The sequence below is a fragment of the Lycium ferocissimum genome, chromosome 4 (genome assembly GCF_029784015.1).
Source record: "Lycium ferocissimum isolate CSIRO_LF1 chromosome 4, AGI_CSIRO_Lferr_CH_V1, whole genome shotgun sequence".
Classification (NCBI taxonomy): Eukaryota; Viridiplantae; Streptophyta; class Magnoliopsida; order Solanales; family Solanaceae; genus Lycium; species Lycium ferocissimum.
Genome location: NC_081345.1, coordinates 18,710,779 through 18,780,734, shown reverse-complemented (window position 1 = coordinate 18,780,734; position 69,956 = coordinate 18,710,779). Strand labels below are relative to the sequence as shown.

At 36.1% G+C, this 69,956-nt stretch overlaps 2 protein-coding genes across 2 annotated transcripts; one reads left to right on the top strand and one right to left on the bottom strand.

Annotated features, from left to right (window-relative positions):
- The first annotated feature begins 10,447 nt into the window (after window positions 1-10,447).
- Window positions 10,448-12,276, top strand: LOC132054425 (low affinity inorganic phosphate transporter 4). Its single transcript, XM_059446435.1, has one exon. It carries the CDS (start codon window positions 10,510-10,512, stop codon window positions 12,097-12,099), a length of 1,590 nt encoding a protein of 529 aa, XP_059302418.1. The 5' UTR covers window positions 10,448-10,509; the 3' UTR covers window positions 12,100-12,276.
- A 17,447-nt stretch (window positions 12,277-29,723) lies between these two features.
- On the bottom strand, window positions 29,724-31,732 carry LOC132051700 (ethylene-responsive transcription factor CRF4-like). Its single transcript, XM_059442875.1, has one exon. It carries the CDS (start codon window positions 31,136-31,138, stop codon window positions 30,023-30,025), a length of 1,116 nt encoding a protein of 371 aa, XP_059298858.1. The 5' UTR covers window positions 31,139-31,732; the 3' UTR covers window positions 29,724-30,022.
- Window positions 31,733-69,956: the final 38,224 nt, after the last annotated feature.

The window sequence follows — 69,956 nt, the reverse complement described above, 5'->3', positions numbered from 1 at the left end:
GACATTTTCATTTTTATTTTTTTTTTGCTTTATTTCTTTAATTAAAAATATAACGAAATATACAAAGATAATTTATTTTAGACTTAACAAAAGTGTAAGAAAAATTAAATAGCTAGTTCAAAATAAAATGAAACTAACAAAGCTACTAAAAATAACTATCTTATTTATCAAAACTTAAATTGGAAGAAAATATATATTTTTTGTAAATTATCTATTCTTTTGAAAAAATCGTGGCAAAACTTACCCTAAAATGTGACTCTATTTTTTGCATCTTTCGATCTTTAAATGTAAGACTTACTAAAAAATGAGATAAAAATTAAAATATATAACTAAACCTAAAAGAAATATTTAAACACTGAAAATGGTGTCAACACTTATGTTCGGTCAAAAATTAGGTGTTCACAGTACCCATGACCGAATATATACAATGCAACAGACGAATATATACCAAAAATATAAGCTCCGGAATGAGAGGAGCACTCCAAATAGCAGAAGAAGGTGTCCTAAATCGGTGGATCACCAAAGCGTGCGTACGTACTGCACACGGGCATGAAAACGCAAAACCCCCGACGAAAGGGGTCGACGGAATATGTACTGAGTATGCAAAGTAGAAATATACAATATATCAAATCTGAGTCATAATCGGAGCGGAAATACAGAAAGTGAGTACATATCCAAAATACCAAAACGTTTACTTATTAATAATATTTTCTCAAGAAAACGAACTATGCATAGAACTCGGTGTCACCACATACCGCGGTCAAAATCCGGCGGAAGACTATCATATCACATAACATACCGCGGCCAAATACCCGGCGGCAATATCGTAACATACCGCGGCCAAATACCCGGCCGAATATCACAGGACATACCGCGGCCAAATACCCAGCGGCTATATCACGTAACATAACATACATAACATAACATAACATACCGCGGCCAAATACCCAGCGGCAATATCATATAACGGCATACAAATCATTATTACACACCCAATAGAATAACTAAAGCGTACTATTATTTCCAACCCAAGGAAATAGTCAATTCAGATTTTCTCTAGAATGTCCCTCGAAAGCATATCAAGCCCAACTTCGTAAATCATAATCTCGTGTCAAAATCACATGCATATGAGCAAATAAATAATTAAGTTTGCCTTTTCAAAATCCGATGACCAAACATATTTACTAACATCGGAAAGTGCGAAAACAAGTTTCGATTTATCGGGATTAGTACATCAAAGCTACAATCTTCGAAATCGTCCTTATGTGTCAAGCGTATTATCAAACTCAATAAAGTAGTTAAAATAACTATTTTATAGTAATCGGAGCGATGGTCAAAAGTTCTCTTTCGAAATCTCACAAACATACCAAAAGATAAGTACAATAGTCATATTTGAAATCAGAATAATCATTACAACATTTGGAAAACGATTCTTTTCTTTTCGAAGACATAATGGTTCATATTTTTATCAAGTCATGCATAAGAGTGCCAAGAATTATATAAGGTTCATATCCTGCTCGGATTTCGAATTTGGAATTCCCTTAAGGCTCTAATCTAGCCTATGTAAAACTAAGGCATGCCAAAAGAAGGAAGGTTGCTTTACATACCTCGTACGCACCCCAAGATAGCCAATCTAAAGTCAATCCCAACCTACGCCTCGGCTCTCCAAGGTCTACAAATATGCCAACGAATATCCAATATTAGACATAGGCACTTAAGCGATTTATTCCAAACTAACTCTAAATTCTACGAAAAATTGAAAGACTTCCCCTGCAATTAGGCCAACCCGAGAATTTAACTCGCTCAAAATCAACAACAACAACCACAATAACCAACCTAGCAACATCAACATCCAATCTGGAAAACAATACAACAACAATAGCTTCCTTTTCCATTATTTAAAACCTTGCAAAATATTCGTTTCGACGGCTTACATTCAAGCCGCAATATAAATCATACATTCAATTACCAACCCAACTCTTTACCAACAATATTTAAAGACATTCTAAACAATTCACATAACATTCCCAACGATCCAATAATTTTTTTTTCCCACTTTGGCCGAAAACAGTCCCCCAACCGAGAACAGCCCCTTTTTAACACATTCCTCATTTTCAAATCATAATTTGTATCGACAATTCACAATATAACGATATCATTTTTCATGGATATACAAATTACGTCAAACGCACAATAAGCCTCCAATCAGCCCGTAACAATTCACCATATCATTTTGGGACATTAAACCTCATTTCCAACATAGAGGTCATCACAACAACCATAAAAACGCTAAGCGACATTAGTGTGTTCTTTGGCATATAGCACGACCCATATTCATCTATCACTACACATAGACATATATTGATGATTCTTAGCCATCCTACACACTACAACAATTTAACATGCTATAAGAAGTTTATTCAATAACCCAATCACAATACCCATTTACACGGCTAGCACACCCATCACACAACCCACTTCCAATCATACTATATTTTATGATTTTTATCCACATTAGCATACTACAATACGCATAAAACATTTATAACCCATAAAACAATACCAAAACTCACCTTTCTTCTTTATTCCACAAGAAGGCTAGGGTTTGCGATTCACCAAACGGACAACTTGATCGCTCCAAAGACACTTCCACGCTACTTAGGGACCTCCAATTAGTGGGTTAACACCAAGAAATTATTTTTGGGAAGGCTAGAAATGGGGTTGGATTTTTCTCCCCTTGGCTGTGAGCTTGAGGGAGTTGAGGCTCTCCAAGTCTTGATATTTCTAAGAGGTGAGATGAAGAAGGATGAATACTTGGTCATCTTTTAAGTCTATATGTATTGTACAAGTGATCATGGCCCACACATGTGGTGGTCTAAATAAATTTGACCACAAAAATTGTGTGGGCCATTTAAGACCTACACGGCCAAGGGCCTTATTTTGTGCAAGATTTTTGATTCCAATTATAACACTTTTGGTCCCAAATTTTCCTAATTACTCCATACCAACAAATTCATGAACAACTTATGTCTCAAAATAAAATTCAACGGTCAAAAATCCCGACTTTATCTCCTGGAATAGTTTTGTCCTTAACTTGTCATAATTAATCCGGATTGTTCCAATGTACAAAAATACGGGTTCTAACATCCTCCCCCCCTTAAGAACATTCGTCCTCGAATGTTAAATTAACCTTACGGGTCATACAAACAATTTTGGGGGAGTTTCTTTTACAACAATCACAAACAGTTCATATATCAATCAACATAACCAATTTAAGAGTCCAAATTACATGCCCCGTATCCGGTGGCGCCTCCCGATCCTCGTCCACGGTCAACGCATATAGGCGGTTCGATGGACCGCCGCTAACCGGGGGCTCCGCCACGGCCCCACGCCGGGAGTCGACGTGCCCCGCCCCGTCGGGCGCATAGATACGAAGGGGAAGACGAACCGGAATCGACCCGGTAGGCCGAGCCGCTCCCCCCGCACCGCCCCCGAGGACGCCTCTCATATAGTGGCCCCCGCCGCGCCACAAAGCAAGCACCCGTGGCACGATAACACTCCCCCGAATGGCGTCCCCTACAATGAGGACATCGGGGTAGGGGTGGCCTCCACTGGCTGGAATCTCCGTCCATTTGTGAGCCTGGAGCCCTGGAACTCTGCCCTGCCTCTAAGTACCCCGCACCATCTGGGCTCCAACCGGTAAACTGCGGGTGTAGTCCGCGCCGGGCCGGGGAGGGTATTCGCTCTCGCCGCTCGAGGCCGCCTCTCGCTTCGAGACTCCCCGAATCACCCGTACGATCTAGCCCTCGGGCCGACCCCCGTCATCATCCCTATCGGCCGGCGCCCCGCGCGTCGTCCTCCATGCCTCGGGCGCGGGCTCGTATACGGCGATATCCATACTGCATCGGGGTCGCCAATACCAAGCAACTCGTCAACGAAATACCGATCCAAATCTACCATATACCGGCAGCATCCGGTCGGGCTACGGTAGCTACATACGTGGCGCACATCGAGCCGGTGCGGAATCAAACTCTAAGCTATACTCCCGAATTGGCTCGCCCGCCGCTCTCACAACCAGAAAACGGTCTACCCCGGCTCGCCCTCACCTCCGAGGCGTAAAATGGGCCGAAAAGCCTCTGAACTCGCCCCATATGGCGGGAGGGCACCTCGCCTCGGGACAAGATCCACGACCATACCGCTAGCCACATCGTGCAACCGGTAGGATGCCATCTCAACCGACTCGTCTCGAAGCACCGATCAATCGCAGGTCCGCCGCATCCGTCTGATAAACTCACGAGGATCCTCTCGCGGCTTGGACCCGAAGAACTCGGTGGCCCACAAAGTAGAAAATCACGGCCCCGTGACCGCCGCGCCCGTCTACACGATCATCCCCTCGCTCCCCCGTCCGGGGATCTATCCCGCTACTAACCGAGTCAATAACCGCATCGCTCTCGTAGGGTACCATCGTCCGCCCCCGGCTGGGGAACTGGAGGCATGTGCACCGGTGCTCCGTACTCCTCCGATGAAGAAGACGAGTGTAGTCCGTTGGCCGGACGCAATATCACGCATCATCCGAGCAAGGGTCCGAGTACCCTTCGAGCCCGACTCGTCTCTCCGCCGCTACCGACTTGCCCTTCCGGCGCCTATCGCCTTTTTCGAGGCATCACCGAAAGAAAACACAACAACCGATCGAAATGCAGTCATCCTAATAGCACGGCCTATCGCACGATCTAAGATCAGAAGAAAAGACAACATCCTAAATGTCCTGTAGCCTCCTATTTATAGATGTGGTGCACAACACATCGATAAACAAGACTCTACTAGACACGATCTGTGGACACTCCGAGGACAAACTGCTCTGATACCACTTCTGTCACGACCCAACCCCGTAGTTATGACCGGTGCCCTAATTGGGCACCCATACACACCTATCGTACGCTACCTCGAATTATATCAAACGCATCAAGAATATCACAAAAGCCGACAAGGCGGTGTTTCAAAGTTAGATAATTTCCAGAAAAATTTCGGCAGAGTTTCCTTTGTTTTACTGACTATCCAAAACAACCCTGCGCACAGAAAACACCAACAAGGCCACGCCGGGCCACCAACACAACATATATACATATGCGGACCGGCCGCCGCGGCGAATGGGATCGCCCAAACACAACATATCCAAACGCAACCATACAAAAGTAGGCTCAACCCACAACCATGTCCACAGACCTCTAAACGTACAGACGAGTAATCATATGACGGGACGAGGCCCCGCCGTACCCATGACCGAATATATACAATGCAATGACGAATATATACCAAAAATATAAGCTCCGAATGAGAGGAACACTCCAAATAGCGAAGAAGGTGTCCTAAATCGGTGGATCACCAAACCGCGCGTCCGTACTGCGGGCGAAACGCACCCCCGACGAAAGCGGGTCAAGATTTTAATATGTAATTTATATGCAAAGTAGAAATATACAATATATCAAATCTGAGTCATAATCGGAGCGAAAATACAGAAAGTGAGTACATATCCAAAATACCAAAACGTTTACTTATTAATAATATTTTTTCTCAAGAAAACGAACTATGCATAGAACTCAGTGTCACCACATACCGCGGTCAAAATCCAAAGAAAGACTATCATATCACATAACATACCGCGACCAAATACCCAACGGCAATATCGCAGAACATACCGCGGCCAAATACCGGCAATATCACCAGACATACCGCGGCCAAATACCCACGGCTATATCACGTAACATAACATACATAACATAACATAACATACCGCGGCCAAATACCCAGCGGCAATATCATATAACGGCATACAAATCATTATTACACACCCAATAGAATAACTAAAGCGTACTATTATTTCCAACCCAAGGAAATAGTCAATTCAGATTTTCTCCGAATGTCCCTCGAAAGCATATCAAGCCCAACTTCAGAAATCATAATCTCGTGTCAAAATCACATGCATATGAGCAAATAAATAATTAAGCTGCCTTTCAAAAATCCGATGACCAAACATATTTACTAACATCGGAAAGTGCGTAAACAAGTTTCGATTTATCGGGATTAGTACATCAAAGCTACAATCTTCGAAATCGTCCTTATGTGTCAAACTCGTATTATCAAACTCAATAAAGTAGTTAAAATAACTATTTTATAGTAATCGGAGCGATGGTCAAAAGTTCTCTTTCGAAATCTCACAAACATACCAAAAGATAAGTACAATAGTCATATTTGAAATCAGAATAATCATTACAACATTTGGAAAACGATTCTTTTCTTTTCGAAGACATAATGGTTCATATTTTTATCAAGTCATGCATAAGAGTGCCAAGAATTATATAAGGTTCATATCCTGCTCGGATTTCGAATTTGGAATTCCCTTAAGGCTCTAATCTAGCCTATGTAAAACTAAGGCATGCCAAAAGAAGGAAGGTTGCTTTACATACCTCGTACGCACCCCAAGATAGCCAATCTAAAGTCAATCCCAACCTACGCCTCGGGCTCTCCAAGGTCTACAAATATGCCAACGAATATCCAATATTAGACATAGGCACTTAAGCGATTTATTCCAAACTAACTCTAAATTCTACAGAAAAATTCGACAAAGACTTCCCCTGCAATTAGGCCAACCCGAGAATTTAACTCGCTCAAAATCAACAACAACAACCACAATAACCAACCTAGCAACATCAACATCCAATCTGGAAAACAATACAACAACAATAGCTTCCTTTTCCATTATTTAAAACCTTGCAAAATATTCGTTTCGACGGCTTACATTCAAGCCGCAATATAAATCATACATTCAATTACCAACCCAACTCTTTACCAACAATATTTAAAGACATTCTAAACAATTCACATAACATTCCCAACGATCCAATAATTTTTTTTTTCCCACTTTGGCCAAAAACAGTCCCCCAACCGAGAACAGCCCCTTTTTAACACATTCCTCATTTTCAAATCATAATTTGTATCGACAATTCACAATATAACGATATCATTTTTCATGGATATACAAATTACGTCAAACGCACAATAAGCCTCCAATCAGCCCGTAACAATTCACCATATCATTTTGGGACATTAAACCCTCATTTCCAACATAGAGGTCATCACAACAACCATAAAAACGCTAAGCGACATTAGTGTGTTCTTTGGCATATAGCACGACCCATATTCATCTATCACTACACATAGACATATATTGATGATTCTTAGCCATCCTACACACTACAACAATTTAACATGCTATAAGAAGTTTATTCAATAACCCAATCACAATACCCATTTACACGGCTAGCACACCCATCACACAACCCACTTCCAATCATACTATATTTTATGATTTTTATCCACATTAGCATACTACAATACGCATAAAACATTTATAACCCATAAAACAATACCAAAACTCACCTTTCTTCTTTATTCCACAAGAAGGCTAGGGTTTGCGATTCACCAAACGGACAACTTGATCGCTCCAAAGACACTTCCACGCTACTTAGGGACCTCCAATTAGTGGGTTAACACCAAGAAATTATTTTTGGGAAGGCTAGAAATGGGGTTGGATTTTTCTCCCTTTGCGTGAGCTTGAGGGAGTTGAGGCTCTCCAAGTCTTGATATTTCTAAGAGGTGAGATGAAGAAGGATGAATACTTGGTCATCTTTTAAGTCTATATGTATTGTACAAGTGATCATGGCCCACACATGTGGTGGTCTAAATAAATTTGACCACAAAAATTGTGTGGGCCATTTAAGGACCTACACGGCCAAGGGCCTTATTTTGTGCAAGATTTTTGATTCCAATTATAACACTTTTGGTCCCAAATTTTCCTAATTGCTCCATACCAACAAATTCATGAACAACTTATGTCTCAAAATAAAATTCAACGGTCAAAAATCCCGACTTTATCTCCTGGAATAGTTTTGTCCTTAACTTGTCATAATTAATCCGGATTGTTCCAATGTACAAAAATACGGGTTCTAACATAAATAGCCCATAAACTTAGAAGCAAAGCAAGCTTTAGACTCAACTCTTTATTGCTATTGGAGCTTCATGAACACCCAATCACCAACTTGAAACTCCATCTCTGTCCTGCTCTTATCTGCATAATACTCTATCATGTCCTGAGTTTTTTCTTCCAAATTTTCTTTTTAAATTTTGGCTATCAATTGCCTTTTCTTAAGCATCTTGTCCACTGCAGCCACTTTAGATTGATTCAAAAGACAGTTAAGGTAGTTGGAATTATACCAAAATTCAACGAGGGCAATCCATTTATACCAGACAGCAGGTTAATGATCGATCTTGCATCTCAAGTAGTTCTCAAGGAACCTATTACCCTTTTAGTTTTATCCATCAGTTTGTGGATAATAGACAAAACTAATAAACTAAGACTTACAACTTACCCAGAACTGGAAGAAGCTTTGCTCAATGCCCATAATCATGCTACCAAACTAAAACCAACGTTTTTGTTTAACTGCATGTACTGATTTTTTTCGACGTACAAAAGGTCATATAGTTATTATATTGAAGCATGACATATTCAGTTCAAATTGCTTATCAGAGAATTTTATCCGAAGAATAAGAAGAAATATCTAAGAAGCTTAAGCCAAAGATAGTAGCTTGAAATATACATCATTTATAATGACCTACAAGAACAAAGTTGCAATTTCTATGCTGAAAATTGGGATTACCATTCTTCCCACTTCTGTTTGGGATCAAAACCATGTAGGCAATATCTCTCCTCCTTTATATTGACAATTTATTTGATTGATACCGACAGCGATCAATGAATGGTTTAATGCTGGTGTTCTGGATTTCTTTCACAGTAATAGAAAGGAATTTGAAGTGTTTTGGAACGCTAGCAACAATTTGCAGCATAGGAGAAAATGAATAAACCGAATGACTTAACACTCCGCCACCCTCCCGCAAGCCACAAGCAGCAAACCTTCTCTTGGACTTACTCATCAGCATATCATTTCTACTAGGATAATCGTAAAAGGTGTAAGAAGATCTACCTTGAACAATCAAATAAAAACTAAAAGGTAAAAACTAAAGAGTAGGTAATAAATCTTTGTAAAGATACCGTCAAGTTACATTTTTTTACGCGGATTGCCCTTCTTTTGGGGTGGTCTTTAAATTTTACCCCTCATATTTGTGGTCTTTAAGTTTTGCCCTTCGCTTGGAAAGGTGGGCGAATACCTGAGATCTGGGTTCAAACCCCCGCTTAAGCATAAAATAAAAAAATAATTTCACAAGGCAGGACTGCGGATCCGGCATACACGCCTTAAGGAAAAACTAAAGTTATGCCGGATCCAGCATAACTAAAGTCTGTCCCATAAGACAGAACTTTTCCTTAAGGCATATTTTAGTTATGCCTTTATGGGCAGACTTTTAGTTAAGGCATAACCAAAAGTATGCCCCATAAAATGCGTGGCTTTTCCTTAAAACATAAACTTTGCCTTATAAGACAAACTTTTAGTTATGCGCTTAAGAAAAGTTAAAATTATAGAAGATCTTTTAGTTATGTTTTATGGGACATCTTTTAGCTTATGTCTTAGACACGCTTTAATTAGCGTAACTAAAAGTATCTGCATAAGGCGGAACTTTTCCTTGAGGCATAACTAAAAGTTTGCCTTGAAAAGTAAAATAAAATAAAATATATTCCTCAAGGCAAAGTCTGCCGGAGGAGGCAGAGCGAAATTCAAACTCTATTTTGCGATTTTTTTTTAAATTTTTGACTGAGCGGGGGTTTGAATCCGAAATCCATGGGTTTTAGGCGAAGGGCAAAAATTAAAGACCACCAATTTGAGGGGCAAAAGTTAAAGACCACCCCAAAAGAAGCGCAATTCGCAAATTGCCCTCAAGTTATATAAGTTCACACCCATGACAGCACGTAACTTTTCATATCAAATTTAATAGCAAAACCTAAAAAATAGAGTAATAACCTGCTCTACCCAATTAAATTTCACAATAGTAAAAAAAATTCTTTTACATTGTCAAGAATCTATAACTTAAACCCAAAGTTAAATACGGACATATTATGTGTACAACTTGGCCTAAAAGAGATATATATATAAGTTGAAGCTTTGAGAATATAGTGGTGGTAAATCAAGATCAATTAGCAAGTTTTGGCTCATCCTGTCTGTCTCAAAGTGATTGCCGAATAAGCTTAATCAACTGTAAGCATAAGCATCGCAGTCACCTCGTTGTTTAAATTTCTTGTGGCGGCGTTGAGTTGGAGGCATATTATTGATTTAAGCAAAGAAAGAAGAAGGATATTCCCCAGTAGTTATCAACCAATTTCTTATTGATTTAAGCAAAGAAAGTAGAAGGATATTCTCCAATAGTTCTACCATTTTCTTGTTCTAGCTACAGAACCTAGGCTTAAACATCAATTAATTAATCACAATAACTGTCTATATATACATATAGGTTATAGCGATTTAGAGACATCAACCAATCTCATCATACAAAAGAACGAAAAGCATGACCTCAGACAATCTTGTAGTGCTCAATGCTCTTGACACAGCACGTACCCAATGGTACCATGTCACCGCCGTTATCATTGCTGGAATGGGTTTTTTCACAGATGCATATGATCTCTTCTGTATCACCACTGTCTCCAAACTTTTAGGTCGTTTATATTACTACGACCCAACTACCCATGCCCCTGGCAAATTGCCTCACTTAGCTAACAATTGCGTTAGTGGAGTTGCTCTAGTTGGGACTCTATCTGGCCAGCTTGTTTTTGGCTGGCTAGGAGATAAACTCGGTCGAAAGAAAGTCTATGGACTCACTTTAATCCTCATGGTCATTTGTGCACTTTCCTCTGGCTTGTCCTTTGGGTATGACGGAAAAGTTGTGATAGGGACACTCTGTTTCTTCAGATTCTGGTTGGGATTTGGCATTGGAGGAGATTATCCTCTTTCTGCTACGATCATGTCTGAATATGCTAATAAAGCAACTCGTGGGGCGTTCATTGCTGCAGTGTTCGCTATGCAAGGAGTTGGGATCATTTTTGCTGGTCTTGTTTCCATGATTATTTCCAAACTTTTTCTGATGAAATATGGAGGCAAACGGTTTGATGAGGATGAAATTTTTTCCACGGAGCCCGAGGCAGATTACGTTTGGCGGATCGTGTTGATGCTCGGGGCTCTTCCGGCTCTTCTTACCTATTATTGGCGAATGAAGATGCCTGAAACAGGGCGTTACACTGCAATTATTGAGGGCAATGCTAAACAAGCAGCGATTAACATGGGGAAAGTTCTTGACATTGAAATTCAAGCAGAAGGTGATAAATTGGCCCAATTCAAGGCAGCTAATGAATACCCTTTACTCTCCAATGAGTTCTTCCAACGCCATGGGCTTCACTTAATAGGTACAATGAGTACTTGGTTCTTGCTAGACATAGCCTTCTACAGCCAAAACCTCACACAAAAGGACATATTTCCAGCCATGGGACTTACTAGCAAAGCCAATACGGTTTCCGCTTTAAGGGAAATGTTTGAGACATCGCGTGCCATGTTCGTGATTGCCTTGTTCGGTACTTTCCCTGGTTACTGGTTCACGGTATTCTTCATTGAAAAAATCGGGAGATTTAGAATACAATTGATGGGGTTCTTCATGATGTCTGTTTTCATGGCAATCATCGGAATCAAATACGATTACCTAAAGACTAAAGATCACAAATGGACATTTGCAACTCTTTATGGTTTAACTTTCTTCTTTGCCAATTTTGGGCCCAACTCAACCACATTCGTTCTCCCCGCGGAGCTGTTCCCTACAAGGGTGAGATCCACTTGCCACGCATTAAGCGCGGCTTCTGGAAAGGCAGGGGCAATGATTAGTGCATTTGGGATACAACAGTATACGCAAGATGGGAACGTTAAAAAAATCAAGAAAGCCATGATACTGTTGGCCGTCACAAATATGGTTGGATTTTGCTGCACATTCTTGGTGACTGAGACGAGAGGGCGGTCATTGGAAGAAATTTCGGGGGAGGATAGCAGGCAGAATGAGACACAAATGAAGACTAGCAAACCTGTTTCTGGCCACCAGGATGATGGATGGGAATGATAAAAGGATAGTACATTTTCAAGTTTATATATCACTTTGAGCAATACGTAATCACATATGTAGGAAATGGGTCAATAAACGGGCGAAGAACCGATTAACTGGTTTGTCGTTCACGGGGTGTCACCCCGTGTTGTGCTTTTTATCTTCAATCATCTTTATGAATAAAAGCTTTAACGTGAAACATGACCTGTTACAAACAAGTAAAAATTACACGGGTAGTAGCGTATAGGTTAAATTGGCGTTTTATTGAGCTAGATCATCAGTATACTAGTACCTGGCCAGGATACTTTGCATTTTCTTTCTCCTTTCTGCACCCCTCCGTGGTTTAGTTTCCTTATTGCTATGATAAGTCATAAATATGTTAAGTAATAGATATTCATTTTTTGTGAAGAAATGGATGCCTTTTATTTTATTTTGTTAGTGTTTATGCATGAGAATGAAATTGGGGTTGAGAGGGGAAGAGGAACATCTTCTTTCTATACGATTTTACCTTTGTTTTAACTATAGGAATTTTCTTGCATTATTTATGTGCTCGAGCTTCACTAAGCTAGGCCATTAGCATGCTGGTACTTGGCCGAGATACTTTAGCATTTTCTTTCTCCTTTCCGAGCCTTCCTAGCTCCCATGAGGTCTAGTTTCCTTATTGCTATGACTAGTGATAAATGTGTTACTCCTAGTTATGTATTCATGTTTTACTGATGCTTTTAGTGTATCCCGTCAGTCTTTGCAATGAGAATGAAACTGGAGAGGAAAAAAAAGATACTATATTCTTTCAAACTCCATGAACAATTTATGGGTTCAAACTTTTCACAATTTAAGTATGAAAATTTGCTAGAGTTTCAAACCCATTCATGGAGTTCAAACCTTCACAAGTTCAAACTCTAAAAACGATTCTTGGAGTTCAAATAATGAGGTAATTTTTTTTAGCTTAGCCAAAAGCAACGAATAAATGTATATATATGGTGGGTGGCTGGAACTTTGGAAAGGATTGAAGAAGAAGAGTGTAGATTTTCCGTGTTTAGTTTTGGGGTATTTTGTCCAACCGATCATAAAGTGGTTAGATATAATTTACCTTTAAAATGGTAGCTAATTCCTCGTCACCGCTTTACAAAGTGGTGTTTTTACCCATTTTATCCCTCGACACCACACCTTTACAATATGGGCTCAACAATGGGTTGTTGGTGGTATTTGGTGAAGTAAATGGGCCTTTTCACAGGCCCGTTTCTTAACTTTGCAAGACTGACCCAAACGTCAGATTGTATCGACTCTCATCACGGTGCATAAAGCCCAAAAACATTTTTTATCCGTTCATTATGTTTACAAATTTTTATTCAAGTAATTGCACGGTTTGGCCTTCAAATGGACTGGTCTTTAATTTTTGCCTTCAAAATTGAATTTATGTAATAAGGGCATAAGTTACGCATCATAATGTCCACAAGTTATGCCAAAGCCTTCTCCTTTCTAAAGCAAAAAAAGAATGTCATCATTCTGATCGTGACTTGAAAAAATAAAGAAGAGAAGGAACTTGGAGTTGGCGCCCACATAACGGATTGCTTGCTTACCAACTTATGCCCCTGTAGGCATAAGTTCAATTTTGAGGAAGACCAGCACATTTGAAGAGCAAAAATTAAAGACCAGCACAAAATAGGGACAAAAATGCAAATGACCCTTTTTATTCAAGCAAGGACGACTCATTTGGTCGTAACAAAAGTTCAATCCCAACTAATAAGTAGTATGATTCTATTTGTCGAAATATTGTTTTTGTTTCTGGAATTGCAAGCAATAATAGATGCTATGAATATTCAAAGTGAGGTCTGCATGGAATTTCTTATGAATTCAAAGAAAGTGATTTTTGTGGTATATCGCGGTTGGCCGGCAGTTGTTTTCATGCCACCTAGCCAATCATGTCAATGCTTAGTCTTCATTGTCAACCTTAAGAGACACAATTGGACCTTATGTCTTGATTGGTACTCACTAAATTTGGTGGGATTTGACTTTCTGCTGCTTGAAAAGCATTTTTACCTAATTTAATTTGGTAGTACATTATAACATCTGGTTCTCACTTTCTAATACTTCAGTTAAGAGATTTCCACAGAACTTGAGTTCAAGAAATTTTGACTTGCAATTTTACTTGTGTTTTTGTCTTAAAAATGTTCTCTACCATATACCATTAAGCTACTTGGCCGATAAAAATTTCATCTCAAATATAAGGGGTACAAGAACACAAGTTGTTATGCAATACCGTTAAATTAACCAACCATAGCGAATATTGTTACTACTTCTCTTTGAAAGAGCAACCACCAGCCGTCTTACGCAAGAAAGCCTGGCTTGGACCAGAGAGACCAATTGGCTTAAAAGACGTGAGTGGGGGACCAAGAGGTATGCCAACCCCTTAAAAAAAACAAACAAAAAAAATAGTACGTAGACATAGCGTTTATGGTCAATTTTCGTTCATGTCTTTAAAATGATGCTCCCTCTGTCCCTTAACTTATGTTTCTATTTTACCTTTTAGTCTATCACAAAAAAAATATCATACTTTCTAATATTTGTAATTAATTTCACTTTACACTTTCTATTTCACTTCTAATAAAACTATTTATAACTACACAAATATTATGGTTTGTTTTAGATAATAAATTTTAAAAATCTTTTTTCTTCCTTAAATTTCGTACCCAGTAAAACACAGGCACATATTTCATAGTTATAGAGTTTTCTTCTTTCCTTCTTTCCTCTGCCTCAGTTCCATATTTTTTGCCTTCTATACAGGGCGGACCCAACGTGTTGGATGGGGGTACACGTGCCCCCCCTAACTTTGAAAAAAAACCCTATATATATATATATATATATATATATATACACACACACACCTTGAAACACTATGATATATTTTAAAAGGACCCCTCAAGCATAATTGCAAAAGTAGTTCAGTTGGTAGGAGTGCCCCTTGTTGACACCCAATTTTGTCCCGTCTTCCCCAAAATATTTATTTACGCTTCTAATGTTTTCGGCAACTTAAAAAAAAAATATAATAATTATTTGTATTTTTACTATAATTATTAGCTTTTATTAATACCGGCATTTCGTTATCCTGTTGTAGTCACTACTGTTATTATCTTTTATTACCGTTACTATTATCACTATTATTATTATTATTATTATTATCATTAATTATTTATTTTTATTTTTTTACTAGTATTATCATAATTTGCATTATAATCGCTTCAGCATACGCATCGCATTTATTTTGCGCAGTTAAATAATAGCGTTTATTTATTTTTCAAAATATTATTGCACGGCAATTACAACGTCATATAATTTTATTATCTGAACATTAATAAATACGTACTTTTACATTAGATAATATTTTGGCACACATTAGCATATAGTTAATTGAAATAGTTGTTTTATCTAAAATTAGAAGCCTAAATCATTTCTTTCATTCAGCCCATATTTTTAGTTCATCTACCCCAAACCCGAGCCCAACCAATTCCCAAATGTTTCGAACCGGTCCATTTAACAATTAGCCTATACCCATCAAAATTACACCCGACCTGGCCCAATTCTCTTATTTTCATCAGCCTAACCCTAACAGATCCGCACCTCCTCCCCTCCCCCCGCTCCTCTCTCTTCGCGTTCGTCTCTCTCTCTTCTTCATCAACAAAAACGGCGAATTCACAGAGTATTTTTGCAAATCCAAGCCATGCATGGCCGATTCGGAAACAAATTAATGCCCCGCACTCTCTCATCGTTGTTTTCAACCGTTGACGAGTTGAGATTTTTGTTGGTTTCCTTTCTCCTCTGTTCGATCCGAAAATGTTTTAATGGTTTTTGTCGATTTGTGAGGTAAAATTTGTTTTCTTATCAACTCGCTTTTTTCTTTCGAGTACCGATTTTTAATTGTTTTTGTCTCTTCATCCGTGGTTTCGATCGAGGCGTAAAGCCCCCTAACGTTTGACTTGAAATCCCGCCTAATCTTTTCAAAAGAAAACCTAGATGTGTCCTATAAATAATCGCTTGTTGAATCTATTAAAAGGGGGTTGTCGGAAGTCACACAGAAAAGATCTCTCTAGAAAAACATAAGTTCTTTTAGCTACCCCAAAATCTCCTCTAAAAGCATATTACTTTAGTAGTTACAATAGTGTTGAATATCGGGTTAAGAACATTAATCGTATTTTCTATTTTTCGCTTACCCTGTTGCTACTGTGTATCCGAGCATCGCAAGCTCTAGTGCGATAGTGTTCTAGCGTAAATCGGAGACCCTCGCACCCTGTTCGCTGCACCCGAAGCAGGTAATTCTCCATTCCCTCTTTTATTTCCGCTGCATTTTTCTGTTGCTCTGTGTTAGTTCAGTTTATTGTTCCGTGATTCAAGCATGTTAGATAAATTATTTTAGTTTGACAGATATGTCTGGACCGGTCTGTTTGTGCGATTAAGCGTGTTTAAGTAGGACAATGTAGTTGGTTTGTTTAAGTACATGAGCTACTCTTCCTTTAGTTGATTTCAGTTTTAGCAGTTTAATGCGTGGTCGTGTGTTTATAGGCGAAGTTCGATTCATGTTCAGATAGATATGCTTCTGCGTTATGTTGATTCATGTGCACTATAATACTTCTGCCCTTCTTCTGCCAGTAGCTCATTATCTTGTGAGCTTTGGATCTTTCATGAATGAATGTCTCTTTGCATGAGTTGGCTGTGGGAAAAGTAGTAATATGCTTGAGAGTCTTAATGTGATCCTGCTATTCTTCGTTTTTTTAAATCGACTCAAGTCCATCTGGGGAATTTAAGGGCTGATAGGCCTAATGTATTACCCGACTGCTGTTGTATGCTCCTATGTGAAATTATACGATTCGTGAGTTTGTTCACAATTTGTAAACCTTTGTTCGCTACTGCTATTGTGCATAATCTTTGCCTTAGCACATTTTTGTACTTGGTTTGCGGGACTGCTGTATGGTTGAATATAGTGAATATACTTAGTCCATACTATGTGCATCTTCGTGGGAATGAAACATGTGTTGACAGATCCTATGTACAGTCCATTGTCAGTGTGGTGTTTAAATTTTGTGCGTTGTTGCAAACATACTTCATTCGAAGTATGTATATAAGTATACTTAAATATACGTAGTATATACATAATCTACCGATTTGTTTTGAGTTTATATTTTATATGTTTAACATTATTCATTGATCGTATACTAATCCTTTTCCTTTCATTTTATGCATGACCATCACGTCCGAGGGATTCATTCTCCTCCCGCATTCGGTGTTGGGCTAAAAGCCCAACGAAATCTTTCCGAGTCACTCCCTATCAATCCTCTCCGTAGCAGAAAATAAAAAAACAGGATTTATTGGGCCGAAGCCCAATAACGGATCCATTGCGTCTTCTAAAAATGGGCCGAAGCCCAATGCGAGGAATAGACCCAGCCCAAAAAAAACGGTCCGGCCCATTGATTATTTGCCCTTTTATTTTATGCTGTGCACTTAACTTGTATTATGCCACTAACCCTTTATCTTGTTTTTATTTTCTTAATTTAGATGAATTCTTAGCAGATTAGTGGGATTTAGTTTTAGTAATGGGTAGTTAATTTAAGGAAAATTGATAATTAATCCCATAAACTTTATTTTCTTCTTTGTATTAAAGTCATTTATAGTGTCTATAATATTCACCTCTAGAATAATTGATAATATAAATTCATATTTTCGAATTAAAGGAATTATATTTTATACTTATTATATTAATTTCAAAACATCATTAATATGCAAATATAAATTCAAGCATATTTTGTAAAGAATTCATCAAGTTGGAGTCAGTCACACATATTTTTAGCTAAACATAGCTAATGAGAAAATAACAAAGGATAAAGAAACTCATATTAGTTACTTTTGTATGCAGTTTATACTCCTAAACCGTAAAAGAATCAATTAATATGTATGTATAAGTCTATTTTGCATAGCACTATTATATTTTTCTCTCAAAACCTTAGCAACATGTTATGAATTTTATCCTATAAACCTTAACCGCATTTTTAAATCTTAACCGCAATTTATCCTATAAATTTATATTCCTTGTATTTAAAGTCTTACCCATATTTATAAATCTTATTTTGAAAGTATTTAAATTTTTTCCTTGGTGTGAAATTACTATATTTTTCACAAGTTGGTTTTAATAGCATATTCATACTTTCCTTGAAAATCTCAGCAATATTTATAAGTTTCTTTTCTTAAAATTTAAACGTTACATTTAGCATTAATTGATTAACCTAAGTTTGGCCGGTAAACCGTAGTTAACGGATCCTAGAGGATGCCTAATCCCTTCCCTTTAGGATAATTAGATCCCTTACCTAGAATGCATGCTGATTAAGCGTATCATTTAACGGAGGTTTAGTTTTAACTTTGCCTTAGTTAATAAATTAGGTGTCCTAATTCACCTTTAAAATTAATTAGGTGGCGACTCCTTAAAACCAAGCACATAGGAATCTTCAATATGTTGTACCTATTTTAACTCGTTTAAATGGGGTATAACAACCCTGAGTGCTCACTGGTCACCACCCGAGATCAAATCTCTACTCCAACACAATTTTTTTCCGCCTATATACTTGTATTTTCGCTACTGCTACGCTATTAGTGACCGGTCCGACATGGTATTATCCCTCAGTCGTTATTAAAATTTTTATTGCCGTGTATGTTAAGATAATGGTGCCCCTGCCGTCTTAAAATTTTGGATCCGCCTCTGCTTCTATAGTCTTAATTGGCACAACAAGCACAAACCATGTAAGACCAATGTAAAATGACCGGAAGCTAATCTGTACGTAAAGCTCAACTCTGCAGATTTTGTAATGTAGTTGTAGTTTTTTATAGACAGTCCCTATGGCTTTGTATGCAGCTTATGACTCATCAAGAGAATTTAATACTCCCTCCATTTCAATTTATGTGAACTCATTTGATTGGACACGTAGTTTAAGAAAGAAGAGAAGACTTTTAAACTTGTGATGTTAAATGAGTCACATAAATTTTGTGTGGCTATAAATCATTGCATAAAGGTAAATTGTTTCCAAATATAAAAAAAGATCATTCTTTTTGGCACGGACTAATAAAAAAATAGGTTCACATCAATTGAAACGAAGGAAGTATATTATGGACCAGGGAGGTTGTAAGTACGTGTCCTTGGAAAGTGAATTATCAAAGAGGCCAAGAGTTGTAGGTGTAAGTATGTGTCTCACTAGCCTTCCTATTTTTATTTCTATATTTATCACTTACCAAAAATAAAGTAGTCAGTACGCACATGTTATTATTACTCCCAACTTGGATATATACATATGTATGTATTACTATATGATGCTTTGAAGTTTGACCTACCCGTGAATGGAAACTGTATGTAGTATCATTACAATAAAATTATGTTTTCCCTTTTAAGTGTACTCATGTAATAATACATTTATATTTTGGTCTCACGTGAGAGGGCATAATGTACTGAAGGAGATGCATTCATGCAGACCCTAGTTAACCATGACTTTATGCCTGTCAAGTGGGCCGGGCCGGGCCATATAAATACGGGTCACGAGGGCCGGGCCGGGCCAGGCCATAGTTAGTGGGCCGGGTTGGGGGAGGGAAAGAGGTGTCCGGCCCAACCCCCTACCCTGGTAGGGGTACGTGGTGGGCTAAGTGGGCTGGGCCGGGTTTTAGTTAGTGGGCCGCACCGGATTTTAATTATTTAAAAAAAAAAAATTCTAATACTAAAATTTATTAAGTTTGATACTTTAAAATCTAGTTGTTGTCAACTTTATTTTAACCATCAAGTTCCTTAGATTATACTTTGACCCTATTTTCAATCTATAAATACCATTCATTCTTTTCCATATTATCTCACAATTCCCTACTCTCCTCTTTCTCTAAATTTCCTACTCATCTAAATCTCTCTCTCTCTCTCTTTCTCTCTCTCTCTCTCTCGCTCTCTTCCAACTTCCAAGTTCAAATTTCAAAATTTAAATTTAATGGATAATGATAATCCTCCACTCAAATGATTATCCCACAATTATAGCTACAGCTATTTTATCCATAAATATATCAAAAGAACATCTCTCTTCCTACTTTTCTCCTACGTTGTTCTACATTTTCGTACGTCATCACAATCTATCTTCCAATTTCTCTTTGAGTTGATCCTTTTATTTTATTTTAACGATTCTGTAAACTCAGCTATCAGTAAGGATGACTGATGACACAACATTTCGACATAACTATCTTCCTTTTAATTATGATAATTGATTATTTTTATAATAATATCCATGATGCTCAATAGTGTTATTATATATATGTAAAAATGCTTATTTATGATTTTTTTTTTAAAATCGAAGTGGGCCGAGCCGGCTCCGTGGGCTAGAACCGGCCGCGGGCCGGGCTACCGGTTAAATGGCATGTCCTCACAAAATTCCTTATTTTTTAATCTGGCCCTTTTTTCACCAACCTCATCGTCACGGGTTGGGGTTATATGGTCGGTTAGGTGGTAGGTGTCGGCCGACCCCCGATTAAATTTGACTTACTTTAAGTTCTATGTTTTGATAATATAAAAAAAAATTTACTCAACCATGTTAGTTGATTTTATAATAATCATTAATTGGTAACTTGAAAAAAATGGTAAGAACCATATTATCATATTATTTCATTGATAGTATAAAGATTCTTTATAAAATTATCAGGAGTCGTTTGATTTGAGTATAAAAATTATTAATCTCAACATAAAATCCGCATAAGATAATACGTTGATTGGTTTAGGTATATATAGAAATAATTAATTTTAGTATAAAATTCCGTATAAGATAATACAATGTTTGATTGACAGTATTAAATAATACTCCATTTGAATTAAATTATGCATGTATCTATATATTATATTATTCAGGAAAAAATACGGAATAAGAATACTTGTATTACTAACAATGCAGGTGTTAAATCATTTAAACTGCAAAAATTGCCCTTTTAGACTAATTAATTCATGTCAACATTTTCTTCACTAAGAATAACCACATAACAATCAGTTCATTGTTGATCATCATTTAAATAATCTCTACATTACTAAGTAGGCATTTGGACATGCGATTTCATCTCATGGTTTCAACTCGATCATGAGCTAAAATCCTGAATCATCCAAAAAGGCATGATTTGGGATTCCAAATCATGATTTCAAATTTTTTTAAATGTAAAAATTGACCCATAAGTTTATATTTTGTAAAAATAGATCCATAAGTTAGTAGATATATTTACCAATCATGTTTACCAACCATTTATATCAAATATTAAAAGATCTACTAGTTGGTACTATATTTATAACAAATTTACTCTTACCAATTATGTGAGAAGATTATATTAAAGAGTAGTTACACTACAACTCATGTCCAATTTTTTATTTTAATGAACTAAAGTTTGATCAATTGATGCTGTATTTTTTAAAAAGGCCTTTTAGTAGCGTATTAATTTTGTTATGAACTATGACTTGCTCATTTGGTAAGATTGTATACGAATTGGAAAAGTTTTGATGATTTCATAACTTGTGGGGTTTTTATGTCTATAAGAAAAAATACAACTTAAGAAATCTAAATTGCATGTCCAAATAAAACTTTAAAGTCAAATCATCATGATTTCAAATCATGTCCAAATGGCTCCTAGTTCCGACACAACTTACTTCTAGACCAAATGTTCCCTTCGTGTATATTAGCCGGTTATGGGTTCGGCCGAACTCGGTAGCTTTGATCCAAATTCTATTTTTGTCTTAAGAAATCAATAAAATATATACAAATTACTAATTTAGAACATAACAACTTAAAAGATTAAAATTTCGAATCCATAAGCTTCGAATCCTGATTCAAACCTATAATCTTATATATTCCAATAATGATTAATGGATGATTGTAAGCTATCCAATTGTCTAGCCATGCGCAGCAGTTGGGCATTGCCCACAACTTCCTTTTATAAAACCAACGCAAACTAAATAAATAGTGCCTCAGTAGCTAGCACAGCAAGGTGTAATTCTAGGGTTCAATGTGTTCTGCTTTATGGGGGTTCACTTCTTTATAAGCCGCCTGCTACACCAATTGAACTCTTACATATACATATATATCTGAAACAACTGCAAATTAAATGGTTAATTAAATGTTTTCCAATAAACTTTTTTTGTTTTTTTTTTGTTTTTGATTTTGGCTTTTTGAAATTGATGCAATTGTGATCATATTTGGGTTTCCTTTTTCAGAATGTATGGACATTTGCTTATTCCAGAAAGTGGCATACTTACAATTCTGGAAAAAAAAAAAAACATGCCCACCATGCCTATTGCCTTCTGTCTATTTTAAGTATTCGCAATAATATTTTTATTTTGTTGCTATTGAAGAATATTGACAAATTTGCTGCACTCTTGAAGGAAATGAGAAAGAAAAAGCATGGATTATTGGTTTGTCTTTAGCTGTAGTTGCCCATATAGAGAAAAAAATGTTCTGTACATAATGTTGACAAATCTGTCTGTATTTAGATTTTCTGAAGATTTTTGACGTTTGATTTTGAACCTAGTTTGGGAAATAATTCTAGAGATAGCAGTTGGCTGTGGTCCAAAAGTTTTTCGATGTTCGTATTTTTCACTTTATTGCTCTGTTTGTGTCTGTAAATCTAGGACGAAAAGAAAGAGGAAAAGAAGCTAGAAATATGAGCACCTAGTGAAAATCAAAATGTTATGGTGTTCTTTGGTTTAGGAAGTGTTTTCAATTAAAACTTTGTAGTTCGGCTAGTAATAAAGAAAAAAAAACTAAAATATTCTTTTATTTTTTTAACAATTTTGTAATTTGACATACCAAATATATCTGGATTAAACTGAATGTCACCAAGCTGCTTGATGAATACTCCCTCTGTTCCGATTTATGTGGCAGTATTTTTTTATTTTCGAGAGAATTTAATTAATATTTAAAGCAAATTCTCGAAAAATGAAATGTGTCAAATAAATTGGGACCGAAGAAATATCTAATTAAGTGATGTTGGAATAGGCGGATTAATAGATTCAACGACGTCATACATAGATTTATCTAAGTTGGAAAAGTTACAGACCGATTTTGAACATAAAAGGATTCATATAATCATTCCATAAATATGAAAAACCACAAGGTAACAAATGATTCTATACTCGATCAGCAATGATCCTTCTTCCCCAATATAATTTACTTACCTCCTTGGTGACTCAAATCCCAATTTACCCTTTTCAAGAACCATAGCTACACAAAAAGGGCTCTTCAATATCTCTTCATTTCAGGTAAAATTTCTAAATTTTTCTTCAATTCTCATTTCATAAAACCTTAATAATGGAACCCCAAATCCATAATTTTCCAATTTTCATTCAATCATCAGACCTTCAAATCCCAACACATGTCCTAAATCTTGAAAACCCTAAATCCCAATTTAAATGAAAAACCTTATATGCACCCGATATTTTTCACCAAACAAATATAGCCTCTTAATTTGTTATGATAAAATTTCTTAATAAATTGGTGTAGGTATCATGTGCAGGTACGATAAATTACCGGTGCAATTTGTACTTAATGGTGATCTTTCCACTTAATTATAAGCAGCCCACACATTAAGTTGTTGAATTATGTTCACTACCAAAGAGATTACATTTATGAAGTTCTTATAATTGTGTCACTAAGTATATAAGTAGTTCTCTGCATGAAGATGCATGCGCATGTGTTTGATCATTCTATAAATTATCTGCTTCTCTTGAGCGTGCACACATTTGATATAAATCTAGAAAAGTAGAAGGACGTAGAATTATTAAAACTTTACTTGCATTTAACGCATAGAACCTTAAAGAATATTCATATATGACAATTTAAGGACTCAAGTAGCAAGATTATTGTCTAAGCAATGGTGAATTGGTAATTAAATGAAATCCAAAATAAAAAACACTTAAACTTTTGCTGGTCATGTTGAATCTGAAAAACAATATGCACTCGTGCAACCGATAAAATCTTTTGCAACTCCGCATGTTACTATTTCATTTGTCTATATGCCAAATGTCAAGATGATATTGCAGTTTTTTTCCTTTCTAAGTGTGAAAACTTCTCATATGCTATTTTCATCAAATTCAACCTGCTTAACTTTTTCCTTCAGTCTCAATAAGAGTGTAACGTGCATATATATGTTACTCATAATATTGTCCCTTTAACATAAAGTAATTAGTCGGAATGTTTGAAATCTTAATGTTAATTTCCGAAAGTATGTAGCGCTTTTCATTATAAAAATGAGAATAAATGAACGATAATACACCTGTCAGGTTTCAGCTTTGTCTCAATTTGAAGGTTTAGTAGAACTTTTCTCCCTTTCTAACATAATGGTCTTCACTTTTGTCTGTCAATCTTGACCTTAAATGTTAATAAACAAATAATGATAACATTAATTTTTGAAGATACAAATAATGAAAGTGTGGTCTATAATAACTTAAACTTTTAGATGAAATGGTCGCACACTTAATATCAGAACAGGCAGATTAGGTTCCTGGGATCAAGTATTGCCACCTTTTGTCGAGAAGGAATTTTCACGTGCTTAACTCATCAAAAAGAGAATCAAACCCTCATGTGATGAGACGTGCTCGATCTCTCTAACAGTTTACACAGGATGAAAAAGGTTTGACTTAAAAATCAAACACATCCCCCAAGTTTGAACAATTGACACTTTCATCCCCATCTCAACTTGCGACCATTGATCGATAATTGACCGGTCATAAAAAGGGCTAAAATGTAATTTACTAATATTTCAATTTAATAAATGCCCTTAGTTAATCATATACATTGTTTTTTTTCATAATTATCATTTCTTCAAATTGGATTTGGCAAAAATTGATTATTTTATAACCAAACACTGATTTGAAAAAAAATATTCTGAAAAAAATATTATTCATGACCAAAGGCTACAAATAACATTAGTCAACGTGAGCTCCTTTTTTTTCAAACATGAGTAATCAATGAGAGCACATGAACTAAAAATGATAATTATGAAAAGAATGTACATGATTAATTAAGGGCATTTATTGAATTCAAATATTAGTAAATTACATTTTAGCCCTTTAACGACCGGTCAACTATCGGTTAACTTATCGGTCAATGGTCGGAAGTTGAGATGAGGATGAAAATGCCAATTGTTCAAACATGGGGGATGTGTTTGATTTTTAAGATAAACTTAGGGCATGAAAATGATTTTCACCCGTTTACACCTTAAGATGTGAACTAGAATGATAGTTGGGGACGGAATTAGAATGATAGACAAGGGTGAAGCTAGAGTTCTGGTTATCGGTTCGGCAAGACACAGTAATTGCCAAATCTTGTATTATTTGAATCAAAGATTTCATTTAATAGATAAAAATAATTTATTCAAAACCCAGTAAACTACATACCTTTTATTAGAATTGAGAAACTAGGATTTGGCTCCTCTCCATTACACCTTCTCTCTATTTCCTCAAGTACATATTTAGATGAGTGACACTTGTCATATTTAAAATTAAAAGGTCTAGATTAAATTAATTTAATAAGCATCATAAACATAGTTAAAGAATGAATTTTAGGAAAAAAAAATCTCTATCTGCCAAAATTTTTGGCTCCTCATTTAATATCATTATTTTCATGATATATGTTTTACATCCCCATTAATACCATTGCTCTAATCTAAAGTTAAGAATACTCCACGTTTTTTTAAATTATCTGACCAATTAAATCCAAAGATCAAAGGTATAATGAGATCAGACATGGGTAAAGAGGCAGCCAATAACTAAGGAAAAAAAGGGGCTATTAACTTCATCTTTAAACAGAAAATAGTCTAAACATTTTACAAATACTACTACTCTACAATATCTTCTTTCCTCTCCCTTTTTTTCTTTCATTTCTAGCGTAATTTTATTCGCCAAATACTGATTGTTTTACCCAACATAAGTTAGGTTTTCATATTTTTCTGTCAAAGGTAGTTTACAAGATTTCAACGAAAAATAAATAAAAAAGATAGCGTTTTATCTTAAAATAATTCCGAAAGTATAATTGAAGGGATGATATTAATGAGGAGACAAAATTTGTGGAAGATGAGATTTTTCTAAAAACAGAATCTTTAATTATGGTTAAGATGCTTGTTAAATTGATCTTCCGAGATAGGGGTAAGGTCACAGACACTTTCCCCTCCCCTGCATCTACACGTTGTGATTTCAATTTTAGGTATGTTGTTGTTGTTGTATGCTTGTTAAATTAATTTAATCTAGGCCTTTAAATTTTAAATATGACAAGTGTGATTCATCTAAATATGCACTTGAAGAAACGGAGAGAAGGTGTAATGGAGAGGAGCCAAATCCGAGAAACTATATACTGTATTAAAAATTAAAGATTCCACGTATGAATGGGAGAGACACGAGATAATATATCATTATTATGTTGGTTTGTTAAGGAAATAATGGTCGGAAAGGGCTTTTGACCATATCATCACTAAAATGGAGAAACAATTCGAGAAAGGTAAGTGATGACAACGACAACACCGTTATACACGCTTTTCGTACGTGAAATGAAGACTAAGGGAAAGGGGCTTAATGAGTAATCTTTATTCAAAGGCAATTCAAATTACTGGACAATTAAACATTTGTTTGAACGCAACGTCCTCTCAATGAGAAAATCCCTTTATGTGCATACCACTTCATTATAATAAGCAAATGTTAGATGCACAGTGCGGAGATAAGTACATCGAGTGCTTATAATAAGCCAATGAATACAATGTATTTTTTATACACAAATTATCACCTAAACATATTACTCCCTCCGTCTGAAATTATCTACTTATTACTTTTCGCTTTTTAAGATTCAAAGTATGTGAACTTTAATCAACATTTTAAAAAATAAATTTTCATCATATTGACATGAGAAGATGCAATTTATAGTTTTTGTATATTTTTTTAATATCTATATTTTAGTTTTAAAATATTTGGTCTAATATAACTTTGAAGATTAGTCAAATTGACTCTAAAAATGAAAAAGAGACACTTTTTTTTTTGGAACGGTGGAAGTAGTTGATATGCATGTGTTTTCACTTTAAATTTAAATCGCTTAAATTATTTAATTTAATATAAACATCTATGGAGGTAAGTATTTATCGAAAAGAAGTCTGTCCATCCCTCTTAAAGACGTAAAATTTTCTAGGCGGAGTGTTTGTTTGGACTTTTTGCACATAAAGTTAAATCTGTATAGTAATTTACAGCTCAATGTTTCAAATCTTTGAAACGTACACTCAGATTTTAACACGTTCTATTGTTGGCAAAGTAACACTTTTATAGTTTTATTAGTCATAATATTAAAGATTGCAGGTGGACTCGAAAAGATCTTCTCCACAGTTATGTTTGCAACTTGGATCCTATGGTAGGCTGCCTGCAAAATTTAGTAAGCTTGAAATAAGCAGTTGGTCTTTTGTTTTTACGCTTGGCTGCTCAAGTATGACAACATGTGAACTACCTCTGTCTCATCTTATAACTCAGCCAATTTGCTTTTGGAAATGTGAGACTCTAACTTCCTTTTCGTATATCATTATATTTCACTTTTTTCCTAAATCAATGTCTCGAGTTTGAATTCTTAGAATGAAATAGTCTTTGATATGGATGCTTTAGCCAATTCACAACTTGGGACTTCCCACCATGAAGTTAGCCTCAAAGTGGATACGAACACCTGATGGGACCCAATGATCACCACAAATCAATGGACACATGAAACATCTCTCATAATAATTATCACCAAATCATAGAACTACTCCCGACTGAATCATTGTAAATTAGTATATTTTGGTGTAAATATTGGGTGCGGATAAATTTTTACTCGGAGCTAAAGAGCGAAAGGTCGCCTAAAAATTACATTTTATATACATGGTAATTTTTTTTTTCAAACGTAGCTAATATAATAAATATTAAACCCGTTGACGAAAATCCTCTCATCGCTCCCGCACCTCCCTCAAAATAGAAGGACCTAAACGAAGAAAGAAGCATGAAAATTCTTTTCACCCCATGAAAAGTGTAGGAAGGTTCGGTTAGACTAATAAGAAAGCAAAAGGGACAGGGTTGACATTAATTCAATAATTTGTAGCCAATGATCAATGCTGATCAGTGTAAATAGTGGAATTGTGAACTGTTTGGCTGATAAAAGCTTTGGAGTTTTTCAACAATTGGAGCCAATTATCTGCCAGAAATTCAGGGCTTTGCCAATAGATATGAGCAGTCACTAATTGGGAAATGTCGATTGCATTTGCTGACATTTCATTCTCTTTGTTTGGCAGAAATAAAAACAGCCAGAGTGGTACTCACTATATGTCATTTTAGATTGAACTTTTCTCACCTTTTGACCAATCACTTACCCCTTTAATTCCAGCATCTATAAATTAAGTAAATTGTTAGCAGCAGAATGTTTTAAAGAGTTTAATATTGTTAGGGAAAAAATAAACGAAATTTACCAAATATCCGCGCAAGGGAAATGTTTTGCATGATTCCATCAATCTCTCGTATTTTTTTTGTCCATTGAGTAAATTGCTAAACAGAAATAGCCGAATATATTGAAGCTAATGGTGTCTCATCTCGAGAGCATGGCTGATTTAAGGCAAGACTACTAAAACTTCTTCTTTATGCCCCAAGAGTCGAAGGCTCCCAAAACTTTGGCATTATTATATATAATTATGTTAATTAATTAATATAAATTTCAGTGTTTTTTCTTAGCTTGGTTGAGCTAGGTTGTTCGAAATAAGTAAGCAAATTTAGTTAACTTTCTATCTCTCATTAAATAGCAGTACTTGCACTTTATCAACCATGTTAGTTCCATTTGTCTTATTAAGTTTTAGCTTCAAGCCATCGATTTCATTGAATTGTCCTTATTTGAGAGCTCCAGATTGAGTGGTATTCTGCGCATATAATTTAAAATTCTATATCTTTCAATACAATTAATGTATGAAGTAAATAAAAATATAAATAGGTGAAGAAATAAATAGAAGCAACAAAATTAAAGCAAGCTCAAAAATGCTACGATATGTGATGGTTATAAACGGCTACCATAATGTTCATCAATACTCGCCCGCCTACTGTTATTTCTATAGCATTATTATAATTATTGTCCTTGTATGTTTCGCTGCATTTTCAGCACACAAGTACATAACATCATCTTTCCTAAACAAATAAATGTTCAACTACCACAAAGTTCAAACCTTTACTACTACTACTACTACTATTTACACACATAGAAACACAGCTTGTAGCCATTCACACTAGTGGAACACACCGACTTAACCCGGTCAAGTGAACCACCGCAAATCCCTCCTGCTCGCGTTGGGCAAAGAGAATGCCACTTTGGCACTATTAGCATACACACAATCTAACACATGATTTACCTATTAATAAAACATTACTGTAAATTCTAATAACAATAGACATATGTGGTGGGATAGTTGGAATCTCTTCATTCTCTAAAAAAATAGATTCAGAAATTGTATTTTGTATTTTGAGCATATCTGAATTAAAGTTCAATCAATGAATTTTAGATACCCGATGGTAGAAAAAACACTAGATTCTGTTAATTAAATGCACATAGAAGCTAGAGCAACTCAAGTTTCAGTAAACATTATGCATTTCATTTAGTCCAGGTAGAGCATTACATCGAAACTCTGTAGAAGCTCTCTCTACTTATTATCAACACATTTTTTGATAAAAACAAAAAACCAGACTCTACTTGTTTACTCCGTTAACTTACACGGAGAATCTAAAACAAACTACTCTAATATAATCTATAAGTAAAACAGATAAAAACAGAGAAGGCACTAGCCTATTTCTTTTTGTCGCCGGCACACAAAATTTGCCAATAATAGGCAAACCGGCAACAATGAACACTTTCGAGAAAAACAGAGTGGATTATAAGGCCATTAAAGCATCAACACTGGAAAACTCTCCAATGTCTCTGAAAAAACTATCCACTTCTAATGCACCCAAGTCTTGAAATGAATCCTCAAACTTGCCAATATCATGGTCTAATAACAAGTCATTCGCGAAATCCCAAGACGATATTTCATCGAACGACGTGCACAAATCATTGGCGAAACTCGTCGAGTCTTCAAATAGTGTCTGTTCCGCAGCATCGAAGTTGAAGAAATTATCCAAGAATGGAACATCATTTGGCAAGTACTCGTTTGAATAGTCTGGTGAGATGCTTGTTTCACCCTGGCATTCAAGGTGTTCAACAGTTAGCTCACTGGTTGGTTCTTCAACCAATTGACAATGTTCTTCCGAAACATCTCCTTTTGTTTCTTCAAGAATCGGTTCGGACCCGAACCCGGACCCACTTTGTTGTTGTTCTGCTTCTTCACTGGATTGGCTAGTTCTGAACCGCAAAACAGAAGTGGGAGAACATATATTATGCGATTCATCACCCGATTCGTAGCCCGAATTGGAAGACACATTGACTTCTGACTTCTCCTTGGTTGGTGGAGTGATGAAGTTCGTCAAAGCGTCTGGTCCACGGAGCTTAATGGCCGCATTGTCATAAACCATAGCAGCTTCTTCAGCAGTTTCATAAGTACCCAACCAAAGCCTTACACGACGGGCCGGGTCGCGTATTTCTGCGGCCCATTTACCCCATGGCCGTTGACGAACACCTCTAAACTTCCTAACAGTTCCGTCTGCCTGTTGCTGGACTTCCTTCACTTTCAATGCCTTTTGTTTCCTGATGGTCTTGAGGTTATTTGGAGTTTTAACGACATCATTGATTGATGATGTTTCAATACTGATTTCACTTATGTATCTTTTGACACGTTTTCTTCCGAAAAGCTCTTCTTCGTCACTAGAAGAGTCAGTTGCATCAGGGTCAGTAACGGATATCCGTACAGTTCTTGGAATAGTGGGATTGAACTCGGAGGATTTTCGGGTTTCGGTTGTTTTCTTATGTTTTATGACGGAGGGTTTAGTGACTTTTCTGATGGTTTTTTTGTGCTCTGTGTATTTGATCGGACATAGCATAGTGTGATGATCCATGAGAGTGTTTTGGGTTAAGCTATTTTCTTAGTGTTTAGTGAAAACAGAGAAGTGTGTAGATATAAAGGAAGATTGCTTTGAGAGTGTCACACGAGACTAGTAGGATTAAAAAGAAGAGGAATAGTCAAAGAGAAACTTCAAACTGAAGCCAGAACCAAAACCAAAGACATCTGACAAAAAGAAGAGCAACGTCGTTAAAAGATGGAATATAGTCTTAAAGGGTTAAAAAAAAAAGTAACCACCGGAGCACAAAGTTTTGAAGCCGATAACAAAGTGAGGTCCTTTTAACAAAGTGAACTAGAAAGAAGAAGGTAGAAAGGATTTTGTGTAAGCGTGAGGGCTTAAAAAGTTCAGTGGACAATAAAGGGAGAGACCATATGGTTTAAAAAAGAGAAGGAATATATCAAAGTCTCTGCACACGAGGTAATCCTATGTTTCTCTTCTTCACAGTTCACTCTATGGAGATATATGAGAACTGAAACAAACTGTAACAGTACTAGTAAGATATGAAGTCTTTTGTTTGCGTGATGAATGGTGAAAGGTAAGATGATGAGAAAGAGAGAGAGAGAGAGAGACAGAGTTGTGCGTCTTCTAATTCCGTGAGACTAGAACTCTTGGTTACTTCTTTTATAGGATCCTATACAGTATACACCAGCCGAAATTCCAACCCCCAAATTGTGCTTATCATTTTTATTACTTTTATGTTCTCTACTATTTTTATATTGCACTTCTAAAGGTATTAAATGTTTCATAAATATGGCAGTACCATACATGTACCAAAAGTAAAAGGCACTACCATACACTATCAGATTCTCAAAATATCTTCCTCCTGGGCGAGGAAAAGAATAAATGAATCTAATGATAATACACATTTTAATTTCAATTTATAATGCAGTTTGATTGAACACAAAAATTTAATATCTTTTGAAATTTGTAGTCTAAATATGTCATGAAATTTTAGAACCATAAAAGCATGTTTAAGAAAATTAAAGCCAAATTATTTATAAAATTACAAAAGCTTATCATTTTATAACAAACCACTCCCTTCGTTTACTTTTTACTTGTCCACTTTTGACTTTGCACGCCCCTTAAGAATTAATAAATGAAGTGTCTATTTTACTATAATACCTATATTAATTGGTGTATAATCTTATTGGACTTGAAAAATGATTTATAAATGAGTACTTAATGTTAAAGGCAAAACAAGAAAAAAAAAATTGTCTTTTTTTGATATGCTAAAAGTGATAAGTAAAAGTGAAAATCTATTTTAGAATATTAGATAAGTAAAAAGTGAACGGAGGGAGTACTGCTTAATCTGTTTCATTTTATGAGCCTTACTTAATCTGTTTCACGTATGAAGTTAAAATTTCAGAAGAGTTTTGAATCTTGTGCTCTAACTAATAACGTGTTAACGTATCAAAATGACTTTTGAATTAGGCCAAACCCATCGACAGACACCTGTGATCGTCCTCTTCTTTCACTTGCACCTAAAGTGACCCTTGTTCCATTTAGACACTTCAGGTGGGTCATTCCTATTCCACTTAGACACTTTTTGCATCGTTATTGGAGCAAAACCAACACCAAAGGGGGCGCCACCTCATTGCACATCCAACCAAATTTCCAAAAGCCCTAATTTTTAATGGTCAAAACTTCACGAATTTATAAATTAGTGAATTTACAATTAAAATGAGTTGACACAATTTAATTGAGTTGACAATTTAAATAGTTTCGCACAATTTAATTGGCCACTTAATCCACGCAGAGACCATCGATGTTGGTTTTGCTCTAACAACGCGGTAAAAAGTCATTTAAGTTTTAAGAATGGCTCCTACCAAAGCTGTCTAAATGAAGCAGCCCACTTGCAGGCTTTCAGTGAAAAGTGGATTTATACCATATGCTTTGTCATGGATTTGACCTTTGAATTATGTACTTAAATATATAATGTGAATGTTGGAATTAAGAGTCATTAAATATTGAAACAGAATAAGTTTTCGCTTCATCTTGTTTGGGAATGAAAGTCCAAGGGGTAGTCACCGGCCGTCGGTGTCGGAGGGTCCAAAGATTCCGTCAAGAACCGACGGAGAGAATAAATAGTCGCCGCATATATATGTAGTGAGTGACACGTAGGTTTAGTGGGTCCTACTTATAAAGTTGGTCCAATGAGTGAATTTCAAATGCAGCTGACGCAGCATCTATTTTTAATCTCGAAGCTTGTGTGACTAGTCACGTGAGGCCCAGGATGCCCGGTCAGTTAAAAAAATATGTCGGTCAAATTCTTAAGCAATTGGCTACAACTCATTTCTTTGACCAGTAAATGCAAAGCTTTTTTAACTTTTAATAATTACTGTACTTACTGGTCGTTGATTTCGATCCATTAATTTTGGTAATTTTCTGGAATGGAAACTTTCCTATTTACGCAACGATGCTTGTGAATCAAGTAAATGAAACAAACTTTAGGGCCATAAAATTTAACTCGAATGAAAAATAAAAAAATAAAATTTTCTTTTATTTTTATTGTACATAGTTTAACTGCATTTTTAATTTACTCCTATCAACAAAATCTACTCTTGTACTCCCTCCGGTTTAAAAAGAGTGTCCACTTAGCAAATTTGAAAAAATAAGATTAATTTTTTATTGATTTGATAAGTAAATATTCTTTTTTAACCAAAAAATAAAGGTTATGTGGATACTCTTTTTAAATCGGTGGGAGTATCTATTTCTCATAAAAAATCAAAATATTTGAGAAAAGGAAGAAAAGACTATGGAGCAGGAAAAGTTTATATGCATTTAATGGTCTAGACAAATATTTATACTATTATGATCAAAATTTTGAATTCTTGGACTTTCCTTTGGACAAAGATTAAAACTGTTCAAAATTTTGAAGTTTAAATGCATTAAAATTTACTTTTACAGCTAGGAATAACGTGGTGGACAACCTAGAATTAGCCGCCATTAATAATTTGGTTTTGTACGGCTCTGGGTTTTACCTTCTTTATATTTACTTTTATCGAGGATGCTAACTAATCTCACGCGATTATGGTCTCCGTGATGAAAACGAACATCACGAATGTAGTATCATCAGAGCGTGTGAAACAGACGCGCAATAAAGCGTGTGGATGTTTATGAGTATCATCTTTTCCTTCCTTTTTTTTTTTCACAAGCAGCAAGTGTCCCAATTGTCGACGCTTTTTTCAGTAAAAATGTTCCCAACAACAATCTTTCACCCCACAAATGGCACATGACAACTGAGGGAAGTTAGTATCATACAATGTGATTATCTTGGGACTGTTTCATCAATTGTACTGTTTATAGAATTTTACCCCCAATTGTACTTTTTTAAGGATCCAACTTTAGAACAAAATAAGTTATTTAAACTGTAGTATAAGCTAATATTAGCAATAAATAGTTTTACTTATGCTATGAGTTGATAGTTGAAAAAAATACTACACATGATTAGATAATTTTTGGTGTAAAATATTTTCCAATACAGTCAAACCTCTCTGTATTCGTTCCAAGATTTTTTTTAACACAAACTATTGCACACCTATAACAACATTTGACATTTTATTTGGTTGTTATAGACAAAAAAAGTACATAATTTTTTTTTCATTTTTTTATGTTATAAAAATGACAATTTAAATTTTAAATCTCAAATATATGCATATTTCACTAACTAATAGTACAATTTCATAAGAAAGTGTATAAAGATTTAAGCTCTAACGCACACACTTTAAATCTACTTGATGTCAAATCCTAAGCTTCATCACACTTTGTATAAATAAGCAATAACTTTTAATGACGAAAATATATATTCATATTGTATTCCTTGTCATAAATAATGTATTAAAGTATGAAAATATTTGATTAGAATCCCTAGAACAATTATAGGTAATCTTAAAGATTCTATTTCCATAAAGATGGTTAATTATTATAATATCAAAAAAGAGATAAATGTTATATGGGGTAATTTTACAAAGAGCATACTGTTATAAAAATGGATGTTGTTATTACAGGTAAAAAACTATTTTAGAGAGGTAAACTATAATATAAAATCTGAGAAAATTTGACTTTTATAATGAAGTGTTGTTATAGGGAGGTCTGATTATATTCATACACAAATCCTAAATTCAAAAATATAACGCGAGAATATTAATAACGAAGAGGATACTTGACTAATAAACATTAACATAGCAGTAAAATAAAATTATAGAGTGTAACTAATCAGCGTAAGATGTTACTAAAAATTTTCTTAGAGAGTTTTCTCTTTTTTCTTATTTTTCCTACTATAGTGTTTGCACCAAAATTTTCACTATGAGATAAAACACTTCCTACCAAATGCGAGTGCATTCCGAAAACTCTAAGATTGCGGTTAGTTATGGGGTCACAACTTTTAAAGTTAAGTTGTAGGCAGAAAATGCAAAATTCGTACAGTGGTACATACATACACTGTCTTGATTTGCAATTGTACAAATGTTTGCAAACTACACTACTTGCTACATACAAAGAAGTGGATGATGGGGGGAATGGTGCAAGTGGGAGAAGGGTAATTTGTGTCTGCCTTTGGATGCTGGCACGTAAAAATCACTATAAAGCTGAACAAACAGTGCTCACATGCTCTACCTCTCTGCTCACCATTTATGGAATTGTGGCGCTACACATGCATCTTTCTTATTAATGACCATTCAACCGTTGGTGAATTTTGAAAAAATTCATTGTTAAAATATATAATAACAAGCTAATTCTAGTTTTGGTTTTTGTAATAATATCTGACTCATATATATATATATATATATATATATATATATATATATATATATATATATATATATATCTTTGTCCCTTTGCTTAGAAAGTATTTTATATTTAGTCCATTTTTAAAATATTGAGCAATAATATAAATTTAATATTACACGAGGGTAATTAATTTGTGTTATAGTTAATAAGTTGGTAAATTTATGAGTAATCGCAAGCAAAAAATAAAAATTCAGTAAATTTATGAATAGTTTTTGGGTGTTACTCCCCCCACTGATATATCAAACTACTCATCAATAGTTTTGTCTCGACTTGAATCGAATGTCGAACTTGCTAAATTCTAATCAAAGGGACTTCCCGGGTATAGTGACTAATGATTTGGTATTTCAAAAATCAAAGAAGTTGATCCAAAAAATAATTGATTCGAAATATAGTTATTCATTATTTAGCCTAAAAATTGTTTATTAGGTTAATTAGTTAAATTATTAAGAATAAGGTCAACCACAAACAGCATAATTAATCCAAATTTTGTTAATTCTTGATAATATAAATATTACGGAAAATAACATTACAAAAATAACAAGATTAATAGCCAAACGTAAGTAATTGAGAAAAGAGGAGAGGAGATAGAAAAATTCTTATTGTGTTTTCCAGCCGGTGAACGACGAGAAATGATCAAGAACAACAATAACAGAAACAATTTTAGTAGAAAGCAAGTATAGTAACATGTGTATTCAAAATGTCTACAGGAAAGTGAGGGACTTTATCGAATAAGCTAGTAGTAATGCGCTTTTGTGATTCTTGCACGTTTCAGCCGTTACATGACTGAAATCGTGGGCATCAAAGGAAATCCTTAATATCTCCAAATTGACCGTTTATTTCAGTTGTCATCTGCTCGGATAACCTCGAGCCTCTGTTGTCCAGTGCGAATGAAGCAGGTCCAGTAGTTGTTTCTTGGATAGTCAAACGACATTTTGGTTTGACTAACATTGATTGACGTGGTGGTTAACTGTAGTCCTTTCTATGCTTGTCACGTGTCTAGTCAAATAGTCTTCACTTTCAATATATCTTACATCCATCCATCTATTTCAATTTATATTTAACTAGCACATAATTTTAATTATATATGTATATGCACACATATGAATGCATATGCAATTTTTTTTTTAATAACAATATATGCAACTGTATGTTACATTAAATCTATACCGCTTGAAAATTAAAGTACAAAACAATACTAGTTTTATTATCAATTTTAAGGTAGAAAGTATAGCCTAAAAACAATACAGTTCCGAACCCAGCTCATTTAGATGAGTTGAATTTGACAATAATAAGTCGAGGTTGCTAGTGCAAAATTCCTAAGTACGCCTATATGATTTGGGTATCTTGGAGTTTGGCCCCTCATTGAGCCAAGTGAAACCACAAATTAACAAAATAAAAGAAACAGATTAACAGGAAAATACACAAATATTGGACAACACCACTCCCGATCTCAGATCTTTCTTCGAGATTATGCATACTAGTACACCTTTAATTTGTTTGTACTGCTTGATTATTTTCTTCTCAAAGAAATAAACATACTTTGTTTTGATTTGGTGTAATTACGTAGATGGCGTTATGTTAAACCAGTTGGAGAAATAAGTCAATACTCATCAACTCCAATGTCTTTCCTTAGAATTTTTTTAGTCATCATAGTCATAAATTTGTCCCTAATTAATCATCAATCAAATAACTTAATGTTCATCAGACCCTAGATGTCCTTGATTCCGGTGTTTACCAGATTATCATACACTTCGTATCTTTAGGTTCTTTCGTATGAATGTACGTAATTTATGGACTCAGAGGCGGAGTCATGATTTGTATTCCCTCGGTCCCATATTAGTTCACCACTTTCTCGTTTACACGCTCTTAAGAAATCATAAATGAAAGTGTATTTTTACTATATTACCCTTATCTCTCTCCAATAAATTGCACTCTAATCAATATTGGTTACTTTGAAAAACAATTAATGTTAAGGATAAAATAAGAAAAAATTAATTAATTGTATCTTGTTTTGTAAATGGACAAGTATTTTGGAACATATATTTTTAGTAATGTGGCCAACTAATATGGAACAGAGGAAGTAGTTTATTTGGAATTCAATAGATTTTTAATACTCCTTCTGGTTCAAACACTTTTTTTTCCCTCTGGTTCAAACACACCCCTTATGAAAGTACTAATACCTAGAAAAATATATTTTGATAAACAACCCTTAATTAAAATTTGCATATATTAATGTTAACTTGACATATTGAAATCTGGTCACTTAACATTTAATAAGGATAAATCTGAAAAAATAAAGTTAATTTCTTCTTGATTATGTAAGTGAACATTTATTTTGGATCAAAATAAAACTAAGTAAACACTTATTATGAACCGGGGGAGTAACAAATATATAAAGTTAATACTAAAACTACTAAATTCGGCCATACATGAGAGCTAGCTCTGCCAATTTTGTGATTCATGCATATCCGCATTTAAGACCTTACCTTTTCCTTTTATTGTGTGCTGAAACTTGAAGGCAATGTCACTCTGCTAGCTAGTTGCAATATATATCACGAGTTAACACTGTACCACTCAAGTTCACCATTCTAAATCTTCAACGATTTTTTTGTGTGTAATCCTCCTCTAATAAATATTCACAATCCATCATCACCTAATAATTAAAACTAAAAAAGTAAAAAGGAACAAACAGACATACAGAAATTTTCTTCTTTTTTTATTCCCTTTGTTTCAATTATATGATATATTTTTCGTTTTAGTCTATTATAAAAGAACGATTACTATATAATATTTAAAATTTAATTTTAAACTTTTCACTTTATCCTTAGTGATATATAACTTATAATCATATAATTATTTATGGCTTGTTACCACAAGTTTTAAAAAGGTTGAATACATTGACATCCCTTTAAATTTGTTAATAAATTTCATTTAGATACTCAAAGTCAATAATTATATGGTTTGTAGGATTTCACTGGGTTGTTGTTGTTGTATACTCGAACTTTGACATATTTCAATATTGATCACCTGAACACATGATAAAATGATCTATTTGACACATTCTACTCAAAAGTTGAAACAATTTCTGCGTGTGTTCTACTGCTCTCAAGTGCTCACGTAGATAAGTTAATCACATAAAATATGTTACATCGTTAATTATACTAATCATCATCAATTGAGACGAACTTGAGATTTTACGGCTTATCCAAATTTTTCGTGCAAGTCAAAATGCATCACATATAAAATGGAGTAGATAAATGTTAACTTTATTATGTAAAAGATTCATACTAGCAAGAGTTTCTCACAAGCAAGAGATGTTGGTCTCACACCCCCCCCCTCCCCTCACACTCCCACCCCCACCCCCACCCCCACCCCAAACCAAAGACATTGGGGTGGGGGAAGAAAGCAGTAAAGGCAGGATTCTGTAGTCACCCCATGGGTTCAGCTCCTTTCTTTCCGGCAACTCAGTTTATTTTTCTATTAATCCCTTTTACCAAGAAATGATACGGTGACGGTATCATTCCACGACTAACAACTTGCATTTAATCACAAAATTTTAACTTAATCCTTGGGTGGCAATCTTCTATTTAATGCTAGATTTTACTCTCTCCCTCCATTTATACGTGTTCATGTTTGATTTGTTATACCCCTTAAGAAGCAATAAATGATTTGATACACTCTTTAAGAAGCAACAAATAAAATGACAATTTTACTATATCACCTTTAATTATAATAAATCATCTAATCAATTGAACATGGTTTAAAAGTTGGGCATCCACTAAAAATTCTTTGAGGTTTTTAACTCAATAATATAAAATAAGTATGAAATGGTAAAATTGTATTTTTTTCAAATATCTCATTGATTGAGTTGGTAAATATACCATAGTTACAATGTCCTATTAGGATACAAACTATACTAACCTAAAATAGAAGATTTACAAAATATTCTTTTACTACATATTTACACTATTTATCACACCCCCGCAGTCGAAACGGGAGGTTTACGAACGCTGAGACTGTCCCTAAAATCTTCAAATAAGACCTGTGGCAGTCCTTTAGTGAAAATATCGGCGAGTTGATATCGGGACGGAACATGAAGAACACGGACGTGGCCACGCGCCACCTTTTCACGAACAAAATGTATATCCATCTCAATGTGCTTGGTGCGCTGATGTTGGACTGGATTTCCTGACAGGTAAATGGCACTGACATTATCACAATAAACTAAAGTAGCCTTAGGGATCGGACAATGTAGTTCCAAGAGGAGGTTACGTATCCAGCATGATTCCGAGACAACATTAGCAACCCCCCTATATTCTGCTTCCGCACTAGAGCGGGAAAGAGTAGGTTGGCGCTTAGATGACCAGGATATCAAATTATCTCCTAAAAACACGCAATAACCCGACGTCGAGCGTCTGGTGTCTGGACATCCCCCCCAATCAGCATCAGTGTATGAAACCAAATCAGTAACTGAAGATGAGTAGAGATGCAAACCATGATCAAGAGTCCCCTGAATATACCGAATAATCCGCTTAAGAGCAAGCATATGCGTATCTCGTGGAGCATGCATATGAAGACAAATCTGTTGGACGGCATAAGAAATATCCGGTCTGGTGAAGGTAAGATACTGAAGAGCACCTGCAAGGCTCCGGAAATGAGTGGGATCGTCACACAGATCGCCAGAAGAGGCACTGACCTTTGGTTTAGTGTCAACCGGAGTGGAAGAAGGCTTACACGAGGACATTCCTGCACGTTCAATAATGTCTGTAGCATAACTTCGTTGTGATAGAAACATACCACCCTGGTGACGGGTTACCGCAATGCCAAGAAAATAGTTCAAAGGACCTAAGTCCTTCATAGCAAATTCTGAGCTAAGAAGGCCCATAATAGAACAACGGAGAGCATCTGAAGAAGCAGTAAGAATAATATCATCCACATATAGTAAAATGTAAGCCAAGTGGTGCCCTTTGCGATAGATGAACAAGGAGTGGTCAGACCTGCTATTAGCAAAACCAATGGAAGAAACAAAGTCAGCAAATCTTTTATACCAAGCTCTCGGTGCCTGTTTAAGCCCATATAAGGACTTGCGCAACAAACACACATAATCGGGACGAGATGGGTCTCTAAAACCCATAGGCTGATGCATATATACCGTCTCCTTGAGCTCGCCATGAAGAAATGCATTTTTGACATCCAACTGATGAATGGGCCAATGTTTAGATAGAGCTAGACTTAAGACAGTGCGGATCGTTGCTGGCTTCACGACCGGACTGAAAGTCTCACCACAATCAATGCCAACCTGCTGTGTTTTGCCATCACCTACAAGACGGGCTTTATGCCTCTCAAAATCACCATTAGACTTTTCTTTATGAGTAAAAATCCACATAGACCGAATAACATTCACATTAGGTGGACGGGGTACCAAATCCCACGTCTTATTTTTAATAAGAGCATCATATTCATCATCCATGGCCAATTTCCAATTCGGGTCACGTAGCGCATCCAACGGTTTACGAGGTATGGGGGACTTGGTAACCGCCGCATGTAGATTAAATGGGTGCTTGGGTTTGAAAATCCCGTGCTGACTACGAGTGACCATGCGTGTGTGGGTATTGGGCTGGACAGGTGGAGAAATGGTCGAGTTTTGCGGGGTGGTGGGAAGCTGGTGGGGGAGAGGGGCGGACTGGTCCTGCGTAGAGGACGATGGAGGCTGCTGCCCAGGTGGGGAGGGATCGGCGTGGTCCTGAGTCACGGGCAGCGACGGAGGGGGACAGGGCAGCGGTGGAGGGCTGGCGGCTATATGATGGATCAAGTAAGGAGAGAGGCCATCATCAAGGAAGTCATAAGAGGAGGGAGCTGGAGTATGGATTTTGGAAAACGGAAATTGAGTCTCATCAAATAAAACGTGACGACAAATAATGATTTTATTTGAGGATAAATCAAAACATTTGTAGCCACGATGGTTTGGTGGATATCCCAAAAAGACACATGGAGTTGACCGAGGGTGCAACTTGTGAATAGTAGTAGACGGAAAAAGGGGATAACATAAACACCCAAAGACTCGGAGATGAGAATAAGATGGTTTCCGTTGGTAAAGGACCTCTAAAGGTGATTTGTGACCCAATAGCTTACTTGGTAAAATATTAATGAGATACGTCGCCATTTGCAAAGCATGATGCCAAAAAGACGGAGGAATGGAGGCATGAGCAAGAAGAGTCCGGATGACATTATTTAGTGACCGAATTTTCCTTTCTGCTTTCCCATTTTGAGAGGATGTATGAGGACACGAAAGACGGAAAGACATCCCATTGGAAGCACAAAATTTTCCGAATTGACTATTAGTATATTCCCTCCCATTATCACATTGGACATTCTTTATAGGACGTTCAAATTGAGTAAGAATATGGGTCTTAAAATCCATGAATTTTGAGTAAACATCAGATTTTCTAGCCAAAGGGAAAGTCCACAAATAGTTGGTAAAATCATCCAAAAACAGAACATAATAACGATGGCCCATAGAACTCAAAATTGGAGAAGTCCACAAATCACTATGAATAATGTCAAATGGAAACAAAGTTTCGGAAATAGAACTAGCAAATGGCAACTTAACATGTTTACCAAGAACGCAAGAATGACAAATACTAGATGAACTAGAACTATTACATTCAATGCTTTTATTACGCCTAAGACAATCCAAAATAGAAGTTCCCGGGTGGCCCAAACGATCATGCCAACGGGTAGAAGACAAGGCAGCAAAAGTCGACGGTGAATTGGTGGAAAATTTGAAGGTGGACAATGGATAGAGAGCACCCCTACTATTACATCTCATGAGAGCCATCCCCGTCCGGAAGTCCTTCACAGAAAACCCATAAGGATCAAATTCAACACTCACATAGTTATCAGTAGTAAATTTACGAACGGAAATCAAATTCTTTATGAGTTTTGGCGCATGAAGGACATTGTTTAACAATAAAGGAGGGTTCGGGGGAGGCAATTTAGCATGACCACAACCTCGAATTGGAATTGAATTACCATTACCAACAACAATGCCAGTATTACGATTGCTCAAATTAAAATAAGACGAGAGAGTACCTTTTGTGGATGTCATGTGGGACGTGGCGCCGGTATCCATATACCAATTCGAATCGGGTTGGTTCAACGTCATCGTGTGCATGGCCGATTCAATATCCGTCGGAGTCCATTGCGTCGGCGGGCCCGCGGCTGCATATGCCTGCTGCTGTGGTCGCGAGCCCAAAATGCCAGGCTGGGCCAGCGACCTCGGGCCAGACGAAGAAGATGGCGGCTGCCACTGCTGCTGTGGCCGAGCCCACTGCGTGGTAGGATACGGGCAAGGGGGAGCCCACTGCGGCATCCAACCCCACTGCCACGGTGAGGAGGGCTGTTGCCACTGCTGCTGGTCACCTGAGGGGCGTCCTCCACGGCGTCGGCTGCCACTGCCACCGCCCGAACCACGGCCACCGCCATTAGTATGCCCGCCGCTAGAGCCGCGGTTTTTGTTGTTATTTTTGCCCCGATGATGGTGAGAACGACCAGAATTTTCCAGATGAGAAGAGTCATCAAAATCACGTTTGGAATTAGCCACCATAGCCGCGGGCGAGTCATCGTGCATATCAGCCAACGCCTTTTCCTCAAGGCACAAACTTGACCGAGCTTCGGAGAATGGTGGAAGAGGCTTACTTTGGCGGATGTAGGTACCCAAATTCTTGTATGCCTCTGGGAGTCCAGCCACCAGTTGGAGGACGAGGCGGTTGTCGGTCACCGGAGCCCCCACACTCTTAAGTTGATCGGCCAAGGTCTTGAGACGTTGGCAATACGCCGAAGCATTTGGAAAATCCCGCATCTTGACATGAGAGAAATCATGTTCCAAAGCAACGGCACGAGAGTTTTTGTTGTCTTGAAAAAGATTACGGAGGCGATCCCAGGCCTCCTTTGCCGATAGGTCTTCTTCGATGATCGTATGCAATAAGTCCGTGGAGATGGTTGCATAAACCCATTGAAGTACCGTGGCATCCACAGTGGACCACAACTCCTTTTCGTCGTCAGAGGTAGGAGCCTTCTCCTTTCCGGTTGGCAGAATGTGGGAAAGGACACGGTGAGACCGGGCATGAAGTTTGAATAATTCGGCCCAAGCCGAATAATGATCCGTTTCCATCTCAAGAATGATTGGGATGTGATTCTTGATGTTGGAGACAGCCAACGCAGGATGGAACTTGGTGTCTGCCATTGATGGAAGGCAAGAAAAAAAAATGGACGGAAATCGAAGAAGAAGAAGAAGAAGACGTCGGAAAAGGGGGTAGAGGACGTCGGAGAATTAGGGCAGCGGAAGAGAAGGAAAAGAAACCCTAGTATCTGATACCATGAAAGAGATTAATTCCGTGATCATTCTCATTGATTGAGTTGGTAAATATACCATAGTTACAATGTCCTATTAGGATACAAACTATACTAACCTAAAATAGAAGATTTACAAAATATTCTTTTACTACATATTTACATAGCGATTGACTTTAAATAGAACTAGTGGTAAGACAAGAATGAAAGGACACACCCTTTCATTTAAAAGACACATTTTCTTTTAAAACACTTTAATTTTAATTTATATTTAAATAAAATTTCAACAATCCCACACTTATTTAAATATAAATCAACACTTAAAAACCAATAATATTTACGCATAGAGTAATGTATCTTTCAATTTGAACATTACCTTAGTATAGCATCACAAGATGAAATCGAAATTTCATGTAGCATAATAGTTTTGAACATGTAATTCCTTGTGATAACATCAGTGACACTATACACATAAACATTTTGTTCCTGCTCACTCAAACATGCTTAACACTTTTATGGCCTTGTGCTATCCAAAATTCATGAACATTTATGAGAGTAACTTCACCTCTCAATCGAAACGACACCACTTCTATGTTCATATATGTGAAGTTTTTTTAGTATCTTTGTCACATTTGAGACACTTGTTCATTGAAGCAACCTCATTAAGAGTTTATAACTCAACCCTCTTATCTGTGACAATCAATACTTGTATATCTCTTATTTAAATACTGAAACATCCACTTATTAATAACTTGTTGTTAGCCTTTGAACCCAAAATTATTCATTTCATAATGTTGAATAGGGTTGCCATTATTGGTGGACCTAATTATGGAGTTTTAACACTTGGAAGTTGTTTCATCAACTTCCTTGTAAGATACTTTGCAAATATATTTGCCAAACTACTCTTTAACTTCATAATTGTGAGAGAGCTTATTCCATCTTGAATTAATGTTCTCACGTAATCATGTCAAAGACTTATGTGTCTTGACTTTTCAAAATATATATTCATATGCTCGAATTAGAGCGGCCTGACTATCACAAAATTGAGCTTACATTTTGTGAAATCAATGAATTCTATTAAAAATTCCTCAATCACTTAACTCCTTTGCTTGCTTCTACTAATGCAAGTTTGTTTTTTGAGGTAAACAATGATCACGTGGTAATTTTGTTCTCACATACTCGATATTCAAATTGCACCGATATATCCTTATAAAATAGTAATTTTTTTTTTTTTGAGTATTGAAGACTCACATTTATAATTATCTTTCTCAAGAAACCGAAAACTTGGCCAGTATTTGCCTTCTAGACAATGTAAATCGCAATCCATCATTCATAGTTAACTCGATCGTGGATCAAATAGGGGTATAATCCCTTTCATGTTTAAGTGACAAATACATTTATTTAGCACTTTCTCAATTTATGAGATTGACTCAATACATAACCCCCACTATTTCTTAAACTTGATACACAATATAGTATCAACTTTTCAAGATCCTTCTTTTCGAATTTGGAAGATAGAAACCTCTTCGTTTCTATTATGTTATTGATTACAATTAACATATCATCAACATCTATACAAACTAGCACAAAATAATTACTCTTATATATGTCAATATCCACCATATTATATCTAAGTTCTTCCGATTACGTTAGATACATACTCATTCTAATATTGTCTCGTAGTCACATGCCAAACACCCCCACACTTTGAGCATATCAAGTGATTTTTTATTTCACATATAGAAAAACTCAATTCACTAACTCATGTTCTCTAGATCTCAGATTCTTATAACAACTTTCAAGTATAGATATGATCCTTATAAACAAAATACTTCTATATACATGGCAAAATATAGCCTGGCATATGTCGAAATAGTATTAGTACACGTGGCGGAGGAAGATGAAACGTTTTCAGTTGCAGCATCTTTAACTTCATAATTGTGAGAGAGCTTATTCCATCTTGAGTTAATGTTCTCACGTAATCATGTCAAAGACTTATGTGTCTTGACTTTTCAAAATATATATTCATATGCTCGAATTAGAGCGGCCTGACTATCACAAAATTGAGCTCACATTTTGTGAAATCAATGAATTCTATTAAAAATTCCTCAATCACTTAACTCCTTTGCTTGCTTCTACTAATGCAAGTTTGTTTTTTGAGGTAAACAACGATCACGTGGTAATTTTGTTCTCACATAATCGATATTCAAATTGCACCGATATATCCTTATAAAATAGTAATTTTTTTTTTTTTAGTATTGAAGACTCACATGTATAATTATCTTTCTCAAGAAACCGAAAACTTGGCCAGTATTTGCCTTCTAGACAATGTAAATCGCAATCCATCATTCATAGTTAACTCGATCGTGGATCAAATAGGGGTATAATCTCTTTCATGTTTAAGTGACAAATACATTTATTTAGCACTTTCTCAATTTATGAGATTGACTCAATACATAACCCCCACTATTTCTTAAACTTGATACACAATATAGTATCAACTTGTCAAGATCCTTCTTTTCGAATTTGGAAGATAGAAACCTCTTCGTTTCTATTATGTTATTGATTACAATTAACATATCATCAACATCTATACAAACTAGCACAAAATAATTACTCTTATATATGTCAATATCCACCATATTATATCTAAGTTCTTCCGATTACGTTAGATACATACTCATTCTAATATTGTCTTGTAGTCACATGCCAAACACCCCCCACACTTTGAGCATATCAAGTGATTTTTTATTTCACATATAGAGAAAACTCAATTCACTAACTCATGTTCTCTAGATCTCAGATTCTTATAACAACTTTCAAGTATAGATATGATCCTTATAAACAAAATACTTCTATATACATGGCAAAATATAGCCTGGCATGTGTCAAAACAGTATTAGGACACGTGGCGGAGGAAGATGAAACGTTTTCAGTTGCAGCATCTTTAACTTCATAATTGTGAGAGAGCTTATTCCATCTTGAATTAATGTTCTCACGTAATCATGTCAAAGACTTATGTGTCTTGACTTTTCAAAATATATATTCATATGCTCGAATTAGAGCGGCCTGACTATCACAAAATTGAGCTCACATTTTGTGAAATCAATGAATTCTATTAAAAATTCCTCAATCACTTAACTCCTTTGCTTGCTTCTACTAATGCAAGTTTGTTTTTTGAGGTAAACAACGATCACGTGGTAATTTTGTTCTCACATAATCGATATTCAAATTGCACCGATATATCCTTATAAAATAGTAATTTTTTTTTTAGTATTGAAGACTCACATGTATAATTATCTTTCTCAAGAAACCGAAAACTTGGCCAGTATTTGCCTTCTAGACAATGTAAATCGCAATCCATCATTCATAGTTAACTCGATCGTGGATCAAATAGGGGTATAATCTCTTTCATGTTTAAGTGACAAATACATTTATTTAGCACTTTCTCAATTTATGAGATTGACTCAATACATAACCCCCACTATTTCTTAAACTTGATACACAATATAGTATCAACTTGTCAAGATCCTTCTTTTCGAATTTGGAAGATAGAAACCTCTTCGTTTCTATTATGTTATTGATTACAATTAACATATCATCAACATCTATACAAACTAGCACAAAATAATCACTCTTATATATGTCAATATCCACCATATTATATCTAAGTTCTTCCGATTACGTTAGATACATACTCATTCTAATATTGTCTTGTAGTCACATGCCAAACACCCCCCACACTTTGAGCATATCAAGTGATTTTTTATTTCACATATAGAGAAAACTCAATTCACTAACTCATGTTCTCTAGATCTCAGATTCTTATAACAACTTTCAAGTATAGATATGATCCTTATAAACAAAATACTTCTATATACATGGCAAAATATAGCCTGGCATGTGTCAAAACAGTATTAGGACACGTGGCGGAGGAAGATGAAACGTTTTCAGTTGCAGCTGTTGACACCCAATTTTGTCCCACCTTTCCTCCGAAATACCTATTCTTCGCTTCCAATATTTTTGCAACTTTAAAAATAATTATTTGCATTTTTTTACTATAATTATTAACTTTTATTAATACCGGCATTTCATTATCCTGTCATTATCTTTTACAACTGTTACTACTACCATTATTATTATTATTATTATTATTATTTTTTTTATTACCGACATTATCATAATTTGCATTATAATCATTTCAGCATTTTTACCACCTTATGCATACGCATCGCATTTTATTTTGCACAATTAAATGATAGCGTTTATTTATTTTTAAAATATTATTGCACGGCTATTACAATGTCATACAATTTTATTACCTGAGCACTAATAACTAATATTTTATATTAGACAATATTTTAGCACACTTAGTATATAATTAAAATGGGCCCTTTGTTTCAAATTTATAAAGCCCATATTTTAAATCCATCTGCCAAATCGCGGACTCATCCGTTCCGATTAATCCACAAACCTTCTTGGACCAGTCCATTAATGACCCACCATGTTTAAATTCATCAGTCCAATTTTTCAGACCAGTCCACATTTTAAATACCCAAAAAGAAATACAACCAGAGCCCATTAACCCGTCCGACCCGACCCGGAATTCGTTCAAAAAAAAGAAACCCCTAAGGGTTTCCTTTTCATTTTCGTCTCCACGCCGCCACCCTCCCCGCTCCCTTCTCTCTCTTTCTCCTTCATCATCGTCATCCCCACCACCGCCGCCTACACCCCGCTCCCACTTCCCTCTGTTCCCCACTTTCCACTGTTCCCCACGCCGCTCCCTTCCACCTCCCTTTGTCCCCCGCTCCTCTCTCTCTTCTTGTCAAACGAAAACCCTAAAAATTCCCTATAAGTACTGACTTTTTGATCCATTTGAAGGAGAGTTTTTTTTTGGATTCATGAAATTCCCCAAGAACAGAGGGCTTTGGAATCACAGAAACCCCCTAAGAATCAAAGCTTTCAGTCCCAAAAATCCCTAAAATACGAGTTATATTGGTAGTTTTAATCTTGTTTGTTATCAAGTAAAAAATACTAAATCAATTCTTCGCTTGCCTTGGTGTTGTTGTGAATCCGAGCATCGCAAGTTCGAATTCGATAGTGTTCGAGTGTAGATCGAAGATTCGCACCCATTTCGCTGCACCCGAAGAAGGTAATTCTCTTTCTTTATTTTTTTTTTCTTTCTTACATTTTCTGTTTACTCTTGTTGTTTCAGTTTGTGATTAAGGCATGTTAGTTTAGTTAAGTTAACTTAGTTGGATGGATTAAATCAGTACATCAGTAGTACTTAGGATTTTAATTAATCTTGTATAATAGTTAGTTAAATATGTTTTCTTGTCAGTCTGTTTGTGTGGTAAAACATGTTTATGTAGAATAATCTAACTTTGGTCTACTTGAGTATGCGAACAACTCTTCTTTATTTAGGCGATTTCCGTTTCAGCAGTCAAGATGTGTTACTTGTGTTTATATGTTATGTTCGATTCGGTTTATTTAGATATGTTTTCTATGTTAGTTTGTTTATCTGTTCAAGCATGTTTAGGTATGATAGTTTAGTTCATAGTTTTACTTAAGTAAGTGAATACCTTCCTAGATTTCTAATCTAGTTCTATTTAACCTCTCGCTTATCTTTTAATGGCTATTTGCTTCATTTGTGTTTGGTTTAGCATATGGTCATTGCTAGTTAGTTGGAATGATCACGTTCGGTATGTTAGGACTTTCCGTGGTTATTGCCTTGATGGAATTTTTATGATTCGATGATTTACTTTCATATATTAGAAGGTCAGATGTATGTTTAGTTAGTGTATATTTAAGCATAAGGTTCAATTAGCTTAACGATTGGTTTTTTTCTTCTGTTTGACAAATGTGCTATTATGTTTTGCTTAAGATGAATTTTGAAAGTAAAAGGCTTATTAAACTGATAATAACATGTTCAAGCCCACTTGAAAGATTGGTTTAAAATAAAGATGTAGTTGCTCTTGTTTTTGTTTAGATTCTCGGGAAGAATATAAGTTTTTCCTTATGGAGAGTGTATTCTTTTAAAAGAAATGTAGGTCCTATAGTGGGATGTTGGCATAGTATTTCACACTTTGTTTGTTCATAGATAGTTAAAAAGCGTGCCTTATTTGAATAGGATGAGGAGAAAATTTGTTCTGAATTGATTTAAAGAGACAAATGTGGTTCTGTTTTAAATTACCTGAGGTAGGGATTATCATATTGTATCTATGTTTGAAAATCTCCTTCTTTCCATGTTTTAAAATAGCTAAATACTAACCTTCAAAGCTTGTTACTTCATCCTGATTTATAAGTATTGAGGCAATAGTTGATTGTGATTTGGTCCATATTAAAGTTTCAAACAACTATCCCCTTTTTCAAGTAATCAATTGCTATGTATTGAGGATGTTGTTGAGTCTAAATGGTCTCCCTTAGCTGTCATATTGTGGGATTAAATCAAAGGACATGTGTTAGTCTGAGTGTTGGGCCACTATTTGTGCACTAGATACCATGACAATGGAAGCTTGAGTTTCTTTTCATATAAAATCACAAATCGTTGAGTTAAAACATATTGGATTCAATGATCTTCTTTTCTTTTTTTGTTCTTGAGAATGACTCTTAAGATTGAGTGACTAGCTATTCATTTGACCACTGGAAAAGGATATGTATCTTGTTAAGGTGTAATATGTTTTTTTGTTCATCTTCAATAATGTTGAAAACATGTTGTTAAGCTTCATTCATAACTTCTGGATAGAAGTCCCGAAAAATTTTGTTCTAATTTCAACTAATTATTAATTGAAGTTAATAACCCCTTTGGATTAATAAGTGTTAGGCTAACGTGACTTTAGATATTTTGCCTTTATGTCACACTTTGCTTCTTTCTGCCTAGGTAGTAATTATGGTACAAATCTGCTTATTTTGAATTTTCTCTAAGGATGTTGAGGATCCATGTCAAAACCTAGCATATATGTGATGAAGAACTATTTCGTTAGTAGCAGCAGTCATGCCTTGGAGAGTCTGCTACTAGTTTTAAAAGACAAGTTAGAAAGGTTTGCAGGGATGTATTCAAAATAATAATCTCACCATTTTAGAATTAGTTTGGTCTAAAATGTATGTGTGTGTTAACTTCTGTGGTGTTTGGAAGCTATATGAGAATCCTTTTTAAACACCAAACTTTGCAGTAAATCCAAAATACTTTGATGTATAATTTCATTTCATGATAAGTCTTATTTTAAGGTTGGTTTGTCTTTGAAGGATCCATATGTTTTAGCTATGGGTCAACAATGCGAGGTCATTTTGTATTGTGTTTGAATTTTGAGTTCGTGCTATGAGTTAATGAGGTATTGGGTTTAAAGGCATGTTTTATACTAACGTAAGTAACAAAACCTTTAATTCATACTTTGGCTTAGCAATCTTTTAATCTATTTCTCTCTTGAAATATATTACGGGATTAAGATGTTTTCCTTAAAAATTGTTAAAAGTATTCTAGGTGATCGAAACTCACCATTAAATTATGTATCATATTTATATGCTTATAGTTTGAGCTTCAATTGTTATCCTAGTGCGAGCATCAATTATGTTTAGAAGTAGGCCTCCTTTACATATTTAGTTGATGGTATTTAGTTTAAGTTAGTCTCCATTGTTCCTCCCGTTACATGTTACGAATGAATTAAATGGCATATCAATTTAACCTTTATCAAGTTCATTAGACTCCTAATTGCTCAAACGGTGGCTTTTTAATTCATCATTAAACTCACTCCCATGTAATGTATTGCTAGGCTAGTTGATTCCATGAAATAAGATTCTCTTGATATATTTATGGTCCTTTGATGGGTAAATACGGTATGATATTAATATATATATATATATATATATATATATATATTCTTCCCTTTGTCATGTTTGCTAAAGTATGTTTATTTTTTTTTTTTGTATTGGTTTAAGATTTTATATGCTTTTCATATCGCGTGTATTTGATTATGTATGTATATGTATATGACTAGTATATCTTAGGAGATACATCCTATGAATGTTTTATACATTGATTTTCGATATACACGATATACATAACTTATCGATTTCTTTTGAATTTATATTTTATATATTTGACTTTTCATTGATTAGATACTAATCCTTTATTTTCATTTTTTTTTTCATGACTACCGCATACGAGTCTCGGACTCGTTCCTTCTTCCGCATTTGGCGTTGGGCTAAAAGCCCAACACGATCCGTCCTCTCGAGTCCAAACCTATCCCAAAGAAAAAAAAAATGGAAATAAAATTGGGCCAAACCCAATAATGTACAAATGAAGTCCAAAGATATGAAATTCGTTGGGCCGAAGGCTAAATGGCAAGCCTTTAAATAAGCCATTCAAATTATCCCTGAACCCTATTTATTTTATTGTTTTATATTATTTAATTTAACTTTGTATGACTAACCTTATCTTTTTTTTTCTTATTTTCTTAGCTTAGATGAAGTCTTAGCAAATTTAGTAGGTTTAGTTTAGTAATGGGTAGTTAATTTAAGAAAGACTAAAATTAATTCCATAAGTTTTACTCTCTTTCCTTTCATGTTAAAAATGTCTAATATTTATTTTTAGAATAATTAATTTGCAAAATGGCATGACTTTATATTTTAAGTAAAGGAATCATATTTTCCTTACTATCATATAAATTTCAAAATGTCACTAACACACAAATATAAACTCAAGCATATTTTATGGATAACATTGTTTTCAAGTTTTGAGTCAATCACATATTTTTAAAGTATAGTTAATAAAAGGGATAAACAAAACTCATTAGCTTTTTGATATTTTGTTTATAAAATAAATTGCAAAATCAATTAATATCTCATCATTGGAGTTCTTTAAATATTTATTAAAATATTGTATAAACTTTTTTCTTCTACTTATATATAAATTATTATATTTTGCAAATCTTTAGTTTAGCATTATTATACTTCCTTTGAAGCAATAGCATATTTATAAATTTTATTTTAAACATCATTTAAAATCTTCCTTTTATGCAAGTTAATATATTTTTACGTAGCATTTATTTTAAATAGCATCATTAATCTCTCATTTAAAATCTAATATTTTATAAGTCTTATTTAAAATATAATAGCATTTTATAACTCATTTTATCTCAAATTATTTTTTTCATAAATTTTATTTTCTTCAAGTATTTTAGCTAATATTTTTTCTTTAAAATTTAGTGATATTCGTAAACTATTTTCTTAAAATTAAACATCCATTTAATATTAATCAATTAACCTAAGTTTGGCCGGATAACCGTAGTTAACGGATCCTAGAGGATGCCTAACCCCTTCCCTTTAGGATAATATAGAACCCTTACCTAGAATCACACTGGTTAAGCAGACTATTAACGGAGGTTTAGTTAGCTTTACCTTAGTTAATAATTAGGTGCCCTAATTCACCTTAAAATCAATTAGGTGGCGACTCCTTAAAATAAAGCAAAAATAGGAATCTCCAATATGTTGTACCCTAATTTAACCCGGTTAAAATAGGGTATAACGACTTGGCGACTCACTGGGAAGTTATTTAGGTTCTTAACCATAACAAACTTAGGTTAATAATTAATTTGTTGGATGTTTTGGTTGTTTTCTCTATTTTTGCCTTTATTGTTGCTTTATTTGTTTCTCTTATGTCTTTTAAGTGATTGTTTTATTATGTGAAATTTTCTATGTAATAATATGTTACTGCTTTCTTTAACTGGCATTCCGTTCATATCTCTTCCACTCCTGGAAAATTCACACATATGCACACACTTAAGCGGCTTCGCGGTTCGCGCCCGTGCACTACTAAATTGCCCCTGTAGTTGGATTGATCTAGTGGATTTAGTCGATCAGCGGTGCAGTCGACGGCCACGGACTTTCCACTCCCAAGTTGTCCGCTTGGGGGAGCCTTGTGTCATAGGAAAACAACTCCTAGTCAGCCTAAGATAGAGCTAAGCCAAAACCCTTTTAAGGACATGCACAAGCCTAGGAGGCTTAATACCCAAGGTGTATTAAGTCCATTAGTCAACCTCGTCCAAATGTCCGAGTGGGTCTATGACCCCAAGCGACGATTATCATGTTATATGCATTGATTTGAAGGATAAATATGCCTGTTATGTGGACCATATGCTATTTAGGTAGAACTAATCTCTTGTAAACGCAGGCAGTCACGAGTCAGCACAATACGAGCAGCAGACATTTAATTACGAGCAAAGCATGCAAGAATTAGATACACTACTAGCTGAGCAAAAAAAAACACTTACGGGAGGAGTTTCGGCCATACCATGCATCGCCAAAAGATCGGGCATTCAATCCAAGCGAATAAGGGGCTCAAGAGTGACGAAGGGCTTTCCTCATTTTAATTAGCTCATGAGAGTCATTATAATTACTTTTGTATTTCTAAACATTGTATATTTTTGGGGCTTTCAATTAATAGCACATTGGGATGACATATAATTGCATATTTTATCCTTTAAATCCGCGTTAGGCCTACCTCTGGCACAAAAGAGGTCCCGTGCATAATAGGTCGCGTTATGTTTGCTCTATCTCCCTTTTACTATTTGATTCGTTGCCATGCAATATGTGTTTTGTTTTCTATGCAATATGTGTTGTTTGCTATGCAATATGTGTTTCCTTCGTCGTTGTTTGCTCAATATTTGCATTATTTTCAGCAGCAATCATTCGCACTATACTAACACAGTTTCTTCACTTCTTTTTAAGGTTTTTCTTTTATTTTGATTATTTCCCCCAACGGTTGATTCGTGTTGACTGCAAGCTGGCAGACCACCCGTACTTTACAAGATCAAAGAAACGAGCATTCAGCAATATGAACGATTCAGGGGCGTCCGAACAGGATGGCTTGGGACTTGTCGCCCTTCCGAGAGACGAACCCGAAGCCTCGGGAGGAGGGAACGACGAACTCATCGCCCAACTGGTGCAGCAAATAGCCAATATGCAAACTGAGATCGAGCGACTACGAAATCTTACCAATCTATCCATCACCCTTAATACCCCTCACCGCGAACAAAGAACAAACGTGACGCTTCCACCATCTTTTTCACCTGTGGACTCGCCCGCTCCTCAGCCCTCTCCTACAAACCCTCCGCTTTACACATGCCATCCAAATACTACCGATTCACAACAAACTAGCCAGCAACAAACCATCTCACAACAAACCATTCCACCACCAATCCGCCCACAACAAACCAACATACCACTAACCACCCCGCAACAAACCAACATACAACAAACCATCCCGCAACCAAGTGGCCCGCAACAAGCCAACCACCAACCAATTAACTTCCAACAAACCAATCCGCCGCCCTTCACCACTCCCTACATTCCTCCACCCACAGTTACTCAAAACTACCCAAAGAACTCAACACATACCATTGGCACCCACCGCTAGCCATAATACGCAGCATGTGCCACCGGTATATGTAGCAGAAGCTCAACCATTCACTACCCAGTTGCAGGTCGCAAAAAGATCCGAGCTTGACCCTTATGAGGAGATGGAGAGGGAAGCTAGGGCAAGAGCGGATGAGAATATGGCAAAAGAAATCCATAGTCTGAAGGAAGCATTCAGAAGCATCCAAACCCACAAGGGATGCGAAGGACTTGAATATGAGGATTTGTGTATCCATCCTGACATCGAGTTACCCGCTGGATATAAGGTGCCGAAATTTGATATGTTCGACGGAAAAGGAAATCCTCGGGCCCACTTGAGATCGTATTGTGATAAGCTTGTTGGAGTGGGGAAAGATCAAGCTATCAGGATGAAGCTGTTCATAAGGAGTCTGACAGGAGAAGCACTTGATTGGTACACGTGCCAAGACCCGCGTAAATGGCGTAGTTGGGGAGAAATGGCACAAGAATTCATGGATAGGTTCAAGTTTAACACTGAAACTGTCCCAGACAGATTTTATTTGATGAAGCTGGAAAGGAAGTCCACAGAAACTTTCAGAGAGTATGCTATGCGATGGAGGGCAGAAGCCGCAAAGGTCCAGCCCCCAATGGCTGAAAGTGAAATGACGACGCTTTTTGTACAATCTTTAAAAGATGCAACATACTATGAAAGGCTGATAAGCGTCATTGGGCAGAAGTTTTCTGAAGTTATCAGAATGGGAGATTTTATAGAAGAAGGTATCAAGACAGGGAGGATCACGAATTTAGCAGCCTTGCAAGCAACGAGTAAGGCAATTCAATCGGATACAATTAAGAAGAAGAAAGACGGAGTGTCCGCGGTCATGACCATCCAGGAACGTAGACCAAACCAGATGTTAACCTACCAATACCCTTCCTCCCAGCCCGCATATTACAGCCAATACACTCAAACCCCTCAGCCCTACTACCAGCCTCCACCCGCTCCCTATCCTATTTACCACACCCAGCCAATATATTGTCCACCTCGAGCACCCGCCTATCAAAACCCATCACGATACCAACCAACCCACTCATCTCAACCCCAATACCAACCGCAAAACCATCCACAAAATGCACCCAGACCTCGCCCAAACTTCGAAAGAAAACTCGCCAAAACTTATACACCATTAGCTGAACCTTTAGCCCAATTGTACGAAAGATTGAGAACCGCCGGGATACTCCAACCAATTCAAGGGAGAGTTCCTAACCCCCTTCCTGGATGGTATGACGGGACTAAGCACTGTGCGTATCACTCAGGAGTTGCCGGACACGATACTGAAAATTGCCTTACTCTTAAGGATAAAGTCGAGGCGCTGATCAAAGAAGGAGTCATCCAAATTCAAAGGGCTCCCCCAAATATAAATGACAATCCTCTGCCCGATCATGGTGATGTAAATGTGAACATGATCGCCATTGATGAAGAATGTAACTTGGAAGGGACTATTGTATCAGTCAAAAGAGAGGAAAAGGTTGAATCATCGGCCTTTATCGCTCCTGTAATTACTGTTCAAGTGAGGGCACCAATTGAAGTGGAAATACTCGCTTCCCGCCCTAAGATCACCGCCTTAGTTGCTCAAGCACCCACTTTCAATACCAAAGCAGTTCCTTGGAATTACTCGCTGGATGAAAGGAATAAGGGAAAAGCAAAACTGATTGTAGAAGCTGTTGCTGCGGGGATGACAAGATCTGGGCGATGTTATGCCCCTGAAGAGGTAGCACGAGGAGCACCAAGCAAAGAAAATGGCCAAAGGAAAGCTGTGACTGAGGCTGAGGTCGAAGAGTTTTGGAGGAAAATGCCAACCAAAGAATATTCTGTTGTAGAACAACTGAAGAAAACACCAGCCCAGATTTCTTTATTATCATTACTGATGAGTTCTGAAGCTCATAGAAGCGCTTTAGCAAAAGTACTGAATGAAGCTTATGTCCCAGCTGAGACCTCAAGCGAGAAATTCTCGGCTATGGTCGGAGAAATTCTCGAAGCCCACAAGGTCTCTTTTCATGAGGATGAGTTGCCACCTGAGGGTTTGGGACACAACAAGGCTTTGAACATCACAATCAAATGCAGAGACAAGTTCATTTCTAAAGTGTTGATTGATGGGGGTTCAGCTGTTAACATATGTCCCATCGTTACTCTCCGAGCTTTAGGGATTGATGTCGAGAAGCTTCGTGACAGTCTAGTAAGAGTCAAAGGTTTCGATGGAGCCCAGAGAGGTGTCGTGGGAGAGATTGACTTGGCATTGGAGATTGGACCTGTGGAGTTCATGGTGGAATTCCAAGTAATGGATATATCTGCTAGCTACAATTTGTTGATAGGAAGGCCATGGATTCACATGGCTGGTGCAGTTCCCTCTACCTTGCATCAAAGTTTGAAGTTTGTTTGGAACCAGCAAGAAGTTGTGATCCATGGAGAGGGCAACAATTCGATCTATCCCGAGAATGCAATTCCTGTTATCGAGAGTGTAGAAAGGCTGGACGGATCTGTTTTTCATATTAAGGAAACCGTGTGTACCACTCAAGGTGAAAAGATAAAGTTGCCACGTGTGCTTATGATGGTAGCTTGGAAAATGTTGAAGAATGGTTTCAAGCCTGGTCGGGGTCTTGGAGTGAACTTGCATGGAATAGTAGAACCAATTCAGTTGCCCGATCAGAAGGATACTTTTGGTCTTGGATACGAGCCCACTCTTGAAGAAATGTCACTGGCTAGTCTCAGAAGGAAAGGTGATATTCCCTTGCCAAAGCCTGTTCCACTCCTGAATCAATCATTTTACAAGGCATCCGTCACCCAAGTACCAGAGGAAGCTGTCGAAGACAACCTCGTGGAGGGATTCAAGAATCTGTTTATCGCCGAGGAAGAAGCTGAATGCAACGTGATTCTGGATGATTGCCCAGAAACTCCTACCATCTGGGATGCTAAGCCCGGAGATGCTTTGAATAATTGGACTTGTGCCCCGCCCCCGGTTCTCCGGGAGTCTTGCAATCAAACTAGTAAATCTGCTAATACTGTGAATGTGACACGTAATGAAACAAGCAAGCCCTTAGCAAATGCCGAACGAGACTCCGAAGAATCCGAAGAGGACATGCAACCTGAAGAATTAACTAAGGATTTTGAACATTTTGAGAATAAGCCAAAACCAAATTTGGTTGCAACAGAAATTGTGAATTTGGGAGATTCAGAAATTGCGAGAGAAACAAGGATTAGCGTCCATTTAACTCCGGCACAAAGGGAGGAATTGATCAACCTCTTGAAACAATACATAGACGTATTCGCAGGGCACTATGATGATACGCCAGGTCTGAGCACAGAGCAGAATGGCTAGAGCTTTTAACAAGAAGAAGCGGATGGCAAATTGTAGCGGAAAACTACCGATGCAGACGCCATCCAGAAATATCGCATTTAGGAGCTATCTTTTGTTTTATATTCTGCAATGTATTTTTATGTAATGAATTACGTTCCCTCGGCGGGACACGTAAAAAACCTATATCAGGTTTGGTCTTTGAGATGAAATTGCTAAAACATTCCATTTTGCTTGTATTATGAACTACGCCTGACCTGATTCCCGTGGGGGATACGTAGGCGGCCTACATAGGCCTCGGTCACATTATTAAGCTTCCTAAATTTTGTTTTGCTTGTATTATGAACTACGCCTGACCTGATTCCCGTGGTGGGATACGTAGGCGGCCTACATAGGCCTCGGTCACACTATTAGAAAATTTTAATTTTATTTTTTGTTTTGAACTACGCTTGGCCTGATTCCCTTATCGGGATACGTAGGCAGCCTATATAAGGCTCGGTCTCGTCATTTGCAAAAGCTCAACATCCTCCTGTGCCAGAAACTGGGACAAATTTTAAGGGCATCATCGCAGCTCAACATCTCCGTGTGCTAGAAACTGGGACAAATTTTAAAGGCATCATCGCAAGTGACATCGAGAGACATGAAAGAGTATATGGTCAATATAGTCATCAGGCAAAAGGAAGACTTTGTAGAAAGGACGCTCGTTTTGTTTCAATATGTCGCAGTCCCAGTTAGCCACGACTTAGAAATGGGCGGAGTTTACAAGTCCAGACGAAGTTGGAAGCAGGAAGCGTCAAGAGCCAGTCTTCAAAGTCAACGCGAATCAACCCCCCCCAAAACTTACAAATTTTCTTTGGATGCAGATTTTCAAGTTGCGGAAGTTGAAATATATAATGGTTGCAGCTTTGCAAAGATTACGCGTCGAACGGTTTGAACATTCTTTTAACAATTATGCCTCTCAAATATTAATAATTCTCTAAATTCGCGATAAATTAATGTTTAGTCTTCCAAATGAGTTTTCCAATATATCAGCGTACAAATATTTCTTTCAAATGCTTTGCATAAATGCTCACTGCGCATGCACTATTGTTTTAAATTCCCCGCACTGCATACACACTATTGTTTTAAATTCCCCGCACTACATACACAGTATTGTTTTAAATTCCCGCACTGCATGTGCACTATTGTTTTAAATCCCCGCACTGCATGTGCACTACTGCTTTAAATGCCCCGCACTGCATATGCACTACTGCTTTCAAATATCCTGCACTACAAAAACACCGCACTATTACTTTCAAGTACCCCTCAAAAGCATAACATCTTTGTTCGCAAAGCACCGCATTTAGGCCAGTCCGCCTTTAATAGGACCTTTAGGTTTGTTTGCCTTTAAATTGAACATTTTGGGTTATTCCACCCTAAAATAGGATATTTTGGGTTATTCCACCCTAAAATAGGTATATCGGGTTCTTCCACCCTCAAATAGGATATTTGGGTTCTTCCACCCTAAAATAGGATATTTTGGGTCGTCTACCCTCAAACACGGCATTTAGGCCTGCCCGCCTTTAATTGGACATTTTAGGTTTGTTTGCCTTTAATTGAACATTTAGGTTTGTCCACCTTATAATAGGACTTCATTATTTATTTGGGTTTTTCCACCTTATAATAGGATTTAATTTTAGGGTTGTCTACCTTATAATAAGACTTCATTATTTATTTTGGTTTATCCACCTTATAATAGGATTTAATTATAGGCTTACATAGGCTTCGGTCACATTATTAGAAATTTTAACTTTTTATTTTCCTTGCACATATGAACTACTTTTGACCTGATTCCTTCAAGGGTAGTGTCGGCAATTGCAAGATCATTGGCACTGCATCATTAATAATCATAGATCAAGCACCGCATTTAGGCTAGTTCGCCTTTAATTGATCATTTTAGGTTAGTTCGCCTTTAATTAAACATTTTAGGTTTGTTCGCCTTTAATTGAAAGAAAAGGAACTGCATTTCAAGAACCTGCGATATCGACAGTCCACATAAATGGAAGTTTTAAAAGATTGATTTCATTTTACCATTTGTCCCAACTACTTTCTTCGAGTAGCTAATAGGAACACACCAAAAAAAATAAAAATAAAAAAAAGCAAAGTTCAATCATGCAAGGTTGGGCTGCTGGAGTTGAAACAGTCGGCAAGAAGAGACTTAATGACTTCATCTTCATCATCTTCCTCTCTATGGCCATAACCAATAGCGAGATTATTGTCTCCAGAATCGACCACTATCGCAAGAAGTATCAAAAGAAGCCTGCAATTCTGCCATACCCATAAGCTTTCTCTTCTTGTGGTTAGCCTTGAAGCAAGATTGCCTTAATTTCTTTGTTTTCTCCTCAAGTTCCATGTCTGGGATTTCCTCCATCCTTTTCTTCTCTTCCTCTAATGAATCTATCACATCCTTCCACTTCTTCCATACCATTTCCTTCCCCCTCTTCAATTCCTGCAAATATTCATCATCGAAACAAGGGTAACATTTATATATAGAGAATATCTTAACGTTCTTTTTCTAAACGAAATATTAAGAGAATATAATATTATTACATAAACCAAAAGGTGAATTTTTGTTTTATTGAAACGAGAGTGTATAAAGCGGATGTGTATATAGAGAGTGAACCTTAACATTCTTGATTAGTGTTTGAAGACTCATTAACTTCCTATGTGGCCACCTTTGATTCCCAAATCCCTACATCTTATCTTCAAAAGTGTCACCCCAATATTAAGTTCCTTGGTCGCTTGATTTATTGGCATGTAAAAGCACTTTGAAATTGTTTCTCGAGATAACATTTTTTCCTTTCTTTGCTTCCCTTTCTCCGTTATAATTATCTTTTCTTGATTGTTGTCACATGACAACAATTCTTGGTTCTCCGTTCTCCCAAGTAATTGGGAACTTGATCCGAATCCACCGCTCGTTCCGCTCCACATCCCTGCACCCATAACGTTATAATACATTAGCTAATTTAGTTAGAACAAATACTATTAGTGTATACAAATAGATATTCAGAATATGACCGTCACTCCGGGTAGGGTTATAGAAAGATGAATAAAATGGATCTTCAAGAGTAAAATCCATCTTCAAAGGATTGTTAGCGGCAAAAGCGTTATCGCATCGATAATCGATAGCGTATGGTGTCCTGAAGATTCACCTTGCATTCTTTCGTAACATATCTATAGCCTAAAGGATTCTTAGAAACACTATGCTTGCTCTATTTCCAATGATTCAAGCCCCCACTATGTCACAATAAGATTAAGCATAAAAGTGGATACAAAGATCTTGAATATCCGTGTACTTATCCGATTTCGATATGCCAATGACGCTTTTGTAAAAGGTCCGCTCCTTTCCTAAAGTTGTCGGCCATCGGGGGACGGGCCGATATTGAAGAAAAACTTTTTTGTAAAAGTGGACGGCTCTTTTCAAAAGATGTCGGCCACAAAAATTTTACCCGAAAAAAAAAAATTTTTGAAAAGTGGACGGCTACTTTTTATAGAAGTTTGTTTATTTTTTTAAAAAGTAGCCCACTATATAATAAAAAAAAAAAAAAAAAAAAAAAAAAAATCAATTAAATTATATAAGTATAGATACGTATTGTATTAGTACTTATACACTTAAGAAATATATAAATACAATACTAGTACTTTAAAGTAAATTAGCTACCCTAAGTCTACAATACAGTGACTTATACCTTATATTTGACTAATTAATTTATTTGGGCATGTCCGCCTTTATAATAGGACTTGGTTAATTTATTTGAGCATGTCCGCCTTAAAATTGGACGTATTAAGTTTTTTTTTTTTTTCAAAAAGAGCACTGATATTGCACTTGCATTCACACCACTTTTACCTTGAATGATTTTCGTACTAATTGCACACTAATGCTACTTTTATTTCAAATATTTTATACTACTCTCACGCTAGCACTAGTTTTTACCTCAAATATTTTGTACTAATCTCGCATTTGCACAACTTTTACCTCACATATTTTGTACGAATCGCGCGCTTGCACTATTTTTTTTATATCGAAATAATATCGCACTAATTTTTTTTTTTACCTGCATTAATCTAGGAGTAATTCCACGCTTCTTGTAAAAGGAAAGAAAGTATGTAATATTTACAGCCTTGCAAGGACTATGCATCGAACGGTTGAGTTTTCTTAGGACTAATTATGCCCCTCAACTGCTAACAACTCTCGAATTTTACGATAAATTAATGCTTAAGTTTTACAAAGATTTTCAAATGTATCAATGCACAAATATTTCAAATGCTTCGCATAAAATGCTTTAAACGCACACTGCACACGCACTGCACCAATGCTTTCATCTGCTTCGCACAAATGCTTTAAATACACTGCACACGCACTGCACAAATGCTGTCAATTTGCTCCGCACAAATGCTTTAAATACACTGCACACGCACTGCACAAATGCTTCCATTTGCTCCGCATAAACGCTTTTAAATGCACTGCACATGCACACGCACTGCACCAATGCTTTCATTTGCTCCGCATAAATGCTTTTAACATGCACACGCACCGCACCAATGCTGTCAATTTGCTCCGCATAAATGCTTTAAATGCACATACACATTGCACCCGCACTGCACAAATGCTTCCATTTGCTCCGCATAAACGCTTTTAAATGCACTGCACATGCACATTGCACCCGCACCGCACAAATGCTTTCATTTGCTCCGCACAAATGCTTTTAAATGCCCTGCACACGCACATTGCACCCGCACTGCACAAATGCTTTCATCCGCTCCGCATAAACGCTTTCAAATGCACTGCACATGCACAACATAAATGCTTTAAATCGCTTCGCGCAAATGCTTTCAAACGCACATTGCACCGCCTGAATGTTTAAAATTCACCGCGTAAATGTTTTGCACCATGAGTCATGCCGATTTTTAAAACCTCATTTTCATCAGTCATTGGGTTTTAAAGAAAAACCTCATGCGGGCTTAGCAAGCCTCATTTTCATAAGTCATCTGGTTTAGGGCCCCATTTTCATTAATCATCGCCAAAAGGCATCATTTTCATAAATCATTCGGCCCATAACCTCATTTGCATCAGCCTCAGCAAGGCTATCATTTTAATCATTGCAGCTCTGTTTGCGGAGTTATTTTACATCGCTTTATTTTCGATATTTATTTTACTGACTATTTTTATCTAGTTTAAAGTTTCGCAGGAGCTTTAGCGCAACGTGGAACTATTTCTTCGGCAGCGAACTGGGGCAATATGTTGGGAAGGAAATCAGACTTCCCGACAAGGGTCAAAGATCTACCTCGAACACTCATCTCCAATTCCAAATATCCCGCTTGCATTCCAGCACACTCAATTTTCAGAACTCTCAAGCTCTATCATAATACCCAGTGTCATCATAATTCGACACTGGGACAATATTTTGCAAAGATTCTCATTATTTTTCATAGGTGTCGTAGTTATCCCAGAACTACACGCGGCCTGATTCTCGTGCAGCCCGAGATATGTAGGCAACTCGGAGACCGGAGTTCGGCCGTAATCCTCGCAAAATTTTCTTCACCCGTAATTTCTTAAAATTTTCTTTACCCTTAGTCCTTCAAAATCCTTTAGCCGGGACAAAATAGGCTACTGAGTCAACGTCTTTGCCCGAAAATTCTTTCATCATTTCCGTTCCAAGAGGGACAAGCTGTTGACACCCAATTTTGTCCCACCTTTCCTCCGAAATACCCATTTTTCGCTTCCAATATTTTTGGCAACTTTAAAAATAATTATTTGCATTTTTTTACTATAATTATTAACTTTTATTAATACCGGCATTTCATTATCCTGTCATTATCTTTTACAACCGTTACTACTACCATTATTATTATTATTATTATTATTATTATTATTATTATTATTATTATTATTATTATTATTTGCATTATTAATCATTTATTATAAGTCGTATTTTTACCACCTTATGCACACGCATCGCATTTATTTTCGCATAATTAAATAATAGCGTTTATTTATTTCAAAATACTATTGCACGGCTATTACAATGTCATACAATTTTATTTCATCTAAGCACTAATAAATACATATTTTATATTAGACAATATTTTAGCACACTTAGTATATAATTAAAATGGGCCCTTTGTTTCAAATTTATAAAGCCCATATTTTAAATCCATCCAATCGCCGGACTATTTTCCGATTAATCCACAAGCCCAACCATCCATTAATGACCCACCATTTTAAATTCATCGGTCCATTTTTCGTACCCACCCACATTTTAAATACCCGCCCAAAAGAAATACAACCAGTCCATTACCCGTCCGACCCGACCTGGATTCGTTCAAAACAAAGGAAACCCTTAAAGGGTTTCCTTTTCATTTTCGTCTCCACGCCGCCACCCTCCTCTCTCTCTCTCTCTCTCTTCTCCTTCATCATCGTCTTCCCCACCACCGCCGCCTACACCCCGCTCCCACTTCCCTCTGTTCCCCACCTTCCACCGTTCCCCACGCCGCTCCTCCACTCCCTTTGTCCCCCGCTCCTCTCTCTCTTCTTGTCAAACGAAAACCCTAAAAATTCCCTATAAATAAGATTTTTGATCCATTTGAAGGAGAGTTTTTTTTTGGATTCATGAAATTCCCCAAGAACAGAGGGCTTTGGAATCACAGAAACCCCCTAAGAATCAAAGCTTTCAGTCCCAAAAATCCCTAAAATACGAGTTATATTGGTAGTTTTAATCTTGTTTGTTATCAAGTAAAAAATACTAAATCAATTCTTCGCTTGCCTTGGTGTTGTTGCGAATCCGAGCATCGCAAGTTCGAATTCGATAGTGTTCGAGTGTAGATCGAAGATTCGCACCCATTTCGCTGCACCCGAAGAAGGTAATTCTCTTTCTTTATTTTTTTTTCTTTCTTACATTTTCTGTTTACTCTTGTTGTTCAGTTTGTGATTAAGGCATGTTAGTTTAGTTAAGTTAACTTAGTTGGATGGATTAAATCTGTTCGTACATCAGTAGTACTTAGGATTTTAATTAATCTTGTATAATAGTTAGTTAAATATGTTTTCTTGTCAGTCTGTTTGTGTGGTAAAACATGTTTATGTAGAATAATCTAACTTTGGTCTACTTGAGTATGCGAACAACTCTTCTTTATTTAGCTGATTTCCGTTTCAGCAGTCAAGATGTGTCCTTGTGTTTATATGTTATGTTCGATTCAGGTCTATTTAGATATGTTTTCTATGTTAGTTTGTTTATCTGTTCAAGCATGTTTAGGTATGATAGTTTAGTTCAGTTCACTTCAAGTAAGTGAATACCTTCCTTCCCATTTCTGTCTAGTTCTATTTAACCTCTGCTTATCTGCTTTATGGCTATTTGCTTCATTTGTGTTTGGTTTAGCATATGGTCATTGCTAGTTAGTTGGTCTGATCACGTTCGGTATGTTAGGACTTTACTGTGGTTATTGCCTTGATGGAATTCAGTATGATTCGATGATTTACTTTCATCATAAAAGAAGGTCAGATGTATGTTTAGTTAGTGTATATTTAAGCATAAGGTTCAATTAGCTTAACGATTGGTTGTTTTTCTTCTGTTTGACAAATGTGCTATTATGTTTTGCTTAAGATGAATTTTGAAAGTAAAAGGCTTATTAAACTGATAATAACATGTTCAAGCCCACTTGAAAGATTGGTTTAAAATAAAGATGTAGTTGCTCTGAAGTGTTTTTCTGAGATTCTGGGAAGAATATAAGTTTTCCTTAGGGGTGGAGAGTGTATTCTTTTAAAAGAAATGTAGGTCCTATAGTGGGATGTTGGCATAGTGGCAGACTTTGTTTGTTCATAGATAGTTAAAAAGCGTGCCTTATTTGAATAGGATGAGGAGGCTGTCCCCTGCTTTGTTCCTGAATTGATTTAAAGAGACAAATGTGGTTCTGTTTTAAATTACCTGAGGTAGGGATTATCATATTGTATCTATGTTTGAAAATCTCCTTCTTTCCATGTTTTAAAATAGCTAAATACTAACCTTCAAAGCTTGTTACTTCATCCTGACTGCATAAGTATTGAGGCAATAGTTGATTGTGATTTGGTCCATATTAAAGTTTCAAACAACTATCCCCTTTTTCAAGTAATCAATTGCTATGTATTGAGGATGTTGTTGAGTCTAAATGGTCTCCCTTAGCTGTCATATTGTGGGATTAAATCAAAGGACATGTGTTAGTCTGAGTGTTGGGCCACTATTTGTGCACTAGATACCATGACAATGGAAGCTTGAGTTTCTTTTCATATAAAATCACAAATCAGGAAAATGAGTTAAAACATATTGGATTCAATGATCTTCTTTTCTTTTTTTGTTCTTGAGAATGACTCTTAAGATTGAGTGACTAGCTATTCATTTGACCACTGGAAAAGGATATGTATCTTGTTAAGGTGTAATATGTTTTTTGTTCATCTTCAATAATGTTGAAAACATGTTGTTAAGCTTCATTCATAACTTCTGGATAGAAGTCCCAGTAGGTCAAAATTTTGTTCTAATTTCAACTAAGTATTAATTGAAGTTAATAACCCCTTTGGATTAATAAGTGTTAGGCTAACGTGACTTTAGATATTTTGCCTTTATGTCACACTTTGCTTCTTTACGCCTAGGTAGTAATTATGGTACAAATCGCTTTTTTGAATTTTCTCTAAGGATGTTGAGGATCCATGTCAAAACCTAGCATATATGTGATGAAGAACTATTTCGTTAGTAGCAGCAGTCATGCCTTGGAGAGTCTGCTACTAGTTTTAAAAGACAAGTTCTGTCCAGTTCTAGGTTTGCAGGATGTATTCAAAATAATAATCTCACCATTTTAGAATTAGTTTGGTCTAAAATGTATGTGTGTGTTAACTTCTGTGGTGTTTGGAAGCTATATGAGAATCCTTTTTAAACACCAAACTTTGCAGTAAATCCAAAATACTTTGATGTGTCTATTTCATTTCATGACAGCTTGATTTTAAGGTTGGTTTGTCTTTGAAGGATCCATATGTTTTAGCTATGGGTCACTGCCGTAATGCGAGGTCATTTTGTATTGTGTTTGAATTTTGAGTTCGTGCTATGAGTTAATGAGGTATTGGGTTTAAAGGCATGTTTTATACTAACGTAAGTAACAAAACCAGCAATTCATACTTTGGCTTAGCAATCTTTTAATCTATTTCTCTCTTGAACTGTACGGGATTAAGATGTTTTCCTTAAAAACTGTCTGTCAAAACCAGGAGTCTAGGTGATCGAAACTCACCATTAAATTATGTATCATATTTATATGCTTATAGTTTGAGCTTCAATTGTTATCCTAGTGCCAGAGCATCAATTATGTTTAGAAGTAGGCCTCCTTTACATGTTTAGTTGATCTGCGCTTTAGTTTAAGTTAGTCTCCAGTTGTTCCTCCCGTTACTATGTTACGAACTGAATTAAATGGGATATCAATTTAACCTTTATCAAGTTCATTAGACTTCCTAATTGCTCAAACAGTGGCTTTCTTAATTCATCATTAAACTCACTCCCATGTAACTGCCTATGCTAGGCTAGTTGATTCCATGAAATAAGATTCTCTTGATATATTTATGGTCCTTTGATGGGTAAATACAGTATGATATTAATGTTTAAGACCGAATCAATGGCTGATTTATGTGGCACGCTAAACTTTCTTCCCCTCGGATTGCACTGCTAAAGTATGTTTATTTTTTTTTTTCGGCATTGGTTTAAGATTTTATATGCTTTTCATACGCGTCATATTTGATTATGTATGTATATGTATATGACTAGTATATCTTAGGAGATACATCCCTATGAATGTGTATACATGAGGTATACTTCGATATACACAGTATATACATAACTTACTGATTTCTTTTGAATTTATATTTTATATATTTGACTTTTCATTGATTAGATACTAATCCTTTATTTTCATTTTTTTTTTTCATGACTACCGCATACGAGTCTCGGACTCGTTCCTCCCCGCATTCGGCGTTGGGCTAAAAGCCCAACGCAATCCGTCCTCTCTGTCCAGCCCCTATCCCAGCAAAGAAAAAATGGAAATAAAATTCTGGGCCAGAGCCCAACAGACTGGAACAGTCCACAGCAGCAGCATATGAAATTCGTTGGGCCGAAGCCCAAATGGCAAACAGATTACAGCAGCCCCAAAATGGGTTGAACCCATTTAGCATTATTTGTCCCTTTATTTTATTTATGCATATAACTTGTATTATGCCACTAACCCCCTTATCTTTTTTTTTTTCTTATTTTTCTTAGCTTAGATGAAGTCTTAGCAATTTAGTGAGGTTTAGTTTAGTCAGGGGTAGTTAATTTAAAACTAGCAATTAATTCTATAAGTTTTATTCTTTTCTTTTATGCTAAAACTACTCATCATGACTAATATTTACTCTATGCGGAATAATTGATTTACAAAATAGTATGACCATATATTTTGAGTTAAGGAAATCATATTTTACTATCTTAAAAATTTCAAAACGTCACTAATATGCAAATATAAACTTAAGTATATTTTATAAACATTGTTTTCAAGATTCATCCAATTATACATATTTTAGCCGAGCACAGTTAAATAAATTAGTAAAAAGAAAACTCATCATCTTTTGCATTCTATTTATAAAATAAGTCTAGATTTTCTATATCATTATATTCATATAATTTTGTTCTTAAACTCGCTAAGCTTTCTTCTGAGGTTTCTATTTATGTGCAAGCCGTTGTATTCGGCAAACTTTAGTCTAAAGGGCATTATTATTCAAAACCTTAGCATATTTATAAATTTTATTTGGCATCAGAAATTTCCTTTTATGCAAGATTAATATATTTGGGTACAAACTTTATTTTAAATAGCATTTTATAGTCTTAGCAGTATTTATGAAATATTATTATATTCTTCCTTTAAAATCATAATAA

Coding starts and splice junctions, on each gene's coding strand:
- LOC132054425 (XM_059446435.1), top strand. CDS start 10,510: ATGACCTCAGACAATCTTGTAGTGCTCAATGCTCTTGACACAGCACGT.
- LOC132051700 (XM_059442875.1), bottom strand. CDS start 31,138: ATGGATCATCACACTATGCTATGTCCGATCAAATACACAGAGCACAAA.